The 60,948-nt window shown below is 44.3% G+C and overlaps 4 protein-coding genes and 1 long non-coding RNA gene across 6 annotated transcripts in view; 3 read left to right on the forward strand and 2 right to left on the reverse strand.

The window, feature by feature from the left end:
- Positions 1–3,363, forward strand: part of chic1 (cysteine-rich hydrophobic domain 1) — a 6,355-nt gene extending 2,992 nt beyond the window's left edge. The window contains exons 4-6 of the mRNA XM_042074968.1: positions 781–837; positions 1,411–1,470; positions 1,784–3,363. Coding sequence (XP_041930902.1) covers positions 781–837; positions 1,411–1,470; positions 1,784–1,834 — 168 coding nt within the window. The 3' untranslated portion in view covers positions 1,835–3,363. The remainder of the gene's footprint in view (positions 1–780; positions 838–1,410; positions 1,471–1,783) is intronic.
- A 1,696-nt stretch (positions 3,364–5,059) lies between these two features.
- Positions 5,060–22,050, reverse strand: lnx2b (ligand of numb-protein X 2b). 2 transcript variants are annotated; one of them, XM_042074899.1, is made up of 10 exons: positions 21,784–22,050; positions 17,062–17,714; positions 14,812–14,996; positions 13,280–13,476; positions 9,905–10,369; positions 9,377–9,508; positions 7,671–7,845; positions 7,234–7,477; positions 6,827–6,985; positions 5,060–6,570 (listed from the first exon to the last, which is right to left on the reverse strand). In XM_042074899.1, exons 2-10 carry the CDS (start codon positions 17,484–17,486, stop codon positions 6,435–6,437), a joined length of 2,118 nt encoding a protein of 705 aa, XP_041930833.1. In that variant the 5' UTR covers positions 17,487–17,714; positions 21,784–22,050; the 3' UTR covers positions 5,060–6,434. The 2 variants fall into 2 exon arrangements, with proteins under 2 accessions (XP_041930833.1, XP_041930834.1); XM_042074900.1 differs by lacking the exon at positions 21,784–22,050 and adding an exon at positions 18,802–18,995.
- A 22,818-nt stretch (positions 22,051–44,868) lies between these two features.
- Positions 44,869–46,043, reverse strand: LOC121694694. The gene is made up of 2 exons (XR_006025867.1): positions 45,789–46,043; positions 44,869–44,986 (listed from the first exon to the last, which is right to left on the reverse strand). It is a non-coding gene; the product is annotated as an uncharacterized LOC121694694 (long non-coding RNA).
- Positions 46,044–48,222: 2,179 nt separating this feature from the next.
- On the forward strand, positions 48,223–54,023 carry slc25a43 (solute carrier family 25 member 43). Its single transcript, XM_042074944.1, has 5 exons — positions 48,223–48,650; positions 49,982–50,223; positions 50,320–50,492; positions 51,954–52,088; positions 52,580–54,023. The coding sequence occupies exons 1-5, from the start codon at positions 48,331–48,333 to the stop codon at positions 52,790–52,792; spliced, it is 1,083 nt and encodes a 360-aa protein (XP_041930878.1). The 5' UTR covers positions 48,223–48,330; the 3' UTR covers positions 52,793–54,023.
- A 2,492-nt stretch (positions 54,024–56,515) lies between these two features.
- On the forward strand, positions 56,516–59,532 carry slc25a5 (solute carrier family 25 member 5). The gene is made up of 4 exons (XM_042074952.1): positions 56,516–56,730; positions 58,294–58,780; positions 58,863–59,003; positions 59,090–59,532. Exons 1-4 carry the CDS (start codon positions 56,614–56,616, stop codon positions 59,245–59,247), a joined length of 903 nt encoding a protein of 300 aa, XP_041930886.1. The 5' UTR covers positions 56,516–56,613; the 3' UTR covers positions 59,248–59,532.
- Positions 59,533–60,948: the final 1,416 nt, after the last annotated feature.

Consider the following 60,948-nt stretch of genomic DNA (forward strand, 5'->3'; position numbering starts at 1 on the left):
AAAAAATGACATGCAAAAGAATGTGTCAGTTTATACAGCAAAGGTATCATTGTTTCCTGACTGCTGATATGCTTCATTATCAGTTTGTAAAACAGTCAGGCAAAGTAGGAAGTAACGTTAGGAATCCCTGATCAATGTGATTGATAAGACTGGACTAATAATATCAAAGTTAAGTCTATTCCCATGCTAGTGTATATTTCCCAATTGTGAGTACCAAGACTCAAATCTGTCTTTTATCTTAAATATTCTATGCTGCTTATTTATTGTTTAGCCTGCACCAGAGTTTTTCCTTAATGTAATATTTAGAGCCAGGATTTACAATGACATTTTTTACTGTTTGTTTTGAACTCCCTTTTTTCACCGCCTGACAATCGGTCGGCCCAGGTTTGATTTTTGCTTGATTTGGGCCCAGTACAAACCTGAGTAGTGCTGTGAACAGTGTTAGTCATATGTTTATCTCTGAAAATAACATGTGAGCGTACAGAAAAGAAAACATTATTGTCGATCAAAGTGGTTTTGTTTCATAATCCATTATGATGTAAGATTGCCATATCCATCATTTACCTGTAGAGGAATAATCTTGGGTATTGATATAGGGTAGTGGTGTTGTTGTGGGCCATGGTGTAGAAATTATGAGCTGTTTAAAGATCTTTAGTCCATAAATTGCTCTTTCCAACTGGGGATTTTGTTGTCCTTTACTGACAAAGTGATTTACCTGTGCAGATTTTAACTGTATGTGTGTGTGTGTGTGTGTGTGTGTGTGTGTGTGTATTTCCGCAGACAAGAAGATCTATTCAGAAGTTGTTAGAATGGGAAAACAATCGATTGTATCACAAGGTAAGCAGAACACAGTCAGGCGATTGGCCACACATCAAACCCTAATGTTGGCAACATACAAAGTGTCAAATGCTGACCCCATAGGTTAAGTCTTCCTGGTGAAAGTTTTTAAGAGTGAATTTAAGAGTGTTGTGAACAGTGATTGTTAACACGGGTCAACTTTGACCCTTCCAAGCACTCATTTCCCTTGCAGACATTGCTGTCTGATCCATTGATAGAGGCCTGAGAGTGCCACCAGTGGTCTATAGAGGTCAACAGTTTAAAGAAGGGTAAAAAAGCCACGTTAATTGTGTTGTGTCTCGGTGGCTGTGATGGACAGCCAGTAGCCGCGCAGACACATTAACAAAACCACTTGGAGCACTGACCACTCGCTGACCTCTCCAGACAGTCCAGGTCTCAAGGCCCTGAAAGACTAGAAGAAAACATCCTTACAGACCTCAGGTGCTCAGTCAGATTTGGTGACTGATGTAGAGAGCAGGCTCTTCCTGTGGTGTGTGTGTGTCTGTGTGTGTGTGTGGCTGTAGTTGGCCTCTGGGTAGCTCTGTGTGACTATGTAACCCTGTTCCTCACCAGCTGGGACTGCACTGGAAACTCAGCAAGAGGAAATGTGAGAGCAGCAACATGATGGAATATGTGAGTGAGAACTTAGTTCTGCTGTCAGTATGATTATGCAGTGATATTTATAGACGTGTGTACTTCTAGAAGGCAATTGTAACTAGCCCTATTATCACAGAGGAATTGCACACCAGTTGTGCCATTTTGATTAGTACATTCATTCTAATGCTGGTTCAATGCTAGAGGAAAACACACCGTTGATATGATTTAAAAATCTGGTGGTTTTATTTTATTGATGTGCAGCAAAGTATATTTCTGTGATTTTGTGCACTGTTACATTTTTCCCCCTTATTTCTGTCTCATCTGCCTATATGCATCCTTGTTTCCACAGGTGATTCTTATAGAATTCTTACCCAAATATCCCATTTTTCGGCCAGACTGAGGAGCCGGCGGGCAGATCCTGGTGTTGTGTCCCTCTCTCCCATCCTTAGTGCCTTGTACATATGTTGGACTGAGGGTCATCACTGGCATCTGGACAGCTCCCCTCCACACCCTGACCCAACCTCTTGTCTCCCCTCCCCGTACCTTGTACAGTAGAAGTTGCAACACTGTCACTTTGTTTTAGAGCAGATTTTGCACATTTCCTGATGTAGTAGAAACGCTCCTTTTGTTGCACTGAAAAACATTTGGTTTTGTTACATACGATGACAATTGTATTCTCAAGACAAAAAGACAACAGAGAACTGAAACTGTTTAAAAGTGCATTTACCCCAAAGAGCCATCAGTCCTCTTCACATGTTGTATCAAGATATCTTTGTAAGAACAGGTCACCTTTTGGTGCGTATTTGCCTTATGTTCAATGACAACCTTTTTTTCTAATGAGATGAGTGGACGACAGGGAGGATTTGCTGTATAGAACTTGTTTTACCGTTTAACAGGTTCTGCTGTGAGGTTTTGGGCATTGCCTTCTGAAACCAGTTGTTCTTTCCCCACATCGGGGAAAAGGAGGTGTGGAATGGTCTGGATGCTTGGACTAGGACTTGTGACAGAAGTCAGCACCATGGTTTTCCTGCACTTTTGGAGATTCTCCTCGGGCTACGTGTAGGGGGGATGTCACATGACTGACTTGTAAATATATATTTGGATAAGCTGTACAGTGTGGTATGCCATGTTTACATAATGTTTAGCAGAGTTCATTTGTCTTTTTGTTTTGCCAATATATACCTGTACTATAGATTTGTTAATGAACAAGTGTCTCCATAATGTCTCCAAGTGATATTGACCCGTGTACCTTAGAAAGCCATAACCTTTGATGTACATATTGCCAGAGTTTAAGGCTGAACATTGCACTTGAGTGATGAAGGAGGTGAGGGTGCCTGTCCACTCTCTGGCTGACTCCCAGAGACTGGGCCTTTTACACTGATACCCACTGGCTGTGGAAGCATGGTCATGCCAACCAAGGAAGCCATTTCACAACAAGCAGAAGTGTCATCTATTTCAACTCAAGTGTCATCATGTGATGGTTTCCTTTTCCATTTAAAAAAAAACCCTGCACTTTGTTGTATCCTCTCTCTCCTGCCATTTTCAATGCGTCATAGTCTTGGGGTTAACCTTTCACATTTTACTTATGTTGTTGATGTGCTAACTGTGCCACATGTGGACACTGTCTAGCACTCGCTGAGGAAGTTTGCCCTCTGAAAAAATGTGTCACTCACCAGTTAATCTCCCTCCCTTTATATGTAGTCAGCCCGCTGCATTAGAGTGCCTCTCGGACTTGTAGATGAACCTTGGAGAAGAGCTGTGCTCAAGGACAATGGTTTAATTTGCCATTAATATATCGGTCTAACAGGGAGTCAGAAATCTCCTCTCAGTATTGGTCCTGTTACAGAGTTCTTGTAAATGTCTGTCATTACCCAATCCTACGGAAAAGGCTTAAATAAATGGTTGATTTTTACTTCTCTTTTCCCAAAACTGGCTTTTGTGTTTTATGTTTTACAAATTGATTCTGTCCTCTACAAACATTTAAAGATGGGTATTTAAAATGCATGGCTTATAATACATTCTCCCTTATTTACATAGCAATGACTGTAGCTGTTAGATTATTGTTAAAAAAAAACATACTGCTTGTAAAATTACAGGATTATAGCGCAGTTACACTTTAGGTGATCTAATTGGCTAACTATGGCCTCATGCTCTGACAATTTGTTTTGCTTAACAAGGTGTTGAATCGTTAACATCCAAGGCACTAATTGCTTACCACTTAAAAAAAATTAAGAGCAGGTTTGTAGCTACTTCTGACACCACCCAACCCCCCTCTGCAGTGCAGGCAGTGTTTGGCAGGCCCCCTGGCTCTGGTGTGGGACCGAGGCAAAGAATCCTCAAGGAATATTCCCCTTACTTACAGAAGTGTATAGTAATGTCCAGATATATGTTCTGGGATGAACAAAAAATATTGCATTCAGGCTCCATTATGTTAACATTGAAATTCTCTGAACAGTGATCTTAACATGCTGACATTGTTTGAATACACCAATGTTGACTATTAAAATCTAATATCTGAAATCTAAAATGTTAAAAACCAAGCTACTATCAGTTAGACAAACAAACATGAACATCAAACTTGAAATCCTCCCAAAAGACATCCTGGTACCCAACTTGCCCCCAGGGGGCAGTGTCTCATATGCTGAACTGAACTGACCATTGGGGGAGGAAGGGCAAAACCAGTATCTTGGCATTACAGTAGGTGGGAAACTTCAGACTATTGTCTGGAGTCCATGAGGGCACTAGAGTGTTGCTCAGAGTGTAGTGGTGGCATATCTGGAGTCCATGAGGGCACTGTAGAGTGTTGCTCAGAGTGTAGTGGTGGCATATCTGGAGTCCATGAGGGCACTAGAGTGCTGCTCAGAGTGTAGTGGTGGCATATCTGGAGTCCATGAGGGCACTAGAGTGCTGCTCAGAGTGTAGTGGTGGCATATCTGTAGAGTGCTGCTCAGAGTGTAGTGGTGGCATATCTGTAGAGTGCTGCTCAGAGTGTAGTGGTGGCATATCTGTTTGCACCTCCTGTTTTCTTTACGGCAGCTGCTGCCTCCACATCTGTAGCAGCAGGGAGGCGACAAACATCTGAGAGAATGTGCCAGAACAGAGGCCCTCCACGCCGCCAGAGGGGGTTTCACTGAGGCTTTTGTGCAGTGAAGTCCCCAACACTTGTAAATCCCAGCTGACATCTCTCCCTTGAAATATGATTTGTTTATGTGTTATATAGTTGAATTATTGTCTCTGTGCCCCTTGGTCTGGTGATGGCACAAATTGATCAGTGTACCGATTGTTCGATGTTATTCTACAAATATAAACATAAACAAACACATTCACTACAGCTAAACATCATTTGATGTTCTCCATTGCTAAGGCACCTTGTATTTTGACTCCTACATACATGTTCAAACATGTACATGAACCATTGGATGAGAAATCTAAAATACTTTTGTTGAATTGGTCATTTAGTTGTAAGAAAATTGCAAATCTGACCGATTAGTCAGTCGAAACACACACCAATGTTGAAATGTGCTTTATGTATCCAACTAAGCTCAATTAATTCATATAGTTGTATAATGGTTCTTCCAACTCAGTACATCTTATAGTCGAAAAAAGGGCCCGGCTGACCATGTGATGAAACCATATTGCTTTATTATATAACCACAGGGACCCAGGGGCTGGCCCCTCCATGTTTTTGCCATCCCTGGGGGGGAGGGCTGGGGTTGAAATGGAATGCATCCACTGTGTGTGTGTGTGTGTGTGTGTACACTACACATAAAGCACTCATCCACCCTAGTAATACAACAGAGAAGCAAAAAAAAAAAAGGAATCGTTGATTGCAAGTTTTTGGTCTATTGGCATTTAAGGCAGGTGTGCATAGATTCATCCTTCGTATACATATGCAAGGCACCCAAATAAATCAACATTCATCACAATGCATTCAACAAAACTTCAAATAGGTAGCCAATTATAGTATCAAACCCCAATTAATACTGCAAATCTAAAGTCATTATGATGTTCTAGCACAGTTTAATAGAGTATTTGGTAAAAAGTATGAGATTATCAGCATCATCAAATCATAATCCACTCAAATTTGGTCTGCTCTCAGAGGCATCTCCCCACACTCAATATACACGTAGGTCTGCCCTTATCACAGGGGGTATGGAAACTGAGAGCTATATGCAACAATTAGATTCACTTAAAATGAATGAGGGCATATTATACTGTATGTTCTCCCTTCTTGCCTTCATCACAAGAGGGCAATTCCACACAAAACGGTCACATCCATAACGCCAACACAATGCAATGGTATTTTAGTTAGCGTTATGGGATGTGACAGATTTGCGTGGAATTGCCCAAGAGTAACATTGCTTTACTGATTCAACACAAAACAGGCAACTCTGAACTTTATGTTTCATAAGTGTAACATTCAACCAACTCTCAACGTTCTCAACAGCACTCTAAAAACAGACATTTAAACATTGTCTTCTGTGATAAAACCTTAGGTACCGTCCTGCCCATTAACAGCTCACCACAATGACATTGCTGAATGGCTTTGTCTCATCAATCAAACATAAACAAGAAGATAAAACACCTTCAAGACTTTTGCCTAAATATAAATTGTGTATTCCTTACATAATCCTTCATATTGAATGAATTCCTGGTTCTTGATTGTCAGTTCTCTTCCCTGATTTGCTGTCATCTGTCTCCAGGGGCAGCCATTTGCAAGCCAGTAACAGCGGATGGCCTCGAGTAACTGCACACCGCAGAGCCAGTGATCAAACTCTACATAAAACATTGATAGCAATTAAAACACTTCCACGGGGAGCCCAACTCTCTCATGCTTCGTCCTGGACAACGGAGACTTGGAGATACAATGTGACTGAGACTAGTTTTTTTCTTTAGCCAACGGGCTTCCATTTTGCAATCAGTTCTCGATCGTGATGCACGAACCATAAAGAGAGCGGCGTCCAGAAGACAGGCTAGGGCAGACAGGACAGAGGCGTCGGCTAGACCAGACTGCCAGGCCAAGAGACTACAGTAAGAGTGACCTTGTTCTTCTGCAGCTTGAGCATGGGGATGAGAGATGAGTTGTTCATGCCCACGGTGGTGGCGCCATTAACGGCCACTATCTCATCCCCGCACCTGTGGGAGAGCAGGCAGACGGCAAACTCCATGAGCACAGCACTTCATTCAAACAGCCTGAACCCAACCCCCCAACCACACACGCACACCCATCAGTGGTGATGCTATTTATAACCCATCTCCAATAAATGGATATAACAAAAATAAACAAGCCTGGGCCTCGTATTCAGTCTTTCCAAATTTTTTGGAAAGTAAAACTAGAAACTCTTATCTTCTCTTATCTTAGTGGGTGCTTTGAGGAGGCAGGCTGACTCACTTGAGGCGCCCATCAAAGTGGGCCGGTGTTCCAGGCACTATGGTCTTGATGAAGAAGGGCTGCTGGCCGCGACACTCCTCATAGCCCCCGACGATGCTGAAGCCCCAGCTCTCACTGTTGGTCTTCATCAGGACAATGTCACGGCACCAGTGCATGTTGCTTGGGTTTAAAACATACAGTCAGTGTTGATAGGCAGGCAGCTCAACTGGAGTTATATGGCTTTGTGTGCACAATGTGTATGCAGTACACATGAAATGAACGTTTACATTTTCAGTTAGAAAAATGATCATTTCCTTCCGGTGAAGTGTACGCAACATTTAAAAACACGCATGTGACAAAAATGACAGCAGGGCAGAATGGGTGACGCCTGATCTAGCCTGCGTAATGCCGGACCTAGGCGGTCTCACCTGGGCAAGCCCAGCCAGCGGGTCCACAGCGGTGCCCAGTTGATGTCGTCCTCGCGGAGACTGTCCCCGGCCTCCTCCTCCTCCTTGGTGGCGGCGTCTGCCTCCTCCTCGTCCTCCTCGGTGACTGTGCGGATGACGCGCAGCGCCACCGATGGCTGGGCCGTCTGCGTCTTCAGCGCTGACACCGCCTCGTTGTACGTCAGCTGGGTCAGGTCCACGCCATTGATGCTCAACAGGATATCCCCTGCGCAACGGGAACCATAGCAACCATTAGCCCCAACTCAATAGGCTACATGCAAAACCAGATCAGACAGAGCATCTGGATTTGAATATGGCGTGGCTGGAATGTCTGCTCATTTGGACTATGACACGACACAGATCACCGTAGAGGACACACACACACACACACACACACACACACACACACACACACACACCTGTTTTGATGGTGCCATCGCGATGCAGGCAGCCAATGGGCTGCACACTGGTGATGTAGACGGGCAGGCGGCTGCGGCAGTCTCTCCCGCCGGCGATGGTGATGCCCAGGGAATGGCGCGGCTCTTTCTTCAGGCTCACAGTCTTCTCCTGGCATGAGAACCCGCTGGGCGGCTCCTACACCGCAACATTGGACATGGAGAATCAGTGTCCGTCTACGAGGGGCAAATGTCATGCTGTTGGGCTTTCCTTACCAGGAGAGTCACTAAGGACACAATGCACGTCATTGTATTGTTCTGGAAGTTTAAATACTATGCTGGATATTACTTTATTAAATAAAAGTCAAATCACTCAATCGTGCAGGGAGGGTAAGCCTGCCTACTCTGGAAATGAAGACGTTTGCCCGGGCACAGCAGTGTTTCCTCTGAGGCCGAAGGAGCCCAGATAAAAATATAATGGATGGAGTGACCTCCTGTGGGGATACAGCTTGTGCAAACAAACACGTCAACGTGACACATCCCTGAGCCAGCAGAACACAACACAGATCTCTGAGGGCATGTGCCAAAACTCTCAGCCACCATTACAGCGCCTCTCCCCGGCCGCACCCCACGCTGTGTGGAGGTGGGGGTGTGGAGGTAGGGATGTGGAGGTGGGGGTGTGGGCTGGATCACTCCTTCCTACCCAGCAGGAGAGCCCACCCCCCAGCAAGAGCAAAGGCTTGAGCCCAGCAGGCCAAAGCTAACTGTCACCAGCTTTGATCCTCTGCCACCTGAAACCCCCCCCCCCCCCCTTTCCCTCTTACAACCACCCAAACACACACACACACACACACACACACACACACACACACACACACACACACACACACACACACACACACACACACACACACACACACACACACACACACACACACACCAGAGGATCTTGGCCGGGGAGAGCGAGAGGGGAGAGAAAGGGAAAAGCACCCTGCATGTCCCAGCCACCTTTTGATCAGAGAGGAGAGGAGAGGAGAGGAGAGGAGAGGAGAGGAGAGGAGGAGAGGAGAGGAGGAGAGGAGGAGAGGAGAGGAGAGGAGGAGAGGCTGCCAGCGCTGCATCTGCTCCCTATGCCTTTCACCTCCACGCTCCGCAGAGGAAGTGACACGCTGCCGGGGTGTGACTCCAGCGCGGTGTGAAGAGAGCTGCTCTCACAGCAGCACCAGCAGGCTGCTCTACCCTCACTCTGGCCAACGCACGCTCACTCTTCAATCTCCCACTCTCTCTCCTGCTCTTATGCACTCATTCTCTATTTATATCACGCCACTTTCTAAACTATTCTGACTTTTTCAAGAGCTCATTTCTAGTGCATATTCTTCTATATTCTCTTTTATCACTCACTCACTCACACACTCACACAGTCAGTGTCAGTCACACATCCACTTCAAAAGTGCTGAGTAGCAGCAGAGCCTTTGCTGTGACAGGAGAGGGATTAAATAAAGATCTCAGTGTGGGAACCAGATCATGAGGTTGAGGAATCCAAACATGGGTGGGGGGGTCGAGTATGCCTGAGTACATTTGGTCTTGGGGAGGCTGAGCACTTATTACAAAAAGCCACACAGACAGGACCACACACACACACACACACACACCTCCAAGGGCAGAGCAGAGGGGGATGGTGGCCAGGGATAGGGACAGTCTCTCAGCCTGGAGAGGTCAGGTGGGCTTACCTTCACGTATGTGGAGCGGCGTCTGAAGAACTGCAGTTCAGGGGCCCGTCTGGCCCCCCGGAGCACCACCTCAGCTCCCTCCTCAGGCTCCGGGTGCCTCATCACCACAAAGTTCACTCGCACCTCACTAGCCTGACACACACACACACACACACACACACACACACACACACACAACACACCACGTAGGGTGGTCATTTTACACAGTCATATGCTCAGCTGGTCTTGTCAACATGGCATTTAGTTTTCTGTATCTGTCTATAATGTTGCACAAAACACTACAACTTATTAACTCTACTAGAGCAACACCAGCTTGACTTGATGCCATTTACTCTCCTTCATCACCTCCTTCAGCCTGGTCAGTAAGGGTGTGCGTACCTGTATGATCTGAGCAGCGGTCTCAGCATGGTCAGTAAGGGTGTGCGTACCTGTATGATCTGAGCAGCGGTGTCAGCGTGGTCAGTAAGGGTGTGCGTACCTGTATGATCTGAGCAGCGGTCTCAGCATGGTCAGTAAGGGTGTGCGTACCTGTATGATCTGAGCAGCGGTCTCGGGGGTCCCGTGCCGCAGGTCGTGCCCATTGATGGCCAGAACCTTGTCGTTGTTGCGCAGCTTGCCGTCCTTGGCCGCGAGTCCGCCCGCGAGCAGGTCCAGGATGAAGACGCCCGACTCGTCGGACTTGCGGATGAGCTTGATGCCCAGGGGCTCGGAGCGCTCGCGCTTCACCAGTGTCACCTGGGTGACCGTGCCCTGGCTGTGGTGTGGGTGGGTGGCGTTGGCGTGGTGGAGGTGGTGGTTGGAGGCCTGCGGTGATGTGTTGGTGGAGGAGGAGGAGGAGGGGTTGGCGGCGCTGGAGGAGGAGGAAGAGTGCTGCTCGGGCCGAGGCTTGAAGCCTTTCTCCTGCATGACGGTGATGCGCAGCAGAGCGCACGGACGCCGCAGCACACCGATGGCCCGGTTATGGCAGACGGACGCCAGGCTCACATCGTTCACCTGCGACACAGAGGCAGGGAGCAGGCAGGGTGATAAATACAGGGCCTGACCGTTACTTTGACAATTCATGGTGATATTCTCCAAGTTGTTAACTAAGGGAAATAGAGAGAAATATCCAGTCTTGGTGTCTGCCCAAGGCTGTAACAAGCATATAATGTGTATCTAACATTCAGTAAATTGAGCTATGGGAGTGTCTATAGCTGGCTGTTTACCTCATATCTTTACCTTGACAATCAGTGTATCTAGAAGATGGACTTTTAAAGCAACACCAAAGAGTTTCCTGTGCCTTAAAATAATGTTTCCAAAATAGTTTCAGTGATTCATCCACTTGTAACAGGGTGAACGACACTTCTGCACTCACTTCGCGACACTTATTGGCTATAACCACACTATGCATGTTTGCCAGATCAGGTAGGGGATCTGTAGTCCGATGGAATGAGACATACTCTACCTTGTCTGTAGACATCGTTATTTCCAAAGCCGGGGCTGGATAAACAGATAGCGTGCGTGCGACAGAGGAAAAGTGCTTTGGTGTTGCTTTAAGGAGATATGCAGAGGCTGTGCTTGTTGCAGTGATTATCTTAAAAAACAGCTAACATCCAGCAAGATCACTGACTATGGCTTTAACACCGAGACAGACATATGTCTCGAACATCATCATGCATTATGGGAAGGGGAGCAGCCACACCATCCATTAGACAACCATTTCCACTAAGCTCAGCTGCTGGCCATTCTTCACACGTGTAAATTGGTGCCGGTTCTGCATGCCTGAGGGGATTATTTATTCTGAGGTCGCCAACTTGAGCACAGTTCAGAAGGGCTGCGTTCAATGTGTGACTCCAGTGTAATCTCAGTCGGGGCATTTCAGTCTTGAAAAATGCCACGTCTCTCAAGAGCACAGTAAGTGTGACCTCGGCTCTCGCTGTGGTCAAGAGGATGTCGAAAGGAGGAGAGAACATTTGGGAGGTGAATGAGGGTAACCTCTATCTCTGGCTCTCGCGTCCTCTCCCTCCTTCTCCAAGGACTGGGTATTTAAAGAATGTCTCAGAATAATTTAGCTGGTGAGCCTACACCAGCAGCACAGTGTCGCTCTGACTCGGTGAAACAGCGCAGGCTCGAAAAAAAAAAAATCAATGGCATCGACCAGGACCGAGAGGGGAAAAGAGAGATACCGTTTCAAGGAATGAGAAATCAGATCTTCTCGCTACTTTGGCGATCTCTTTACGGACAAACTGGCCCCTCACAAAAGCCAAACGTTGTTCAGATAAAGCCGCCACAAAGCACCCCATTGGGCAAGACAGCCTCTCGTTGAGATTTCTGTGCGTTTGTGATTGGTCAGAAGAGGGACAGAGCTTAGAGGAATGATAGGCCTGGGATTTTTGAGATGAATGTTGAGGCCACTCTGTGGCTTGGGTTTAGTGTGGCAGTGCATTCCAGGACTGCTGGGGGGAGAAATCCTAGGAGAGCTCGGGACTGTGGGAAGACAAGAGGCAAGTGGAGAAAAGTGGGACAGCGTGTCATCAGAGGCGGAGGTTAACCCACTGTCCTCTATTCCGTGTGGGTTCAGGCATCACTTAGCTCAGCTTTCACGTAAACAACACACTCATTAATAAGGCCGCGCACTGAGAAACTACAATGACTAACTTGACAGACTCTTAAGGGTCATGGGTTTTTAAGAGCCTTCTGAAAAGCTGGAGCTGCCCGTGTGTCTCCAGCCTGGGAGAGAGAGAGAGAGAGAGGGCCAGGCAAGGCCGACATTGAAAATGAGATCCAGGAGATGATAAAACTCGATGAGAGAGCGCCCAGAATAAGGGCTCCATTGTGGAATTAATCCTGGAGAGAGACCAGCAGAGCTGACATTTTAACTCACTTCACCTGTTCATGAGAAACTCACTTCACTGCTCAGGAGACAGGATATTACAGGGCTAATGTTTCACGTACGGTTTCAACTCAGCTCGGAGAAAGGGTCTTTGAGTCAAAAGTAGGACATAGGGGTCAACATGCACAACACGCAGTCTGTGTCCTTTGACCAGGTGAGCCTTGCCAACGAAACGAACGACTCATCCCAAAACAACAGCGATGTAATGGCTGTCAGGGAGCCAGTGGAAAACATTTCTCAAGCTTCCCTTATCGTCGCCGTGAGACCCGTCCATCCTGTCTGTTGACACGACGCCCAGAGGACCAAGCTCACCGCTTTGTTATGTGACAACCGATCCTCTCCCAGCCTCACACTACACTCAGCAGGCTAGGAGAAACCATACACAACCTTTGGGCCGCTCCAGACGGAAGCTTTTTTTCCGCCCTAAGCATATCCATGTGGATGGAAACTAGTGAAAAGGGACGGAGCTCTTCGAGTGCTGAAAATGTGTCCAAACACTGGGGAGTTTTCACCACACAAACAAGCACACACATGCACACACACACACACACACACAAACACACATGCGCGCACACACACACACACACGCACTTCAAGAGAGAGTGGTCAGCATGGTTGGAATGCAAATGTAAACACCGCCCTGCTCAGGAGTATACACTCACAACACTGAGCAGAAACCAGGAGCAGGTCACATTCCGGATCACTCCAGTCACTCAGAGGGCGTAAGATAAACACAACACACTATAGCCTTGTACTTAGCACATCTAGATCAAATGTTTTTTTTAAGTTATGATTGGCAGTGAAACGTACTGTAACAATCTTCATAATAACTAGCATGAGATATTCTAGCGCAAACCCACTTGATTTACCAACTAGTTACAGTGAGCAAAAAAGCCAACCCAACTGATTGGCTTGATAAGAGGAAATGTTCTAGGTGGACTGGGCATGCACTTTTCCATGGGGAACGCACCCCGTTACCATGGTTTTGTTCTGTTTTCACCTCCACCTGTACCTCCTGAATGGATTCTCACCTCAAGAACGTGGTCTCCAGGAGACAGCTTGCCACTGCGTGCTGCAACAGAATCGCGCACAATCTCCTGGATGACAATGTTGCCCAGAGGGGTGTCCTTCCCGCCCACTATCCGCAAGCCCAACTCCTCCTCCGGGTCATCCCGGAACAGCTCCACCACGTTGGCCTCGGCCACCAGGCTTGACCTCAGGTGAGTTTCTACAAAAGAGTTGCACAGTGATTAGCCACTATTGAACAATCACTTTTCACAATGCCACTAAATCAACATGAATGGAGTCGGGGCACTGTGGGCACTGTGGGCAGTGTGGCACAATAGGCGAGTGCCCACGGGGACCCAGGTCCCAATCTGGCCTGCGGTCCTTTCCCCGATCCCACCCCATCTCTCTCTCTCCCACTCACTTAAGTCATTCTTCACTGTCCTATCCAAATAAAGGCAAAAAGCCCCCCCCCCCCCCGCAAAAATGCAAAAATCTCTACTACAGTTGACAAATTTAATTTTGAATCAGTCAGATAAAATCAGTAGCATAAATAAAGTGCTGTAGTCTCTAAACAGTCCTCACAGATTTGGACCATCCAGGTTCCCTTACCTCCTATGGTGAGTCATATCCGCCTTAAGTCTCATAATCCCCCTCAGAGGCTCATAAATGCTCAATGGCGTCATGCAGGTATTCTACTTGTTTCATCTTATTAAGCATCCATCTCTACATATAAATTAAAAGGGGTTGAACTTGTGTCTTGGAAATTACCACTACAAGCCCACACCTGATTTAATGTGAGCGCAGGCTATGATTCATCGTGCAACATTATCCTCTCCAGGTGCTCCTGACTTTCCTCTTAAGTTTATCTCTCATGCATGATGTCAAAGACAAAACCCCTTTGTTGCCAGGTTACAGCGTGTGATAAACACGCCTTGAGGCGTCACTGGGCCATGACAGGCACAGGCTACAGTAGGCGCTTTGCTTTTGGACACGCTCCCCGTGAGCCACTCAGACAGTGACTGGTTGATGAGTGCCACTTTCCATTCCTCAGTCTGACACGCAGTGGAGAGAAGGCAGGCGTCTGTACCAGCCCCCCCCCCCCCCCCCCCTCTCCTCCTCCTCCTCCTCCTCCTCCTCCCACTCCCACTCCCTGGCACAGACACATCAAAGGCCTCGGCTGTTTGGTTTCTGACAGTAGGTCAACACAGCTGGGTCTCCATTTCCTCCTCACTGCCTGCTTTTGTCGACTTTTCACGCGTCCACCGCCCCCCTTCCACCCCACCTCCCCTTCCTTCCAATATGGCGTTGTGTCTTTTCTTTCCTCACCGAGAGGTTATCTTTGACACCGCCCTTGTGTGTAATGATTTCAATCTATCTGATACTGTGGAGGCGACAAATAAAAGTCTTTCTGATCGTGCAGTAGGCGCCTTGCGGTGTGTTTATGTCTCACCCAAGCAAAACTGATTTAGCGATATGTTCGGTTCTGCCCAGGCTCATGAATTAGCCTGCCGGCTTTGACTGGCTGTTTTGAGAGGTGCAGGCAGAGAGCTCTTACCCTCCTCTCCCTCCTCGAAGGCAGGGTTGACCAGGCCGGGCTCTGCTGGGCCCCGGGGGGACGCACGGGAGAGGGTGGGGGTGGATTTACCGTCCTCCGCCTCTGCTTTGCTGGCCTTAATTTCATTCCAGGGAGGCCTCTTCCTCCTCTCTGCCTCCTCACGCAAGCGTCTGAAAGCAGGGCATCTGAAAGAGAGACCAAAAGAAAACAGAAATAGATTAGAGAATGAACATGAGAGAGAGAGAGAGAGAGAGAGAGAGAGAGAGAGAGAGAGAGAGAGACCCTCATTTATGGGTAGTCTGCCTATCCCAGTAATTAACCTCAGAAGACATCCTTCACAACATGGCAGCAACAGCAACTAAAAATATCTCCCACACACAACTGCTGACTAGCGCTTTGTTGTTCTAGGGAGGTGAACAGAGGAGATAGTGGGAGTTGTTGGTCCGATCCGTGTTCATTTATTTGTGTAATTAGAGTTAGTGGCGAGGAACATGCTTACACACAGTTGGGTTTGGACCCGTGCCAGGCAGCAGAATTGATGTGGACAGAAAGCCGAGAAAAAATGGCGAGAGACAGAGGGAGGGAAGGGAGGATAGAGAGAGGAGGCTAGGAAGAGATGTGTAGACACAAACAGAATGAGAGAGATAGACAGAGAGAGAGAGAGGGAAAGGGATGAGGCGAGGGAGGCTATGCAGATGTGCAGGCTCTTTTTACTGCATTGCAGGAAGAGGAAGAGGGGAACAGGTCAAGCTGGAGCCGAGCTCAGGTCAAAAATGAGGCACTAGCAGTGCTATTAGCACTAGCTCTCCCTCTCTGTCTCTGTTTCCCTCTCTGTCTCTGCCTCTCTGTTTCCCTCTCCGTTTCCCTCTCCGTCTCTCTCTCCCTCCCTCCCTCCCTCCCTCTCCTATCTCACTTTCGCTCCCCCTCCCTCTACCTCTCCACCTCTCGCCCCCTCTCTCTGCCTCTCGATCTTTCCACAGCCGGGCTCTGCGTCTGAACTTTGCCTCCTCTCTCTGTTTACACTGGTTCATGTGAAATGAGCACACCTCAACCTTTCGGCCCCAGAGCCCACGGCCGGCGCGCTGGAAGCGGAGAGAGTGGCGCAGATGTTGAAGCAGCAGAGGCAGATAGAAGGCAGCTCAGGCAGCGAGAGACTGCGCAGTGCTAGCCAAGCCTGCCCGCCCGTCCTGCCGTCCCGGGTGGGTTCAAGTACAGTGTGAAGTGATAGAGTGTGTGGGGGGGGGGACTCCAGGGGGAGCCATGTTGACGTTTTGGGTGTTCTCACTGGAATTTTGGCAGCGCCGTGGAGGGGTGTTGTCAACCCCCCGCCCCCAGAGTCACCCACCACACACACTCAATGTTACTAGAAGAGGAGACGGCAAGACTGGCCAAAACTCAAAAGGAGTCCATTCATCATTTCACGCTCACTGTTCTCTCTGGCAGGAAGGCAAAACATAGGCTGCACTATCGAACCCTTATTCCACCCCCATAAAGCTACGAGCCTCTGCAAAATGTGCTGCCGCGGCCCATCAGAATCACTCTGGAGCTTTCCCCTCAGATCTCTGCTCCTCTGCCCCAGCTCCCCCTCTCTCCCTGCCTATCTTCCTCCCAGTTTCCTGTGTCATGCAATTAAGCATTTCCCCCTCCGTCTGCACTCCACAGAGTGTTATCCCAACTGTCTGGGAGAGTGCTGCTGGGTGGCCAGCATGTGTCCTCGCCATGTTCTGAAGTGTCTAGGAATCCTTGGCTACATTTGCTTGTGCATTATTTCATGTATGGTGATTCAAGTGCTTTATATTCATATGTTTGACCCAGACCCTTATGCAGTCACCTTCTATGTCCCGGCGACCCCCGCTCTCCCTTCCTTGCACACGCTCACATGTCATCTCCCGACTCTCCTCCCATCTCCTCCCCTCCCCCTGCTCCCGCTCCAGTAACTGCTAGTGGGTGGCTTCCTACATACCATCCCATACTCTTAAGGTGTTGATACACCAGCTATGTTTTGAGCGATGTTGCTAGGCAGTGTTCCTGAGTATTGTTGTTCTGGCACACTGCCACTGATATTGGGAAACAATGTTTTTTAAATCAGTAGGCCCACTCTAGTCTCCATATAGTGTTATGGCAGCTGGACGCTGCTGACTGTAGGGAGGTACAGGGTGTCCTTCTAAAGAGTGGGTGGTAACATTCCGTCCCTTCCCCCCTGCCGCTACCCATTTCCCCGTGTGGTTGCAGGTGGTGGTGGGCACTGACCTGTGGTGCAGGTGAGGCTGGAGCTCGCAGCGTTGCATGCTGCCCTGGCACTCGGTGTTGAAGGGGCACAGCACGGTCAGCTTGTCCAGCAGGTTGCGCACCAGCAGGCTGGAGGGCCGGCATTGGGCAAGCTGCAGCCGCTGGCGGTCCACGGGGCAGAAGTCCTGCTCACGCAGGAAGCTGCTCAGGCACTGGTAGCAGTAGGTGTGCCCGCACGGCGTGTCCATGGGCCGCAGGAGCGGCTGCAGGCAAATGTGGCACACCAGCTCATCGTCCACGTCGTCCTGGTACTCGTACAGGTGGCCGTCGGGGCCCTCGTGTGCCTGCCCGCACTCCTTGCACACGCGTGCCCACGTCAGGGCCACAGCGCCCCCGGACGCCACCGCCACGGCGCTCGCTGCTGCTGGCACCCTGGCCTCCGTCATGGCTGAATCTCCAATCCCCACGACCTCCGCTTCCTCGTTTCAACCCCCCCAGGGAGCAGCCCTCAGCGCCAGGCCCTAATGCTTGCCTTCCTTAAAAACAGCCTGGCTCATCTACTTCCTCAGACACATGGCACAGAGAATAAAAAAGAAACCGGGAGAACTGCTTCAAGCAGACGCGTCTGTGCGGGAGCTCCACGGCCGTCCTCCTCTCCTCTCCATCCTGGGGTTCTGTGGTGGAAAGAGAAGGGGGGGGGGGGTGGAAAGTGAACAAAGAAATCTGAGGCAGGACGTAGACTTTTCTTTTTTGGCCCCCCTACCCCCTCCTCTCTTTTTGGCTCGACAGGAAATGACACAGTTCCATGAAAACGGCAACAATATGGAGCAGGCTGCAGCTGTATCCTTTCCCCTGAGCTCTGCTTTGCGCAGCCAGAGGAATCTGGAATGTCTGCGGCTGAAATGTCACCGCGGGCCGGCTTCATTAAAAAGGTTAAGCTCCATGAAATGATTGGAGAGCAACAAAGTCCAGCCTAGACTAATGGGCAAGAACAGAGACCTGGGACTGACAAAGTGAGAGGAAAAAAAGAAAGAAAAAACAGAACAAAAGACAGAAAGAACAAAAGAAAGTGAGAGAAAGAGAGAGAAGAGGGAAAGAAAAGCAAAAGTGAGAGAAAGAGAGCGCGAGAGAGAGAGAGAGAGAGAGAGAGAGAGAGAGAGAGAGAGAGAGAGAGAGAGAGTTGTGAGTGAATTAGGCAGAAATGAAAGCCTTCGTCACTAATGACCCCCTCGCGCCCCATCAGCAGTGGGGCTGCTTCCCCTGTGACATTCCTAATCTGCTCTAATTCCCTCCACTCTGGGAAAGCCTGGCTTTGGCCCAGCTCTGCCCTGTGCTCCACTGCCACATTCATATGGCCACCAGCATGCTAAAGAAGCCACCTAGTAACACCTCAACACACTACACTCGCATGGAGGTGAACTATGCACCTATACCAATTTCCATAAACCTAGCCATTTCCATCACCAAACAGCAGATATGAACAACACAGAGTTATTGTACGAGGCAGATGAGTGAAACACAGGAGGATCTGACTAAGCTCTACGTCAGCTTCAAGCACATTCCCGTATCACGCCGCCTCGACACAAGTCAGAATGCCAAACACCCGAGCCCTCGTAAATAAAAAGCAGCGGAGTAAACAAACAGGCAGCCAGCCCAGAGCCCAGCCCAGCCTGTCGATGTCTCGTCCAGCCCAGAGCCCAGCCCGTCCCTGTGTCGTCCAGCCCCAATCCCAGCTGTGTGCAGATCTCATTCAGAATGTACCTTCCTCTCGCCGCCAGCCCTGGATGCTGCTGCTCTCAGCGTTGTCCCTCTCCCACCGGCCACCACATCCAAACACGAAACTCAAACCCAGCGGCTGCGCTGGCTGCCTGCAGCCCCACTGAAACCGGACTCCTTCCTCATCTCTGCCACCGAGCGAGTGTGCAGGGGAGTATGAGACTGCTTGCGCGCGCGTGTGTGTGTATGTGTGTGTGTGTGGGGGGGGGGGGGGCTGTTGGTTTTGTGTGTGTGTGCGTGCGTGCGCAAATGGCCAGGCAGCCAGCAAGAGAGCCGTGTGACTGAGCAAAAAGCTTAGCCTGGAGTGAAGAGGCACTCCGTCTGCTCGAGCCGACTACAGCAGGAAAGGGAGGGTGAAGGAGCGAGAGCGAGTGTGTGTGTGCGTGTGGGACCTAGTATGTGCGTGCGTGTGTGTGTGTTTATGTGTATTCATGCATGTTGGGGGGTGGTGCAGACTGCTGATGCCGCACTAGCGTTGACAGAGCATTTTCTAAAGGCCAGCCCTAGCCACTGACCAATAACACTGCTCCAGCCTTGTAGATGCTTGCACAGTGTCTAAGGTCACACAGGACAGCAACTACCCCCCCCCCCCCCCACCCACAACCCCTCCACTCTAATTAAGGAAACAGATGAGAAATATCAGTGTTGGAGCAGGCACTGGCAATCCAAGACAATGAAAACAGATCCTAAGTCTCTCCTAAATAAAAGAATACCTCCCTGCAGACCTAGTCAGACCTCAACTCATATGGGGGGAAAAACTGACTCCAGCTGGAAATTAAATTGCAAATCATAAACAAACTACTTCAAAGTGCTCCACAAAGCAAGTTGAAACTCTCCTCGCTGTGCCAGAAATATTTCTTTATCTCAGATCTCGGCTTGAAAAACGACTGTTTTTTGTGTGTGTCGGCTTTAGCTATTCTTAGAGCACGGCTCACAAAGATGAAAAAGCACGAGAGAGAGGGGGGGGGGAGAGAAAGACACCTGAAACATAAGAAAAAGAAGGGGTGAGCGGAGGGAGAGGACAAGTGGTCCAGCAGAAGTCTCTGGCGTGCTGCTTCTGCGCTGCTCAGGAAGCAGTGGGACAGTGACCCTGGCCACGGGTGATGGATGGGGGGGGGGGTCGCTCTGGCAGCCTCTCGGTATGGGCGGAGAGTCGCTCCAGAGTCCAGGGCTGCTGGAAGCTATGTGTCAACGTCTGCTTCTCCCATACTAATGCTGTGCTTTACGACGGCGAAGCTGCCCCCCTCAAGGGTGCTGGGCCGGCGGGGGCTGACTGCTCAAGGCTACGTGTCTGTATTTTCAACCAACCCCACGGCCCCTCATCTGCTCCACTCATACTGTGCTGACTGCAACATGAACCAGTGTGTGTGTGTGTGCGTGTGCGTGTGCGCGTGCGCGCGTGTGTGTGTGTGTGTGTGTGTGTGTGTTTTGTGATGGGTCTCAATTGGAATATAAACATGATGCAGAACAATCAAATGTAAATATCTGATTTCAAGCCTGGCGCCACATGAATCAGTGAAATAATAAAAAAAAAAGTCACAGAAAAAGGCTTAAGAAATAAAAAAGTGCCAGTTAATACAAGTCTGTCCATGATCTATGGCAAAACACAGATGCCTAGATAATATGCGCTGTCTAGGCAGGCACAGTGTGAATCATTATTTTAGACACACCCAAACAGAACAACAGTGAGTAACATTAGACAGTGTGCTCCATATTAGAGGGCTAAACCAGGATTGATAATAGATTGCAAACAAGAGCCACCTCACTGCCCTTTACAACTGCCCAGAAGCGAAAAGAAGATCTGAGTAAACTCTCCCCGCACATCTTCCATTACCACACACATACTCACACATGTGTGTGGCACACACCCTCCCCTCAAGCTGCGAGGCTAGCACACATACTCTACCCTCGCTGGAGGCTCGCACGTGGCCCTTCGGGTATCCGTTGGAAAAGCATACCAGAAAGTCCCTAAGTCCCCCCCTTTCACCAGTGCATTTTGATCTACAGCAGCGATAGGACAGCCCATTCTGCCATATAGCATAATGTACCATTTCAACCATGAAGTTCCATCATGGAACAATGGCTTTGATGTTGACTTGGGGGACAAAAGAAAGCCAATGTAGGACTGCCCTAAAAACAAATAGAACATGGAGACAGTTAAAAATAGTCAGAGAATGTAAAAGTAAATCTGGCCCTTTGGCCTGTATCTTCTTTGCTTTTAAATAATTGTTTATATTTCAAATGTTCTTCTGTGACATTGGCCACAGTAACCAACATCAACCACACCACCATGGCAAAGACAGTCCAAATATGTGAGGTTAAATATTTACTAAAATCATTATGTAAGAACAGAAAGTCACCACCGCCCCAGGCTTAGGTCATATGGTAAGACAAAGATTCAACTGTAGCCTACCCACATGTAGCCTACTGAGAGTTGCTTATAAATAGAAACTAACACTCAATCATGCTGATTTGATTCAGAAAAACCTAACATTTCCAGTTATAGTGTATTCCTGACGACACCTCTTCTCAGGTGACGTCTTGGGTACTCGGATGAAGCGCCATAAATTATGAAAGTAGCCAGCCCAGCTGACAGTTTGTGACAAGGTTAACAACAGAGAAAATGTTAGCGTTGCTTCAACACCATTACAGCCCACCATAAAGAGAACAGTTGGATTTTCTATCTGATAAATGTGTTGACTATTTTCAGTTGTAGCTTCTGACTGTCGGCTAATAACCAGTAACGTTAAATTTACTCTAAAATTGCCGCCTCGGTCTGAAGAGGATATTGCCACAGGCAACGAAAGCGTAGAATGTAAAATATAGGATAGGCTATTATTCACTCGATGTATGAAAGGAACTAATATTCCTGTCTAGGTTATAGCGATTAATCCAATAGCCAATACATTTGAAAATACCATGGTGCGCTACGCGCTACACTGTGTAGCCTACCGAAACCCGTCTTACCTGTAAAGGATTTTTCCGGAAGTGGTCTAATAAAACAAAGAGCTATCGTCTCGCTGGTAAATGTTGATTCCAACAACTTTCTTCTAGCCTTAAACACGAATAAAAGAATTCGCATTAAACTCGACTTGTTAGATGTTGGAATGACCTCTTCTTACAACCCCAGGTGTTGTTGATGGGGGTTGACGTCGCAAATATTCCCAGTTTCGAACAACACATAAGTAGCTGGGATCTGGCGCTGTTTTTTCTTTTCTTTTACAGGAAGTCCAGGCAGGTAGGCTAGTATTTAAATTGGCAGGTCACCACTTCAGTCAACGTGAGTAGCTACCTATAATGTGATCATCATCATAACTAGCCTTTTTGACGCACTTGAAACTGTTGCAGTGGGCTTGTTAAGAAACTAAGAATTTAATTATAGATAGATAGATAGATAGATAAAATAACTTTATTGATCCCCAAAGGGGAAACTAGTTAGGCCAAGGGATACAAATTATTTTTAATTTTCCTTGAATTTGTGAGAAAAAAAAATGAACTGACAGCTGACAAAAGGACATTTGGTTTATCAAGTTCAAGTGTTTTTTGTTTTGGATTTATGCTTTAAATAGATTTATTATCCTAGTGATTGAATCCACATCAATCAACTAGCCTACACATTTCATGATACTTAACATTCTGTTAAGAGTTTTCATTGGACTGTATACAATTTAATAAAATAAACATTTCACACCTCACAAACATTTATTTCAGTTGAAATGAAACCTTTCCACTCTGTTCTTTGCTTTTTGTGTCTTGACTTGGCAGGGAGCGTAAAAGAGATCCCTGAATGATGCCCAATAAAGTAATAATTCTTTGTTTGGGTGACTGTGAGTTAAAAGGCCTTTGACACTTTGACTGTGTTGGTCTCCTACCCCCCGCAGGATGCAAAGGCAATTCTGTCCTGTAATAAAACTGCTCTTCCTAGGCTTGTTCCCACTGTGATTTACACGCCTCTGACTTCAGCAGAGACAGTGACATTAGCTGATCAGACATCAGAGCACAGTTCAATATATTGTAATCGGTTTTGCCATGTTTTGTTATTGGCATCATAAACTTAGCGTATTATGTCATGGCCTATCTCACAAGCATGTTGACATAATGAGATGTCTGTCTGTCATTATTTAGCATGCATTTGGAGTGATGACTTCAAGAGAATTAAGATTTGTAGTAAAAAATTAAAATGAGACTTTGTCATACATATGGTTATGACATCTACAAGATCACAAGCACAGTTCTCTGCTCATATGCCATGGTAAGCTAACAAGACTGATAACAAACAACACATTGACACAAAAACTTAGATGCCATAAATAGGCAGTGACAATTTGTTAGTTTTGTTAATCTTGTTAAGAAAATACTCCAATACTTCAGTACTCCACATATGCCCTTGCATTCAAATGAAGTGAAACATAATCGTGCACTTCTTCAGCCATTCACTGAACTGTTACACGTGAGTTAGAGTGACATCCTGTGGTCTGTTTGTGCATAGGTGGGGAGAATATGAAATCTTTAAAATGCATTATTGCTGATTGCCTACTAATCTCTATAATAATTATTGTGAGCTCAAAAGTATTATACACAGATAGAATCATTCCCATTTGTGAGTACATTCGAAATAAAGCCGTTGAGTGCTGAGTCTTTGAATCCGACATACTGTATTCACATTGAGGTATTTTGTGAACAGTTCTCCAAAGTGGACTCTGGTCATCCGATGGATGACGAGAACCACAGGTTATACACAGGTGCTAGCTGAATAAAGACTATATGACAGAGAGGCAAGACAAACACAGAGGCCTAACAATACAGCACATCCTGCCTCTCACCCGCAATGAAAGCGCAGGCCGCTCTGTTAGTGCTGGGTACCCAAGAGGAGGCTGTTTGTCTTTCCTGAGATTGGTAAACATCCTCAACACAAACAAATCTCCCCACGCTTCTAAGGAGAAGAGAGACTCACCCTAACAGGGCAGCTGCACTCTCACTCCACACACTCTTTGATGTCTGTAGGAGAGCACTGATAATGAAGCGCCTCAATGTCTTAATCCTTTTAATTGGCCCTTTGGAGAAATTCACTCTTATCTTGCTCACTAAATGGGGGTATTTAGGGACAAAAACTCTGAAGCCTCCCCCTCCCCTCAACAAAAGAGATTTTTCAGTATTTTTGAAAAGAATTGCTGCTTTTCTTTTTTATGTCTTGACTGAGACACTTAAATTGGTGTATGGTGCATACATTCATATACAAAACATGCTTGGATGCACAGACACTTACACACGCACACAAAAGTGAATGACCCATGTCAGCTTATGTCACTTCCAGGCAATAAGCTGTTGTCACTCTGTACACTCAAATTCACAAGCAGCATGCATGCATCCATGTATGTGTGGATGCACACACGCACGCACGCACGCACACACACACACACACACACACGCACACACAAACACAAACACACATGCACATACAAACATGGACACACACAAACATATTGACAGACCTGGATGCAGGTGCAGTGAATATGGCACTGATACTGCTGTGCTGTTGCCAGGAGGGCCAGAGAGCACATTAACTCCACAGGCAGCCCACCCCCACCACCACCACCAACACACACACACACACACTCACACACACACACACACACACACACAATTCAATCCAAGCAGACTTCCCTCCTCCTCCAGTCCTCTCCTCCTCCCTCCCCCAGGCCAGACAACTAGGCATCTGTTTCAGCCTGCACCCCCAACCCCTGGGTCTGTCTGGCCTCCACATGCAGCTCCTAAATCAGAGCCTGGGGAGAACACAGACAGACCTCCCCTTCTTACAGTCACACACACACACACACACACACACACACACACACAGCATCCTCCCCCCTGTCCTAAACACATACTATACACACTTTACACTCACATGCCACCCCCCTGAAGGCCACAGTGTGACATCTGAGTGTCGCTTTAACAGGGTTTCTGTATTGAGTCAACACCCTCTTTTAAAGTCAGCTAATACAAGGGTTTCATTACACAGTGTTAGTTCAGGGATGCTCAAAGCTTTATGTATTGCATTTTCAAATTGTGCAATTAGCTTCTGAAAGTCTATGTTGACCACAACGCCACTAAAAATGACCTGCCACTAAAAATGACCTGTTAAGTGGATTCCATCAGCTGGCTGCTTAGATGAGGTATTTCCTCTCGCCTAATCATGAAAATTGCAAACAAAAGAGTTGCTGTGCCTGCCAAAAGAATTCAGTTTGACTAATGCACTCCCTTTTTCCCTACTGTACCCCAAGAGCAGAGTGTGAGAGTGAGTGGCATCTCATATGTTGCGCCTCACTTAGAACAAATTGGCCAGTGGCCCACCATCTTATTCCTGCCTTGTGTCTAGTATTTGTTTGCCTTCCCTTTTAACCCCTAGCCCCACTCTAGGCAGCCTGGTGGGCTTGTTTGTACCTGTCATGTTGCTTTGCTCGTCCACCCAGCAGGTCACTCTGTAACCTCTTATCAGTCTCGCAAAGATCAAAGCCTCTCAGTGATCCCTATCAGGTAATATCCCTTCCCTCCCTCCCCCCCCCTCCCTTCCCTCCCACCACGGCCTCCCTTACAGTGCTGCACTGACCTGAGCAGCCTACACTCACGTGCCTGCTGGCACTTTGGGCTTTCCTCCTCTTATCAACTGAGAGATACAGAGAGAGAGATGGAGAGAGTTTTTTTTTTCTTCTTCTGAAAGCCTGGAGTGAAGTGGCTGCTAGTTGCAAGAAGAAATGGGCTCCTCTCTCTCTCTCTCTCTCTCTCTCTTTCTCTCTCTCTCTCTCTCTCTCTCTCTCTCTCTCACATACACACACACATACACACACCACCTGTTTTTTACACATGGCCACATAGCTCATCCCATTAAGGTTAACTGAGAGGTTAATTCAAGCCGGCATGCCTCTGAGTATGTAATTTGCTCTCAGTGTGTGGGCAGCAGCAACAGTGTCACATTTTATTGGGAAGCAGCTCACTTAAGTAATTAATAGCGAGTTAACTTGGGTCATCGGCTAGTCCTTGAAGTTTATGAGACCTGCCTCAAAGTTCATTAGCTAGAATGTTAGTTGACACATATCATTACTGCTCTTATTGCCATTACAATGGACTGATGGCTGTTAGATTATTCGTCCCTGCTTCCTTTGAGGTCTGTTGACAGGCATGAGCAGACGTCACAGGAAGCTCCAGAGAATCATTTGAAATGTCCCATTCTCCTCTCACAGCTGTGTAATGTACAGTGAACACATCTTGAGAAAGATACAGCACAGACATAGAAAATAGAGGGTGTCCAAAGTCACGACCTTGTCCTGACCTGGATGAAGGAAGTGGCCACGCACCTTAAGACAAAGCAGTGGAGGAGAGAGTCTGAGGGGGCGGTCAGCACAGAGCTCTAACAATAGAAGCTGCACATTCAGCCTGGGAACCACACAAAGGCCAGAGCTGCCCCCTTCTTCCCATCACACCTCGCAATAGAGCTGGTATTTCACACTGGTCTGTGAACAGCCATTCAATCAAACTACTGTTTAACCTGACCTCTGGTCCACAAAGAAATCAAGAGAGGTCTGGAGGGACGGCTTTAAGACGAGAAGTCACGTCATCTGCCACAGTCTCCCTGCCTTATCCCTCTGTGACTGCTGTTTCTGTGCCATATAGGGTGACTAAACACACTCCACCAACAACTCGCCATTTCAGCTATCACAACATATTTGAGCATTTCAAAATGGGAGGAATATTTTTGATCATTTATGGTATGATCAACTGTTTGATAAATAACATTTAGAACCTCTGAGTGCTGTAGCGTCTACCTCCCACACACTGTATATGACTTTACAAAGGTGTATTGGAAAGGCCAGAGGTTAGTTATTTCTCAGCAAATAGCTCCATTGGGAATGCAGGCACCTCTGAAAGCCATGTCTGGGTCAAGCGTCCTCTGGCCAGAGCTGGGGGCTGAGGATGATTAGCCACTCCTCCCCACTTCTCTCTCTCTCTCTCTTTCAATGGACCAACCTCTAGCCCTTTTACCTGTTCCTTGCCTGCATCAAGGTGTGGGGAGGGGGGTGAATATCAAACAAGCCCAAGCCTTTGATGTGCAGCCTAACACAAACACTACTTTGCCTTCAGTCGTAACAACTTATTTGTTCCCTTTAGTCATTCATGGGCTCCTTGTTGAATGTCTATGCCTTCAAAGGCTTGCCCTGGTGGGCCAGAGCTGCAGTAGCCACACTGGCTCTGAGAGGGTCCTGACCTGCACGGCCGACTGTCTGCAGGAAAAGGGGCCATCTGGCTTCCTGCTCTTTAGATTTGATATTGATTTATTGGCTGTACATGTGAAGATAGGAGGACCAGCTGCCAGCAGCCTCAGTGCCCCCCCCACACACCTCCCATCACCTCACAGACAATGGGCTCTGACGCTCATCAAAGCAGCCCAGCATTTGCCTTGATTAGTCTCCCTGAGGAAACACTAACAACCCCACTCACTCCACTCACACTGTGTTGCACAATCAATACAGAAATAGTTTAGTATTGTGCAGGATATGCATTCAGAATATACAGTAAATTCATTCATTTTTCTCCATAAATTACTACATAGTGTATGCAGTCATATTTGTATGTATGCAGAACTTGCCATTTTTGTAGTCTTGAATGTGCCAAAACTGTTGGCTTCAGCCATTTTTCTTAGTGTTTCTGAATATTTTTTCTTCACAAGAGCACAGCATTAATTCCGTATAACACATACTTTGTCAGAGCAGCTTAACACCGACACCGAGGCCTGTGTCTAAAGTCACACCGAGCCACAGGGCCTTGCTTGGTACTTTTATGAATTCAAAGTGCTCCTGTGTGCCACAAGTCTACCCCACCTGCAAAGTGAGCCAGTCTCACAGTGGAAAGGTGTCAGCATGGCACTTGAGCCATCTTTTGAATCTTTCTTTCTTTCTTCTTCTTCTTCAACCATTTCATGTCATCCCTTTCTTCTCCTCCTCCCCCATCTACTTTCATTCTCCCCTCCCTGCCCCTCCTCCTACAGCAGGGCTGTGATGTAGCTGGTTTTCTGATAATGAGGTGAGAACTTTATTGCTGCTGTCTTCTGGCCCGGCACCAGCACGTGAGGAGCAGGCTGACCGCCTGGCTTTGGCTCCAGCAACATCTGATAGGCAGCGCCCCCTGTTGTCTGCTGATGAGAGCTTTATATTCTGCGTTTGTGTATTCTGTGGCATTGAAGCCATGGATTGACTTTGAATTCATCTCAAAGGAACGAGTTATTTAAATCACTAATTAAAATGTTTGGCATTCCAAGATATTAGCTTGATTTATTCATATTGCTTCTAATAAAAATGTACATTGGTAACAAATGGCATCAGATATTGTAACAGTTTATGGAAATGTGATTGGTAGTGTTGAAAAACCACAGTACATCTTAAAATATACACTTTGATACTATAGTATGCAAGTGGTCAAGAAAAACATGTTAGTTAGGGATATTGTGTCACAGGTCATACTTAACTTTCAGTTCCTCTTGCAGCCTTTCACATCAAAGCAGGAGATCAAGGACAGGCTTGCGCATGTGTGTTTCATGACATGCAGTGCATGACAATGGCCTGAGCCTCCACCTGCAGCTACAGACCCAGGCCGCAGGACGCCGAGACCCCGGCAGACAAAGGCAGTCAGGAGGCCGGGAAGCTCCCGGCACAGGATACTCTCACAGTGAGAAGGGTCTGCCGAGAGGAGGGCACTATTTAATTCAAGAGGAAGACAGGGCCCTATCTAGTACAATGGGTGTCAGTGTGTGTGTGTGTGTGAGAGAGGAGGAGTGGGGATACATGATGGGCAGAGGTAGATAACACAGACATCACATACACATACAGTACCACGGGTGTCCTGTGAAACCACTCAGGTGCTGTGATAAGGGTATATAAAGCACATGCACAAGTCATGGCAAATTATCAGCAGCATCAGCCCATTATCTTGTATTGGGAACCCCATGTATATGACAGTGAGATCAAAGGGGCCTCTCCTCCTACTTTCAAAGGAGGCACTGGCTCTTTTATTGCTCTCACGTCTAGGGGAAGCTCCCATCCCCACACTGACATTCTTCAATCAGAGCTGTCAAGGAGGGCTGTCCGATTGAATCTACTCTTTTTTCAGGCTTTTCCTCTGGCCTGGACCCCTTCCACTGAATATCTAAAGCTTTAACAACAACTGTTCCACTTTTAAGCAGCCTTTCTATCTCCTTACATATACTGAGATGCAGCCCAAATGACATATTTGGGCACCCATAATGGTAATCTGGTAGTACTATGCAATATGGCTCTGATTCACTTCCTGTTCAAGACCAGTCTTTCAGTCCTGCCCTGTCACTCCGCGTCGGCACGCCCCACCCCCGGTGAGAAGCACTGGCCAGGCGGCTCTTTTGAACAGGCTGTCGTTTCCTCTCAGGGGCTCTGTTATTCCAGTAGCCTTTGTGGAGAAGCCAAGTGGCCAAGTCGCAGACAGGGGGTGGACTCTTCACAGGTAGCTGAGGTTGTCAGCTCCGCAGGGGAGGGAGAGTCGCCTAGTAGGCAGAAAACAAACACTGGCCTTAATAGGAAAGGAGCTACAAGACCCTGCTGGGCGATCAGGGTGCAGTCCTCTCCTATTTCTTGTGTCTGGCCACAATATAGCCAGCCAGAAGCACTTCTGAGAGGATATGCATAAAATACCACAAACATATTTAGAAGAATGTCTGCTGGGCATGTGAGAATCTTTCAAATATGTGGTATTACGTATGTACATCTACGAATAATCATACATGTGCAATTTAACATTTAAATTTTACAACCATGTATGTTGTAAAATACAGCCTTATACTGTTTGTATGTTTGCGTAACTTTACTGATACAAACATGCCACTTTGATTATGTAAGATCAGTATGGGGAACACTACAGCAGGTCTGTCCAGGGTTGACAGATGGCATGATCTAAGAGCACCCTCTACTGGAGATTCTGAGTGCTAGTGAGGGCACAGCCCCCTTTCAAGACATGAGTCCTTCAGTATTTCATGCAGCTACATATTTACATATTTACATGGAGTGTTGGGCTGAATGTGCAAAGACCAATTGAAAACATAAACATAAATGTACCCATGCAGCTAAAACACTATCATACAATAGAGGCTATGCCAATGGGAAACATTGACTTACTGAATACTGCACGATGAGTGTATCCAAATCCTACCAATAAATCTACAATCAGATCATTATAATACACAGAACAGCTAATATTCATTAATTTGACAAACAATTATCTGAATTGTAAAACTGAGGAAGATGCAATGATGGAGAAAATACTAATGTCTAATGGCTCCAATTCAAATGTCAAATGTCTAATGGCTCCAATTTCAGTTTTGACTGAGCAAGAAAGCTCTATTTTACATGCAATAAAGTGCAAAGGCTACAGCAATAGAAGGCTTGTCTTTGTTAAGTGGCCAAGTTCACCTGTGAGAGACATGCTGATCCTTTCATTTGCATTTGTTTGTAATGTTCACTTATAAATGTGACAAGCTTGATTAGCATTTCTGTTTGTATCACTACATGCATTATCAATTTTCAAGAGATCAGAAAACTGGAACATATCACTGTTTAGCTACAAATCTGAAAACCAGCAGTGTATAGTAGTTTCATAGGTATATTGAAATATTCAGCTTATACTACTTAATTAAAAACCATCTAAAACAATGAACTGAAAAGAATGAAATCATCAGTAGTATTTAGCAAGCAGCAGCAGTCTGCAACAGTGACCTGGGACAGACAAGAGGTTGTCACTTATAGAGCTATAGTGACCTCTAGTGCTGAGAGCAGACATGCATGGGGTGAAGTCATCAGAAATGAGTTAGGAGAGGGCCCATGAATGACAAAACTTGACCATTCAGTTTATTGTAGAGAAACAAATGGAAAGACTCACTTCATGATGAAGATATGTGTATTTTATTTACTCAACCTACACCTACATTAAAACTACCCCTAATTTACAAATCCAGCGTTGAGAGCATTTCTGTGAAGTGCTGACATGACTAACAGGTGCTATTGATGAAGCACAATTTATTACCTTTATTTTCTTCATTCCTGGAATACAGTCACACCAATTTCACACTGATCCCAATTTATCCTCTGTAGGGTACAGCTGACTGGACAAAATCTTTCTTAGATTACTGTTTGCTTCAGCAATAATTACAAAGCTAAGTCGGAAATACAGCTAACACATTTTTCTTGTCAATGAAAGCTCTTAATGCACTTGTTTGGTTGAACTGTTGTACTGACACGATCAGCAGCAGGTCACTGATTATTTACAAATATGCCTCAGTGGTGCTCCTCTGTCATTGGTATAAAGTTAAAGCATCGTAATCATAACATAATTGGGAGGCTATGCAGGCTAGGCCATTATCCTGTTGTATTTGAGGTACAATGACAAGATGTCTCTGAAGAGTACAGTGCCTATACAAATTATTCACCCCCCTTGGATGACCCCGAGTGACTGACCTAAATCAAGGTCCAGCCAATTTGTATTGGTCACAATTAGTAAAATGGAGATTGTCGGAGTGCAGTGAATGTGTATACTATAGTAATAAAGACACCTGGGGGGGGGGGGGGGGGGGGGGGTTGGTTGTCATCAGGATGCAGAGCTAGAGTTCAGTAGAGTGACATCTCTACGGCACTTCACTCTGCTGTTCAGTGACTTCTATTCAGCATTCAACACCATCATGCCCTTCAAACTGATCACCAAACTCAGTGAACTGGGCATCAATACCTCCCTCTGTAACTGGATCCTGGACTTCATCCTGTTCTGACGGTAGGCGAATTGGACTTGGGAGATGATTTACTTTCCAGCAAGACAATGACACAAAGCAGACAGTAAAAACTACACAGAAATCGTGAACAATGTGAATGTTCTTGTGTGTCCAAGACCTCAATCCAATAGAGAATTTGTGGCTGAACTTGAAAAGGGTTGTCTGCGCCCAATCCCTGTGCAACCTAACAAAACGAGCAGTTTTGCAAAGAAAATTAACGAAAATTGCAGTATCCAGATATGCAAGCCTAATTGAGACCTATCCACACAGACTACATGCTTTAATTGTGACTAAGGGTGCATCTACTAAATGCTGACTTGAAAAGGGTGAATAATTGCTTATTTTGCATTATATATTTTATATTAATTAAAGCTGCAGTTGGCAAGTCTGACAGATTGAGGGGACTTAGCCAAAATTTTGAATGTTTACAACTCTGATGCCCCTCCCCCACTACCACTGAGCACCCTCTCATCGAGTTTGTGCTCGTCAGTGTGCACCAGACTTCACCAGACTGAGTGTGATTGACAGTCAGATTTCACACAGCCCTGCTCTGATTGGACAGAATAACCGGGAGCTGTGGATTTTTGCAAAACGAATAACAGGCTGTAGGTGGAGAGCAGGGTTTTTTCTAAAATCAGCTGATTTATTTTGTTCGGTCGGAACATAGTGTTGGTTTCAGTGAATATTATCAAAAAAATCTTGGCAACAGGTTTAACATTACTTTGTAGAAATCCACTTTCACTTTGACATTAAAGATAAAAGCCATAAAATGGGCTTTAGGCTCTGAAGATCTGCAATTCTAGAGACAGCAAAGTACTCCCATGAATATTCCCTCCTCCATGTTTCACTGTTGAATATTCCGTAACATGCTGTTATGACCTAACACTTAAACTTGGAATCATCATTAAACAGATTTTTTTCCAGCAAAACAGTGTGTTGGACAATGTCTGGCTTTATTTCCCCTCCAGAGAAGTGGTTTAAATTTCAATTTCAATTATAGAGTGCTAAAACAATATACATGTCTCATGGTGCTTTACAGAATGTTAGACAATCAGAGAAAAGAAAAGAAGGCCCATGAGTAACAGGGACGAGGAAAAACTCCCTAGAATTGGAGATACATATAGGAAGAAATGCATAGAATAGAAAATGGTGTTTAAAGCCACCTGAGGTGTATGTTACAAGAGGTGGGATGGTTATATATCCAGTATGATAATGCATGAAGTTTAAAGACTGCTGCCTTGCTAGGCTCATTTAACAACTTCTGAATCTGTAATGACATCACTTCTTATATCAGTGAACAAAGATTTATATATTATTTTACTGATTGTGTGATGACATTCGGTTTGGTTGATCTTACTTGAAATACAGTGTTACAGAGTAACATGCACTACCCCTGATACACCTTCAGTGTACATAAGGTTTTTCAACCTTTTCCTCGACTGCACTGTAAGTGTGACCAAATATCTGCTGGTATTTGTGGGTGCCCGCATCAAGGGCTTGCGGTTTGTCTGGTCATGTTGCTGATCAGATCATAAACGGTCTCAGCAAAAAAGTGAGATGACCGAAGAATTTGTTGGTAATTGTTGGTAAAGAAGAGAACCCACCATGAGTGTGGAGGGGGATGGGTCTGGGACACCAGACACCACTGTTGGTTGGTAAAAATATATAATGCAAAATAAGCAATGCATAAATATTCACCCCCTTCAAGTCAGCATTTAGTAGATCCACCTTTGGTCATAAATGTGTGAATAGGTCTCAATAAAGCGCGCACATTTGGATAAACAGCCCTTTTCAAGTCAGCCACAGATTGGATTAGGATTGAGGTCTGGGCTTGGACTCGACCTCTCCAGAACATTCACCTTGTTGTCTTTAAACCATTTCTGTATAGTTTTTGCTGTAGGCTTCGGCTCATTGTCTTGGAAAGTAAATCTTCTCTCAAGTCGTAGCTCTCTTGCAGGCTGAATCAGATTGTTCTCCAGAACTTCCATATATTTTGCTGAATTAATTTTACTTTGACCTTTACAAGCCTTCCAGGCCCTGCTGTCGAGAAGTATCCCAATAGCATGATGCTACCTAGCCTAGGTGCCATTCCGAACTTAGTCCCGCCCACAACATTTGAGGTCGGGAAGTTCGGTCTGGCATTGCTCCATTGTGGAGCAAGTATGCTCGCCCTAGATCAAATCGGACAAATCAAATCGGGCTTTACGATGATGGACAGGTGAGCAACAGCGCCTGGGGCCTGTACTACGAACGACGCTTAACCTGCCCAGATGTAACCCAGGGTTACTTTGTTAAACCAGGATTGACAAAACCTGGTTATCTTAAGTGGTGTTAATCGGTACTACGACGCTGATTATGAAGTTGATTTGTTGAGCTGGGGTTAACCTCATTGGAGTGTGTGCGCGTTCACATAAAAGGGGCGGGTTGCAGCGCAAGTCACCACTTTCAATGATGACGCGATCATCTTATTTTACGGATGAATTATTATGACAAGTTATGAGGAATTAAAACCCACTCTACGACAAAAATCAAATACGTCGGCAGTGAACAAAGCAAGGCTGTTGGCAACGTATTGCAGATCGGGTAGCCTAAATGCCTAAAAGTAAAGTTTTAGATAGATAGATAGATAGATAGATAGATAGATACTTTATTGATCCCCAGGGGAAATTCAATTTATTCCCACATCCCTGCTGGCATTTCAACATGATTCAACGGTAAATAAACGTTATAAACGTTTAAAAAAAAACCTTATAACGGGTGAATCAACGTTGAATTATGTGTTGGATTTGCAAATTGAATCAACGTAGATATCGCAACATTATGGAATACATGAATGTCCACGTACGGGCATTGCTATGAGACGTCTTCCAGATCATCTGACAAAGATAATGAATTCCCTTGGCTGACAATATATATCTTCATAGAGAATATCGTCCGGGTAGCCTATATATATTTTCTGGCGGTCTCTAAACCCCCTCGCCCTGCGAAGAGAGTCCCTCACGATTTGCGCTCCAATGTCTAGATCATCCAGGTACGCCAACATGTCTCGGGAGAAATTGTTAGTGGGGGTGGTACTTAGGGTTAACCTGGCAATAGCCAGATGAATTTCGCTCCGCCTAGCTTCACTCATCCATCTGGAACCGATCCATTGAAGTCTTGCTTCAGAAGGCCTCGGGTTAACCAAGAACATAACCTGCTCGGAGCAGGTTTGAGATGCAGCGTAAATTGCCATGGCAGCATACCTCGGTTAAAACCTATCCACCTTCCGTAGTACGGGTTAATCGGGAAGTTACGCCACATGTGATCAAGTTACTCTCGAAGTTACCCAGATAAGCCAGTAACCCCGCTTCGTAGTACAGGCCCCTGGTCTATCACGTCATCTGAGCACACTTAGATTAGGCTTATGTTTGAAACAAAACGCTGTGGCTAGAAGGATACATGGCTTCTAAGACTTCTAATGCATATTATTTAATGAGGTTTTATCACTGAAAATGATTATTTCTGAAAACTTTGGCCAAAGTTGAAATGTGGGAAAACTTGTGGTTTCACTTTCATCAAGGGAAAACAGCGCTGATGCATTACGACATGTTCCCTTGTTCGTTTGAAATCTTTGATTGACCACCTGTTCGAGGGATTTGCGACAGCCTTTCCCAGCTGTTTAACATGTTTGTAGCATATCAGTGTTCAACAGAATTATTTTTAAAAACGGAGGGGATATAGGCTATCAGTTTTTTCCTTATAACCTACACTACTACGTATGCTTATCTCTTAGATTTCGCTAATGAGTGTTGTAGGCTAGGAGTTATTGACGGCACCAGTCGCGCCTGCAGGTGTACGTCCGTACGCACTGTGCGTACCATCAGGCTCAACAACGAGAGAAAATTTCCCTGTGTGTGTGTAATGTGTATTCACACCAAATTGGCCCACCATACCTTCCCAACTATGCACAGTATCCCATTAGCTGCCATCAGGCTATTTACAATTTTCTATTATGTAACTTAGTGAACCCTTATCAAAATTAACGCGCACACGTTTTGTTTGAGCAGGAGACACAATACGCATGCAGGCACGTAGGCTACTTGTTTTCTTTTACTCGGCTATCTATCTATATATGGTTATCAGCACACAATGTTGAGCTAATTCACTAATTCAATAGGCTACTCATGATGGATCACAAGTTTAAACAACAGAAAGTATGGAGGCAGCAAAGCTAGAGAATTTATTCCAGATGGGCAAGAACAAGGTCAGAACGTTAGACTGCATTACAGCTGTTTAAAGCCAGACGTCAAGAACAAAACAAGGTGACTTTAGCCTGTATAGGGCTGTAGCCTATCTATCTAGGGTCTAGGGCTGTCCAAATGAATAGGTCATAGTAGACGTTGTTGTTGTATTATTGCATGTGGATGTTGTTATGCTATGTAGGCTAATTTTTTGTTGACCAATGCACGGCTAAACCGGGAAACGGACGGGTATTTTTTTATTTTATTTTTTGCGGGGGGTGCGATGGGTCGGGTGTGCGTACCATAGCATTAATTCCTGCAGGCGCCCCTGGACGGCACTAACTTTTAAAAGACCAGAAAACAATGTTAAGGCATTTCTGGAGAAGAAGGATGGTTCGTGTGTTTATTTCCTACACCTCATGGTAAGCTATTTCGTTGCTCTGATTGGTTAGGTCTATCCAATTGAGTGCAGAGGCATTCCCCCCCTGCATTGGTTGAAACACGCCCCATAATTATGTCCCAATGGAGCAGTATCAGACTCATATTCTGAATAGAATTGAGTATGACTACGTCAGGTTAGATGCTACCACCACCATGCTTCAAATTAGGAATGATGCATTTTTGGTGATGTGCAGTGTTTGGTGTCCGCCAAACATAGCATTTAGTCTGCTGGCCAAAAAGCTCAATTGTAGTGTTATTACAAAGAACCTTCCATCTCACATTGGAGTCTCCCACATGTCTTTGGCGAATAGTCGAGATTTAATAAGAACTTTGCCAGTCATAGAGCTTGGACTGATGGTCACTCAGTTTGTGGTGACGGCCTGCTCTAGGCAAATTAGCACATTTGCCATATTCCTTACATTCCTTAATGATGGATGATGAACTACAGGAGAAGTTCAGTGGACTTGAACGTATTTTTGTACCCATCCCCTCACTTATGCATACATTCATAAACATTCACTGCACTCAGGCGATCTCCATTTCACTAAATGTGAGACTATTAGCACCAATTGGCTGGTCCGCTGTTGATTTAGTTCAGTCACTTTAAGGGGGGTGAATATTTATGCAATCACTTATTTTGCATTATATATTTATATATTTTTAATTAATTAATTAACATTACTTTGTAGAAATTTGGTTTCACTTTGACATTAGGGGAGGTTCACGCATGCACACACCCACACACCCACGGACACTCGCAAACACACACAAACACATCCAAAACTACTGTAGGCCTTCTATTAAAAGGACAATATATGTGATATATTTATGCAATCGCTTTGGCAATACAACTGTCTAACTATTTGTCATGCCAATAAAGCACATTTGGCATGACAAATAGTAGAAAACTATTTCTGAAAACTTTGTTCAATTCAACGACTTGAATTGAGATAGGAATCAAAGATGTTACTCACCTGCTCTTGGGCACTTCCAATGCTACAGAAATTTCCCTGTACCTTTCCCCAGATCTGTCTTCACAACCTTGTCTTGCAGGTCTACGGACAATTCTCTCAACCTCTTAGCTTGGTTTTCACTCTGACATACAGAGGCTACCCCATCAACTGTGAGACCTTATAAAAAGAGATAGAAGAAAAGAGACTCCTAATAATGTCCAGTGAATTCATTTAGGCACAGGTTGACTCCAATCAAGTTGTAGAAGCCTATGTGCCTCTCCTAATAATGTACAGTGAATTCATTTAGGCACAGGTGGACTCCAATCAAGTTGTAGAAGCATCTCAAGGACTAATGATAGAACTAGATGTACCGCAGAGCGGTACAAAATATGACCGCCGCCCAGTCCAGCACATTTTTTCCACAAAAATAAATGACGCTGAAAGACCTATATGATTCTAACTGTCTCACTAAATTGCATTATCCACACTCAATTCTCACTGGTATCTGCTAGACAACAAGTACCAAAACATGATTAGTTCATAGATTTCACATTCACATTCATTTTATACAACCCCACCCCCATCTTGCCTGTTCATAATTCTGAGAAATTCTTGAATTGTGTGCATGTGTGCGTGTACATGTTTATGTTTATGTGTGTGGGTGTGTGTGTGTGTGTGTGTGTGTGTGTGTGTGCGTGCTTGTGTGTTTGCCTGCGTATGTGTGTTTGTGCATGTGCATGCATGCGTACATATGTCTACTGTGTGAGTATGTGTCATACGTATGATTACTGTGAATGTATGTGTGTGCGTGTGTATCTGTTTATGGACATGTGTGCACATGGAATGGGTTAACATGACCCCTGGAGGCAAACATACGGAAAAAATTGGTCATCCTAGGCCCTACGGTTCTCAAGATATTCATAGAAAACTGTGTCTGCCCTACCCTCCTTTCAGGGGGTCCAGTACAGCGGGGGGGCTACAGATCAAAACGAAAAACGATGGTTCCATGCTATCCATGTGGGGTTACATGCCCACCAAGTTTCGTGTACCCCGGTCTTTCAGTGTCCCGGGAATCCTTGTTGGTGTACGGTCACTAAATGTACACATCAATTATTTTATTGTAAGGCCCCCCATGAATGAAAGTTCACAAAACTTGGCATGCATTCGGAGGGTGTCATAATGATCCTACACTTTCAATTTCATGCAGTTTTGACCATGTCAGCCAGAGATATTAATGCACTGGTGGTAATGCACTCCGTTTGCAAACTGCTAAAAAACAATTCACTGAAGAAGAACAGGCCAGTGAACCCTTCTTTAATCGGTGAGCTTTTTTTCGGCAGTTTGCAAACGGAGTGCATTACCACCATCTGCTGGACTGAGGTGTAATGGCAAGTGTACCCCTCAGCCTCGTTATTGCAGCCGGGTGAATAAGGCGAATAGACCTCCCTCGTTCACCTACAAAAAGGATCCAAAGCTGCCATCTTTGCCCATGTAAGGAGATCTGGGTGTTAATTGAAGCTAATGGCAAGTTGCATTGTTATGTGTCTTTCCATTTGTCTCGTAAGTCCTCCGCCCGAGTTGGAAAGTGTAAATTACCCAGCTTTCTTGCGGCATTTCATGGAGGCACGCCCCCTTTACCTCGGAGTTCTTGAGGGTACCCTGAGGCGGCCGTATGACCTTACGACAAACATGGCTGCGCCCATAGTTGAGATGAGATGACATGTATTTTCTTTGCATTTGTAGGCTACTGTGTTGGGTATTTTAATGTCGATGCAATGCTCTTACACACTAGATCACATTGCTGCTTCAATCCGGTCACCAATTCATGCATTGCGCGGTCTTGCTGTGCGTGCAATACAATGTAACAATTTGTTTTCCAGCCGGTTTGCTAAAAAGGCTACATGTAGCACAAAACAATAACAAAGACTAGTCTGCTAATGCCCCTTGAGACTCGAGAGAAACACGACAGCACTATTGTTGAAATTGAAATAGGCCAAATTGAGTTACTAAAAAAAGTTTTTATTATTAGTTCACATTGACCATACCCAACAAGGGCAAATGAGGGACGTGTTCTCGTGTTCTAGACCATGGTTTGAATTACGGGGGGTATTGAGGGGATCCGACCCCCCTAGATGAGACTTGGACCCTCCCAAAAGAGATGAAAATAATAGTTTGGGGGGTACTGAAAAAATGTAATAAACTTTAATGTTATCCAATATTGCATGTAATTAAATGCAGTATTACCATCACATACCAACAATGCAGGATATAATCTAATGAAATACGATTTTCAAACCCTCACCCCCATTGGGCTGTACCATTTCTCTGGTAAGTTCAGACTGTGTTCTTTGCTATGATATAATACTGACAAATTAAAACAAATGCACAGTGTAGGCTGCAAAAGCCTGATATACGAATGGGTTAACAAGCGGTGGCCAACTGGTCATTTGTCTAATATTTCACTGCCTTTGTAACATAGTGATAGCCAACCTTAGAAAAACATTGAGTAGCAAGATCACTATGGTTTAACCGGAGGTCTCCCTTCCACTCAGCGGCCACGACTGCTGCTGCTGCTTAGCTTAAAAATCAGGCCTACAATCACACGCCATAGGAGGAGTTCCATAGATATACTGACACGGGGAGAGGTTTAATGAGGCGATTTATCATTGTGCATTAATGTCTTAACAAGAGGGAATCTGCACTAATATTCAGGGAATTTCGCATGTAGATTAGTGGTTCTCAACCTTTTTTAAGCAAATGCCCATACAGCCATAATTGCAACGTTACCTGCAGTTAGTTTGAAACGCTACGTGAACATATATTAATCAATTGGACCTGAAATGTCTTTCCTCGTTGCCATTATTAGAAATCAGCCTTTCTTAAAAGCGTATTGCTGCACAAACATTTTGTGATATACCATGTGAACACCAGGCGCACTATGAATTGCCTAGGCTACATTATATGAATTACCTAGGCTAAACAACGTGAAGATATTTGTTTTCCAACTGTGAACAGGTAATTTTTTTATTTGCTTGATGTTTGGTAGGCTTAGGCTATCCAAGAAAAATGAATCAATGAACCAAAGGCAGGCCTTGTTTTAGGCTAGGTGAACTTGGCTATTAAACGGGAGACTTTCTGTGGCCCATCTGTAATCAATTCTGGGTCTTAAATGTAAGTAGTATGTTTGCCATTTCCGTGCTATTGGTCTGTATGCATTTCCATGTTTGCACTGTACTGATATACTAAAAAAAAATGTTTGGACTTTGGCGCGCAATTTTACGCACGGGGCGCACCTTGAAACAGTGTTAACTCAAATTCAACCCTTCCCATAACTTGTAAGATATATTGTGCTTGCTAGTATGACTAGTTTCTTTTAAACTAGTCAGCCAGCCACGGTCATATGACCTATAGTTTGAAGGAAAATTGACTGTGAACCACAAGTGTGAAAGCATGTGTGTAAGCCTATATAAAATGGAGAGTGACGTCACCAGTCAAAATAGCTGTAGCCTACCCCCCGAAGCTCACGGTATAATTCGAACACTGTTCTAGACCAATGTCCAGCACTAACGAGACAGCTGCCCTGGTGGCATCCATGTTCTTCCCAAAAAGACTACAAACCCCAGCGTTCGCGCTAGCAACTCATTCGTAGCCTACATGTCGTACGGGTGGGCGTACAAGACTAATGGAAAGACCCATTAGCTCTGGGGTAGCAAAGATCAAAGTGTGCCGTCTTCACTTAGGCCTACCGAAGATTACAGTATCCACTCGAAGGCAGAGGACAAAACTGTGTGGAGCCGATTTTTTCGTCCCTGCGAGAGTTTACCAGTTCCGATAATTCAATATCCCCAGAGCCCGTCTACGGAGAGCCTTGCCACTCTGAATTAAAGGAGAATTCCGGTGTGATATTGACCTAAAGTGTATTGAAACATGATACCGAGTGTGAACGTATGTCTCATAGCCCATCTCGGCTTGTCCCCTGCACTCCAAAACGATAAGTCGAGCAACGAGTAAGAATGAACAACCCCATTCAAAATAATTCAGTGGAAATGCATGGATTCCAGTTTCTTCCAGTAGCAGCAACTGGAATCCATGCATTTCCACTGAATTATTTTTGGAATCTGATCCCTTATCATACCTGTTCATTCTTACTCGTTGCTCGACTTATCATGACTAAATTCAAGATGGCTGCAAACGCTAAACTTCGTGAAGATACTGTCTGTATAAATCGTCTTGTAAGTAAACTACCAGTGCTTTTTCAAAGTTCTCAATGTCTCGTTTTAAATGTCAGGGCCCTCGGAAGTCTACCAATGAAGTGTGGAGATACATTGAGCCTCGTAAATGGGTGTAAAACAGTGATTTATTTGCATGGCTAGCCCGATGCCGAAGCACCACTATTGGAAAAAGCTGTTGGTAGCATCGGCTAACTAGCGCCAGATTTTGGAGTGCAGGGGACAAGCCGAGATGGGCTATGAGACATACGTTCACACTCGGTATCATGTTTCAATACACTTTAGGTCAATATCACACCGGAATTCTCCTTTAAGTCCCATTGTCCCGAATTTTGGATGCAGTTCCACCAGAGTTCCACTGGGGGCGATCGCCATGAGTGCAGAATGAATGGGAGTCAATGGAGCTAGACGGCTAAAATTGTCTCTTTCACCTGATTGTCGTTGACAAATCTCAGATTTGATTGTAGTTTCTATAACTTCAACATGGGTTATAGGTCAAAAGTTGAATGAACGAGTACTTTTTTTGATTTCTTACAGGTTGGGTCGTTGTTGCACATAACACGCTAACATTGTGCTAATGAATGACGTCATTGACACATTTGAAAGGCTTTTAAGAACAATTAAGTGACTTTAAAAAATATAATACTCAACCAAGTGTATTTTCTTTGGCTCCCCTTTCGAATACAATACTCAAATTACTTGAAAAAAAATTATATCCCGAGAAAAGTGGATGTTGAGGGGTACAGCTCCATAGACCTCCATGCATTCTGCACTCGTGGACGAGCGCCCTCATGTGGAACCACAGAAGGAACTGCAACCAGTTCAGAAACCGGAAGTTTTCCGAGAGTGGCAGTTCTCCCCTTATTAGACATTCTCTGATATCCCCATGTTATTTTCCCATAGAAAAAATCTCAAGATAGGCTTACCGGATCTCCTTATTTGGGCAAAGGTGGTAGCCTTTTTCAGAGCCCGTTTACGGAGAGCCGGTAGCCTAGAAATCTAGACGCGCCCCTAGCGGCCGCAAATTACATTTGCTGCCAGGGCTAGTCTAGCAACTCTCCGTTGGCTTGTGAGCTCCAGAAATCGAAACTTAATCAGGCCAATGAAATCGTGTATAGAGTCGTTAGGTGGGCTTGACATAATGATTGATGGCAGAGTTGCAATGGTTTGGCTTGAATTCCCTGCTACTTGAAAACAAATAAGATGGATGTTGCTGCTGGCGAACAGTGTGACACGAGTTAAGCTTTTATTAAGTAGGCAAACGTTTGAACTAGCCAACTAGCTCCGCTGGTGGGAAACGCATGGGACTCATAGCGCTGCCGCTGTCCTTATTGCGTGCAGAGGGAATTTGAAAGACAACTGATTATCCCGCCCCTCGGACTGAGCACTGCGAACGGTGAGTGCCCAGACCCTACATTTTAATGTGGGTCTGGCTCGTCAGGCTAGAGAGCCGGATCACTCCCTATTAACTCCATTGTACCTACAATATGTTGCAGTTCCGCTAGGGGCGATCACGAATAAGTGCAAAAACAATGGGGATCTATGGAGCTAGACAGCTAAATTTGTCTCTTTCACCTGGTTGTCGTTGAGAAATTGAAGATTTGATTGTGGTTTCTGCAAGCTCAATAGGTCAAAAGTTGAATAAACGAGTAGTCACGTCCTTTCGATTTCTTACAGGTTGGGTCGTTGTTGCCCACAACACACAGCTTTCTGCTAATGAATGACGTCATTGACACATTTGAAAGGCTTTTTAGAACAAATAAGTGACTCAAAAAATATAATACTCAGCGGTTTGTATTTTCTCTGCCCCCTCTTTTGACTGCAACATTCGAATTTCTGGGCAAAAAATTATATCCTGAGAAAAGTGGATTTGAGGGGTACAGCCAAACCAAAGTCCTTTTAGGCAAGTCCCTCCACTCGGCGGCCATTTGACAACGCTTTTTGGGCACTCGTCGGGCATCCATTTCGGCAGAAATGCGCGTGCGCAAGGCTTCACGACACCAATCTTGCTCCAGCGGCGAGATCACAACACATGATTGGCACGATGTCTTCACAACACACCATATGATTGGCTCAATGTATTCACATGTCGACGTTTTGCCGAGGAAGGGGTGGGATATGTGTAGACAACGGCCATATTGGCGTGACAAACTAGCCCCATGCATTTCTATGGAGTATTTTTTGAGTGCTGTGTCTCCACATTAGAAAGTCTCTGGTACAGCTCCATAGGCCTCCATTAATTCTGCACTTATTCGTGAGCGCCCTCATGTGGAACCAGAAAAGGAACTGCAACCAGTTCAGAAACCGGAAGTTTCCCGAGAGTGGCGGTTCTCCCCATAGACATAATATACATAGACGCCGCATCGACCGCTGCTCCCTACTAGCGCTGACGAGATTTGGAGCCGCCATCTTGGACCGGTCATCCACTCCACTCAGTGTAATCTGTTTGGCCGGTGCAATGAGCTGTCAGCACACTTAATTAATCATATCTCACTGAATACCGAACAGATTTTCACGCGGTTTTTTTTGCTGCAAAGGTCATACATGTAGCTATGATACAGGCCACATTGTTCGAAAATACAAAATACAACCAATAGTACGGTAATGTTAAATCTTACTTGTGAAAAGTAAATCCCCCCGAGTATGGTCCGCCGATTTGAGCAGGAACATGCTGCACAGTGCTGTCATCTTGTGTTTTCTGCTGCAACGCAATGAGGAGTATGACAGGTCCAAGATGGCGGCCGCATTTCTTGTTTCCAGCAGCCAATGCGGCGTCTATGTATATTATGTCTATGGTTCTCCCCTTATTAGACATTCTCTGCCTTTTTGTAGGCGAACTTCAGAGGCAGCGGCGCCGGAACGAGTTTGAAAGTGGGGGTGCAAAAAAACAAAACAAAAAAAAGCTGGTTTCGGGCTGGGTTCCCCGAGACAATTTTGAAAATTCCAGAGGCCAACTACACTCTAAAAAATGTTGGGTTAAAAATAACCCAAATATAACCCAGCCGCTGGTTAACTATTGGACCAACACCACATTGAGTTATCCTAACACAATGGTCTGGGTACATTATTAAACCCAGCAGATTGGGTATGATTCTAACCCAAAACACTGGGTTATATCAACACAACGTTAGTTAAATTGGCACAATAGACTGGGTAAAGGTAACCAATGTGCTGGGTTATAACTATATAAATGTTGAGTAAAATTCACACAGTATATTGGGTATAGATTCAACCCAAACCACTGGGTTATATCAACAGAACTGCTAGTTAAAATAACCAGTTGTCGGGTTTTCTAAACCAAGTATTTGGGTTGCATTGAGAGAAAATGGGCAACAAATAGCCATGCAATGAAATAAAACAGTTCGACATAATTATTTATTTGACAGTTTACTTTATTTTTGAATGGATAGCCTACTCTAAAAGCAGCATCAGCATGTGATAAGTTACTTCCATGAAGACAGCTAGATTCCACGGTCCATTTGGGGGTCAGCCCTGTCAATCAAAGAAAGAAAAAGAGTAAATTAATCACTGCAGAACTTTAGATCAAGACTTTCACGAACCATGATCAGTGAATGATGTTGACAAACATTAAACATTCGGAGACAAAATATTAGCGCAACACACTCGGAAACCATGACCACCTCATGGAATTGTTTAACAGCAGACTGACAAACATACGTTCAGTAATATTAACGTTAGTGCCAGTGATAGTTCTCATGTTAACACATTCAGTTAGTTAAATTCAAGTTGTCTGTAACGTTAATGTTACCACCAAAAACCACCCAGTAAGTTACATGGCTATAATATGAAGCTACCCTGAATGAATTAATATGTTGTTTGGCATGATGATTACCGTACGTAGAGAGACTACTTCGACTGTATACATTAGCTGACACACATGCTGCACTAACACGAAGCATTTGTTAGAGCTAGAAGCTAGCATACCAACCGTCTGCTAACGTTAACCTAGCCAGCTGTTGGTATGCTAATTTTAGTTCTTTGTAAAAGTTTGTTTTGTTTCTGTTCAGCAGTTCATACCCAGTCAACACAGAACTATGTTTTTAAGAGTCTGTCTTTGTGTAGATTTAACATTAACATGAGCAGTAATTGTAAGACTGTAAATTAATGTTAGTTAACGTTAGCTGGCTTGAATGTCACAATTCTTAACCTGCTTAGGCTGAACGAAATTGGCAGGCAGAATATCCATTCATATCACGAAGGTATCTCTGGGTGTAGGCTACTTTTAAAATCCGTCTGAATAATAATAATAAAAAAGTTAAAAGCAGATACATACCTTCCAAAATCGCCTGATTTCCACTGCATGTTGAAAGCTGCTGGACTGCATGGACGGTTGAAAGAATAACGATTTCCCCCGAACTCTCAAATAACTATGCAGCTGTGTTAAAGTTACCCTGGTGCTGAGTAGTGTGCTCACGTCAGGTGGGGGAGAGGAGGGGCGCTGTCCTAAACTATCAACCCAACAAGCTGGGTTACAGAAAATAACCCAACATGAGTAAAAACAACCCCACACAATGACCCAACAGTTTCAACTCAGCGTTTGGGTTGAGAAAATAACCCAGCATTTTTTAGAGTGTATTAACGCACGTTTTCACGTGGGATATTACGATATAAGATAGTCTAATAATAATTAAAAAAAAAAGTCTAACAAAAAATGTCATTATGTTAGGTGCTTGGTTAGGTGCTGTGTAGTGATTTCGGGTGGTTTCATTCAAGCTGATTGGACTGCAAGTAGCGTCTTTTTACGCACAAAGTGATTTAGTCTAGGCTACAAGTTCTAAATGGATAATCAGCTAAAATAAACTGCGCCTGATATTGACAGACACAGACACACCAGCATAACCTGAATGTCCATTCAATGAATAAAGGAGGTAGTCTGTAGCCTACAATAATAATGATCACAATCTCCATTTTCTGTCCTGTGCACGCAGCCAAGCCTTGTCAATGACTGTGATGAAAAGATCTGCACATAACCTGTCACTGTTTATCCCCGTAAGAAAACGACACTAGAATTAGTTACCCAACTGTACCTGTTCCCTTTGTGTTTGACTGTAATCATGTTATACATTAATTAGTGATTAAAAATGACCTTTCTGCGCTCCATATCTGTAACACGAACTGATCTGACTTGACCCGAGTTTACGTGTAAGCCTGTGTTTGCATGATTCTCTACAACGTTTTACTGCATTGCCATGAACAAAGTAAAGGCAAAAAAGGTGTTTCTTTGTCGAACAAAATGGGATGCAATGTGAGCCTTAATTGAATTGAATGCCATGCAGGAATTTGCTAGGATCTCAAAACCGGATTATGAACATTCTTTGCCATAGAGAAACACACGATAGCGTTGGATTATAAACATGCTTTGCCACAAAAACAGAGAAAAAGGTGAGGTAAGTCGAGCTATATGAAGTTATTATTTTGCTGTCACTTCGTCTGTTTTATAACCCAGAAGGATGTACTTGGTATCAAATGATAGCTCTGTGTCTCCTCTTTCATCCGACATGCGTGGCATGACAGGTCCGCGATTCAAACGAGAGTAATGGGTGTGCAGTTGGTTTTTGTACATTTTGTACATTTTTTGTACATTTTGTACATTTTATTTTGCAGTCAGTTCGTCTGTTTTCATAAGCCAGAAGGATCGACATACTTGGTACCAATGGGTAGCCCTGTGTCTCCTCTTTCATCTGATATGCTTGCCATATCTATGCGTTCACGGGTTTGCAAGTAATTCAAACGAGAGTAATGGGTGCGCAGGTGAACGCAGAGACTGTAAATATGATGCAATTTGATTTAATTTCATGATTTTTTTTAATCTTCATACTTTAACGTACAGACAAGTGCGTGATCTCGTTGGAAAGCCCCACTTCTGCTCTGTCACGCAATTAAGGCTTCTCGCTGCTAGGAACAGTTGCGGAGCAATGTAACAGAGAAGAAAGGGTGTGTTTTTTGACGCACTTTGCATCAATAGGCTTCGAAATGGTTAAAATCTCACGTATCCCCTGAAGTGCCTTCACGTACCCCCATTTGGGAACCACTGAGCGATGCCGTGTCGGTGTTGTGGTCAACAACTGCCTTTTTTTTTTTTACCCCCGAAAAGTGGGGGTGCGTTCGCAGCCCCTGCACCGGTGCTTCCGGCGCGCTTGTTCAGAGGTCTATGGCAAGTGTCATAACAAAAGGTGTGAATTATTATGTAAATAGAATATTTCAGTCTTTTAATTTTTTATACATTTACAAAACACTCCAAACACTTGCTTTCTTGTGGGGTGTTGGAGTATTGTGTGTAGATTGATGAGAAAAACTACATAACTGAATCCATTTCAAGATGAGTCTGAAACATAACAAAATGTGGAAAAAGTGAAGCGCTATGTCTATGCTCATATTTCTTTGGAATTGAGTAAACAACTGCATTTACCTTTACAATATTGTTACACTTCTGAAACTATTTGGTAACTATTTGGTAAGAGTTTTATGCACCACTTTAAGTTTAATTTCGCTGTTAGTTATGCCCCCGCTAAAAGTCGTAAGTCAATTAACCTTTCCCAGAACAACTCTCAATCAGATCTGCGTGCTAACCATAGGCTGTAAAACAATACATGCTGCTAACTGATGTTAAGTTACAGTTACAGTGGAGCACCATACAATCTTTGCTCCACCCTCCGGAAAGCCAACGTGACCGTGATTGGTCATCGGCTGACACAGTTTAAAATACAGTTCTGCCAGTGGTGGTCAGCCAAACAAGGGTCTCGATTTCAGTGAAGTAGCTTGTCCGACAGTGTAGTGGTTGGGAATAAGCGGTTTAAAGAATTGTAGGTTAGTTTATGTGGGTTATCTTATGTATTCGCGATCACATAAAGGCTGCTAGAATAATGGCAACAGTTAAAAAAGATGATAGATTGACAAACTCGCAGGGGTTTCTCTGTGTTGGTTTTGCTGGGATTTTCAGCAAAACTGTTACTTCCCCTTTGGAGGTGGTAAAAATTGTAAGCCAAGTAGGTACATTTCATAGCAAAAGAGGCTTTATTCACAGCTTTTTGCTAATCTACCAGAATGAAGGTCTACGTGCGTTTTGGAAGGGTAATGTGGTTTCCTGTCTTCGACTGTTTCCTTACAGTGCAATTCATCTGGCAACTTACAAAAAGTAAGTATCATAACGCTACATTAGAAGAACATCCAAATGGTTTAACACAGATTGACAGTTAGTCAATGTGTGTGGTCATATACCTCCAAGATTAAATGTATGCCGTATTCACTTATGCTAACAAAACTAGCGATAGCTTGCGATAATTATAGACTGTTTGTCAACATTAGAACAATGTCCAACGTGTTGTTTTGCTAACTTAGATAGCTATGGCTAGTTAGCTCGCTATTGTCTAGGCTATTGCTCCTGTAGCGAGTTGTATTCGTTCTTAGTTACACAGCGGGACATGTCACGGTAAATTCGGCTTCTATTATTATGTGCATGTATGTTATTTGGACGCGACATGGATAATCGCGTAACATTACCGTTAGCAGCTACCTTTAACGTTACCGTTGTTGGGTGAGTAGCTGCTAGCATTACGATGACGTTATCGTTACTAAAAAGGTAGCTTGTCGTCTGTTTTACAGTTTTTTTTAATCCTTTGGAACATCATGTATCAGAACTCGTTTATTGCGAAACAGCTTTACATTTGTTTAAAACTTTATACTGCCCCTCAACTTCCTGGCAGGTTAGGAATTTATTTATTTATTATAGTTCGTCGGCAAGCTAGCGTTTACTTCCGTGCTCAAGTTTACCATCGTTCATGTGATGACGGAGTCACGCTTTACATTTCGCCCAATCAGAATCCTCAGAGTGTCACCACATAATCTGGTGAGGCGAGCCTCCAAGATTTTTTGTAGGTCTAATACATATTAACATTACAACCTGAGAATGTGTCGCATAGATATATATCTACGACGTGGCATGTCAGCTTCCCACTTGCACACTTACTGGCTTCTGGAAATGAACTCTCCTCCCATGTGTGTAAACTAAAAAGGACCGAGGAGTGTTCCGAAACCTTTGAAATGTCACGTGGCTTGGCACATGTGTTTACAAATTAGCCCCCTGCCTCGTGAATGTTCTGTACAGTATGTACCCGGAGTCTTGGAGTGTGCCCTTTGCCTGTCGCTACATAAACAAATGTGTAAAATATCAAAACATATCAACAACTTGTAACATTGGTTAACATATTGATAGTTGGCCTAAAACTATTAGACTGACTGGATACATTTTTCCCAGTGTTCTTGTACATTACCTGTTTCAAGGCTTTAATTGCAGTATTTGTCCATTAAGCCTACATTATTTTTTTTCCTGTGTGATGCATAGAATGTACAGAAATGTCGTAAAACATTTTCTCTTGATCTATGATGATACACAATGGTATGGAATGTATATATGTAGTATGAATTGTAAGAATTACATTTTGTTTTAACCATTTCATATGTTTGCAGGATTGTCCACCAGCATATGGATGGTTTGGGCCATATATCACAGTGGCAAGCCATAGTGGCTGGAGGCCTAGCAGGAATAACTGCTGCACTCACCACATACCCACTGGAAGTGGTAGAAACACGCCTCATTGCCCAGAACTGCAGGCAGTCTACCTACAGGGGTGTGCTGCACACCATGTCCAACATCTACCACAAAGAGGGGCTCCTGGCTCTCTACAGGGGATTCTCTCTCACTGTGATTGGTATGTTCCCATTCGTCTAATGAGAAAATGTATAAGATGTGTAAGATTGTCCACACAATATGAACAACTGATTACATTTGGTTTCTGTTGTGACAGGTGCCGTTCCATTCTCTATTGGCTGCTATGCAGTCTACATGAACCTGGATAAGTTGTGGCAGGAACCACACTTTCGCTTCTCTTCTCTGCAGAACTTCATTAATGGTTGCCTAGCAGCAGGAGTAGCCCAGACTCTGTCGTTCCCCTTTGAGACGGTGAAACGAAAAATGCAGGTGTGGGAACATTTTTGTCACTCTTGATTACATTTATTTAAATTGTTAATGCTAAAATAAATCGTGAGGTTTTTTAAATAATTTTATTTATTTTGACAGTTTTTATGAAGTACTATGACTGTAGATAAACTTGACATTGTACAGTGTTTTCACTGTAATTCAAGTGAGTAGAAACAACAGTGATATAATAAAGATATCGCTATGTAATGATTATAACATCTCACTGCATGGTTCTCCTTGCTCCTGTGGTTTTACCAATGGTGCAGTAAATATTTTGTCCATGAGGTGGCACAAGTTATTAACAACTGAACAACAATAACTCAAGTATGCAACAGGTAGTTGTGGAGTTACTGAAAGGCTATGCAAGAATAAGAACTATTCGTTTGTTTATCATTTTTATGAGGGAAAAGGTGATCACATAAGACACAGCAGACTAATTAACTTCATGGCTTTAGTAGAAGACGGGTTTATTCTTTGAGTACATTAACTGTGGACAAAGAACTAGAGGACATGTTCTATTATTAGGGACCACAAGGTGTTGTGGCAGCTGAGAATGTAGACACTGTTCAGGGTCTGCCTGGCCATAGATAAGGTCTCCAAAGATAGGCTGGTGAATATCACACAACAAATTGAAAATGCCCCACGGTTTTCGGGGATACTCTGATTGTATGGGCAAAGGTTCTGACTGCCTTTGTTCACCAAGCTTTATCAAAACAGTCTTTCAGTATACAGCATGACTTTGAATTGAGATGCAGAGGTGTGTAATCATTTGTGCAGTTAGGCCCAAAAGATCAAATCATGCAAATCATGCAGCCATTATGGGGCAAACATGACTGTAGAAACTGGCCCCACCCTGCAGGCACCACAGAGGGATTTTAAAGAAGCCTAAAGCAAGGGAGCAGCTCTTGTCTGTCCTTAAACAAAAGCTGTGAGGAGACTGTCCATGGTTTTCGACAGTCCTTCCCTTTAAGAGCCGGGAGGGCCTCGTGACTTGTTGTGTGTTGGGGTGGGGGATGGTCAGAAGCAAAGTTTCCTGTCACGCTTGTGAATGCATTGACTGCATTGACATTGCAGAGGGTACAAAGTGGAGGGTAAACTCTAACACTGGTAGACTTCTTCCATGCCTTCGCTAAAAAGCACTTATGGCAAAGAGAAGTAAATAGGAGCAAGGGAGCCACACTGCTCTACACATGACTCATGTGATAATACTTGTCTGTAATTGGTTAAGTATGAGTCCGTACACTGCATTCAATTCAATTTGTGCCACTGCCGACTTGCTACTTCCCACAACAGAATCAAGACCATGTTTATTTTCTGAATCATGACAATCTCCCAGCACAATTACTCCAAAGCAATGGGACAATATACCAAGGGAGAATGTGAATATGATTTTGAATCTGAATTGAATTTTGACTGATGAATCACATTAAAAAAAGATTTACAGTAACTGATGTCTTTCAGGCTCAGAGTTCTCACCTGCCGCATTATGGTGGGGTTGATGTCCACTTCAATGGGATGTTGGATTGTTTCCGACAGGTCATCAAAACCAAGGGCATTCTAACCTTGTGGAGTGGTCTTACAGCCAACATGGTGAAGGTAGGATGTGTCTTATATTATGTTTGTGTCATTGTTTTTGTGTGTGTTTGGACTAATGTGTTTTGTGAATTGATTTGAATCACATTGGAACATCTAAGGACGAGTACACATTTCTTATTAAATCATTAAATAAGCTTATATCATTTGGATGTGTTTGTGTTGACAACAAAATTAAGGTCTGGCTGTGAGTAAAGTAAAGTAAAGTAATGTTCCATGAGCTAAAACTGGCATGATTTTATCTATTTAGACTGGATTGAATTGATGGGGCTTAATCTGTGTTATGAAAGAATAAAAGTGTTAATTAGGATTGTAATCAAAATAATAGCATGTTATCAATAGCTTGCTCAGTTTTTCAGTGGATTTGCTTCACAACTGGCAGCACATTTGTAGTTGCAACTAGATGCAACCTGCATGTCCCTAAATGTTGTATTTGGTTTTGTATGTGAAGTATGTCTAGTAGATCATAACATGTTTTTGTGTTTCCTTCACAGATTGTTCCCTATTTTGGCCTACTCTTTACCTGCTTTGAGATGTGCAAACAGGTTTGCCTATACCGCAATGGTTACATTGTGTCCCCCCTGAGTTACAAGCTGAAACCAGGTGTGGATCAGAGTTTGGGCCCTTATGAATTGCAGGAGGTCAAACGCTACCTCAGAAACAGGAAGTTTCAGCCACAGAACTCTTCCATGGGAAACCGTTGGTGAGGTGAAGCCTCAAACTTTAAGGATAAGTTTGCTGCTCAGTCATCATCCATAGACTGTCCTGATTTTTAAAATGCAGAAGTCTTCTTGAATTCTGATGTTTTGAATGACATTGTTGTTTCTAGGTTGGTTTTACTGCCTAGCACTGCGGATGTTTTTGGTGTATCACCAGCAATATGTCTGGATACAACAGATCTTGTAATTTCTATGTTGTATGTACTATTGTCAATATGAAATGCTGGCAGTCAAATATTTGCACAGGCAGAAATAATGTATTAATACCTCAAAATGTGTTTAATGTGATTGCACATGAAAATGTTATCAGAATAGTCCGGCTACAACAGTGGCCATATGGCTGGAGTAAAGACAGTAAAGGACATTTTAGTGGACAACATGCAGGAAATGTGAATGACTATTTTTGATTGATCCATGGGGTTGGGTCAATGCTTCTCTTTTAAATATCCTTAATGTGTTTGTCCTCCATTACTGAAGGTGCCTTGCCACTTACGTATTACTTTTTTTTCTTTTCACATCATGGTATTGTATGGTACCAATGTATTATAGATGCATCTGAGGACACACTACCCAGATAGCAAATGTTGTTATCACAGTGTGTTGGATCTAGCTGTGTTCTGATGTAAATCTTTGCGTATCCACACCAGATCAATGTAGATCCATAACAGACAATGCTGTTAGCTGTTAGTTAGATCCTACCACAAAAACAAACCTATATACAGTAATGACACTGTGCCCTCATGTTGCACTCCATTACCGCATGGTATTTATGTGGATATTTAATAATTTAAAATGAATGCAATGCAAGACCATTTTAAAGGTCCCCTGTGTAACGGTTTCAATTGTTAACAAAATCAACATTTCCCATTCATAAATGTGGCCCCATTCATGTTTAATTACCACCACCACCAATTCGAAGCATACCTATTGGCTTAGAAATCCTCATTTTACATCAACATAGTGTAGGGGCTACTCTCCATGTACGTGTGCCATTTGAAAATAATGGTGGCCAGCAAGGGACATGTGCGAAATACAGCCGCATACAGTTCAGTCTTTGGCGTCTGCATAGAAAAAACATTAGCTTGGATTCATCTGCAGAATTTCCCTACATTCAACAATGTAAGTTACGAACCCATCTTCTACAAGCCACATGTCTTCCTAAAATTCTGACATTGAAATTGTATTTTCCAACTAAATGAATAAAGAGAAAAATAACTTTGTTTATGATCTGTCACTGTATCACTTGATCTCTAGACCCAGAGACAGTTGATAAACTAACCTAACGTAGTTTTGCAAGAACTAGTAGACTACCACAAAATTGCTGAATTTGTGTTATTTTCAGGTTAGTTTGCAACAATATACGTTTAACTTAAGTTTAACCAAAGTCCTTGGCTGCTACTTAGCTAGCGAAGATCACTAGTTGCTCTCCATTCACTTTCCATTTACTGTGCTAACGTTTGCTGGCTAGCTCGGTTAACAGGCAAAATTAAACTATTTATTATACTATCCGAAAGAGTGTTTCATTGGCATCACACACAAGCAATGGCAATAAAATAGTATACTGAAAGTTGTTTGTTGGTGCGCACATCCAAGGCAGGTGCTGGACAAAAAGTGCTAGGCTATAAAATAGAAAAAGGGTGGAATGTCTGCACACTTGCTCCCATCAGGATTTTTTTAATGACTATTCACCAGTGTAACATTAAAAAACTCCTGATGGGAGCAAGTGTGCGGACATTCCACCCTTTTTCCAATAAAATAGTATACACAATTATATTACTGTTTTGTTATTGCTTATTCAGAGAAAAGTTTATGTTTTGATGCGCCTAGGAGTCCAGAACTAGTGCCAGTTTTTGATGTGCGACGGCTACCGTAGTTCTAAACGAGGCAGCGCTTGAGAGATTGGTTGCAATATAGTACCTAACTAGCCTGGCGGGCCATCCTATATCATTGAAATGTATAGTCTGGAATCGAACCATTGACCTCGCTTAATCCAAGGGGTGGGCAGAGAATTGTCTTTCAAACTGCCTAGGCATGCAATAGGCCAGCGCTACGACCATATCCGTATCCGGTTGGCAAAACGGCAAATACATCCTTCTTCGAAAGGAATGACTTAAGTGCATTGTGTTGCTCAACTTTCAAAGAAAAGCACAAGTCCAACTCCTCCAAAGTTGACCCCAACGCTGATTCAAACAACCGCTCTTCGTTCACCATAGCCACCTTCCTTGTTGTTCACCGTCGCAGGACTGTCGTTATCCTGTTATGCCCGCCTTAAGACTCTCTAACAAAATAGAGCGCTGTGATTGGATGACGTCCACGGCGTCAGCCAATAGAAATCCCTATGGTTTGATACTAGACGTACAGGCTGAGCAAATTAATTTGCCGCCGCTAGGGTGCGTCTAGATTTCTAGGCTAGTACCTAACCTCTAGATTGGAGAAATTCTTACACAGGGGGGCTTTAAGTAGGCCTAATCATTGATTATAATGGTAATCACCCACTCTAACCAGAGACTTTCTAATGTGGAGACACAGCACTCAAAAAATACTCCATAGAAATGCATGGGGCTAGTTTGTCACGCCAATATGGCCGTTGTCTACACATATCCCACCCCTTCCTCGGCAAAACGTTGACATGTGAATACATTGAGCCAATCATATGGTGTGTTGTGAAGACATCGTGCCAATCATGTGTTGTGATCTCGCCGCTGGAGCAAGATTGGTGTCGTGAAGCCTTGCGCACTCGCATTTCTGCCGAAATGGATGCCCGACGAGTGCCCAAAAAGCGTTGTCAAATGGCCGCTGAGTGGAGGGACTTGCCTAAAAGGACTTTGCTCTAACTTATTTGTAAAAATGTGTCTATAAAATGTCATATGCATTCAATCAGAGCAGTATTGCTGATGGTAAATATATAATGGGGAGATTAAAATGGGTTTTAAAGTTATTTGTCTTTGTCCTCTGCATTTTGTTGGTTTCATCCCGATGAATATACACCCTTCTCACACAAACGTTGCCACACTAAAGACATGCCAGTCACAGACCATTTCTTTTCCACTTGTCTGTATACCTTGCATAGTTTGTATGGGTTAAATGTTACATTGCAATATTTACTATAGACTGGATATCTTTGATTTTTAGTTGCAATTACCTGTTTCTGTTGATACAAGCCTTTTGTCACAGATCTTTGACACAACCATAATGCAGTGACAAGTCAAGGACACTCTTGCTATGACCTTCCAGGTCATCTATGGCCGCTGCCTTGCTCTCGTGAAGCCTCTGATACTATACTTCCTTTTGATTTAAGGCGGACTGAGCCTTATCTCTCTAGGGCTCTGGGACTGTCATTCACTAACATTATGACATTAGTTCTATTTGTTTTAATAGAACTTCATAGGAACCACATAAACAATTTGTTTTTAAAACAAAGCGCATTATTCGTGTCTTGTGATGGAAAACATTGTAGTCCAACAGTAAATCTCTATCAGTAATGTGTTTTATACGATTGAGTGGTTACTGAGTTGAACTAAAAACATTTGACGATCAAGTTGTGATAAATTCGTAGGCTTCCCCCATAGACTGTAAAAAATAGGCTTCCCCCCTCCTTTTCCCTCTTTTAGCCCCCACCCATATCAGAGAAACAACCAATAGAAGCCCGAGCTTGAGATCGCGTTTTGTCTCGCGAACTCAGCACTTTTTAAATCAGTACAGAAACTTGTTCATCGGCCATTTCGACTGAGCCGGCAGACCAGCCCAGAGTCGAGGCGGAGGATCATTGCCCTGTTCCGAGTCCGACCTTAATCCGAAATCGCCCGAAAATGAGTACCGACACCATGGTCATGTCCTTCGCCAAGGACTTCTTGGCTGGAGGTATTGCTGCTGCTATCTCCAAAACAGCTGTTGCTCCCATTGAGAGAGTGAAGCTGCTTCTTCAGGTAAGCCGGTAACTTGAGAATCGTGAGTTTGTTAACGTGAGCTAACTAACGTTAGCCAACGTGAAGTTGTGCTAATGGATGGTTTGATTGAAAGGGGAATCTATTGTTTCCCTGTTCTAATCTGTTGACAAATGTATGGTCATACAGTTAGCTATTTGGGTGGTTGAACTATATTGTGGCATTCAGATGATTGTTGCTTGTCTCTGTTTGTCATTCAAGTGGGTAGAGGTGATGACTTTGAGGCATGTCGTTTACGGTCGTCTCCGCGTTAGCTATCATAGCTAACGCTAGCGGTCTAGCTAACAAAGTCCACCATTACGTAACGGGCGGTTGATGGCTAATGAATGACGAACTTAGGAATGCTAGTTGGTGACAAACGTCAAAGGAACTGTTAATTCACGATTTGATCCTTTCAATTTCGCATTTTCAGAAACCTTTAAGTGCACTACTTTACCGTGGCCGTTAATATTAAATCATGTTAATAATGCTAAATTAACGTTAGCTTGCAGTTAAGTGGGAGTGGTTGGTTTGCCAGCAGGTTCAATTTAAATCCCACTTTCAGCCCAATAATCTTATGTAACTGTTATGACTTCAGTTAACAACGGGCAGACATTTACACTAACCTTAGTTTATTTTGGATTCATTAATGTTTTTATGTTAGGAGTGTGAAAGGCAACCAAGTTCAATTAATCTTAAAACCAAGTTGGGAAAGTTGGCAAACGTCATGTTTCGTGTTTGATCCAAGAAACCAGACGTGCATACAATATAACGTTAGTAACGTAGTCTGTTGTGAAATGATTGCGTGTGTCTACTGTAAACCACTTTTATCTTTTAATTTCCTAGTAGCTCTTTGCGTAATGTTCACTATCGGAAGTCAAGCGAACTAGCACAAATGGCCAAGGTCGTGGGAAGGGGGAGGCCTCGGCCTAGCAAGCTAACACTAGCTGGTTAGCCAACGCGGATGTGGAACTAATTGTTCTTGACGAAAAGAATGTGTGACGTTAATAGTAATATTTGGTCATCTAAAGTCTGGGTATGAGGTTGAACATTTGACGCGTTTTAAGCATGCCCTGTCGCCTAAGGTTTCCACCTTTATCATTTAACTTTGACGATGTAATCTAATCTCATTGTCTGGGTAGAAGGATGCTGCTAATGCTAGCTTGCATTTGGCTAATGGTAATGATTATCGTTAGCCAGATATGTTTGCTGTCCTCTAAGCACTGGCTTACTTTGCAGTACAGCGTGTTAAAATTTGATTCAGTCGAGGATGTCCCCTTGTTTCTCGCCGTTTTAGTTCAAATAGCTTATTGACCCGGTTGGATTGCGACGCCCTTGTGTGCGGATGGAGGGTTGACCTCCATCTTGAGATTGCAGGTGAAGTTGTGGGACTTCAGATAGCTTGGCTAGCTACCGGTTAGTTAGCCAACTAATAGTGTGCCTAAATTGTTTGACAGTAAAAGATGAGAAACTGCTATGGCTGCATTGGTCAACATGCGTCTTTACGTTGCTCCTTGTCTTGTATATGTTTGTCTATGCCTTCTCTGACTTACTGTTGGTTTACAGGTGCAACATGCAAGCAAACAGATCACCGCTGACATGCAGTACAAGGGCATCATGGACTGTGTGACCCGTATCCCCAAGGAACAGGGCTTCTTGTCCTTCTGGAGAGGTAACCTTGCCAACGTCATCAGATACTTCCCCACTCAGGCCCTCAACTTTGCCTTCAAGGACAAGTACAAGAAGATCTTCCTTGATGGTGTTGACAAGCGCACCCAGTTCTGGAGATACTTTGCTGGTAACCTGGCATCTGGTGGTGCTGCTGGAGCCACCTCCCTGTGCTTCGTCTACCCCCTCGACTTTGCCAGAACCCGTCTTGCCGCTGATGTTGGTAAGGCCGGAGCTGAGAGAGAGTTCTCTGGCTTGGGCAACTGCCTGGCGAAGATCTTCAAATCAGATGGCCTGAAGGGTCTGTACCAGGGCTTCAATGTCTCTGTTCAGGGCATTATCATCTACAGAGCAGCCTACTTTGGCATTTATGACACCGCTAAGGGTAAGTTTTCCTTTATTCTTTTTATCACAATTTACATTTTTAATTTATTATTTTCTTTAATGTTCTATTCCTCTCCTTGCAGGTATGCTGCCCGATCCCAAGAACACTCACATTGTGGTCAGTTGGGCAATTGCTCAGACTGTAACTGCTGTTGCGGGTCTTACATCCTATCCCTTCGACACCGTTCGTCGTCGTATGATGATGCAGTCCGGACGCAAAGGAGGTACTTGACTTAAATTCTCTTGGCATTGGCATAATTTGTGCTGTTGGGGGACACGTGAACTCAATCATGCTTTTTTTGCATTGCAGCTGATATCATGTACACTGGCACAATCGACTGCTGGAAGAAGATTTCACGTGATGAGGGTGGCAAGGCCTTCTTCAAGGGAGCTTGGTCCAATGTTCTGCGAGGCATGGGCGGTGCCTTCGTACTGGTCTTGTATGATGAGTTGAAGAAAGTCCTCTAAACCTTTTCTATGTCCACCATAAATGTTGTGAGGTGTCTGTAACATATCTTGTACATTTGGAAGGACTGTCAAATTCCGCCTTATTTATAGGGACCAACTAGTATGTTTACTAGTTGTACTGGGGGAATTGGTTTTTCTGTCATTCTGGCCCCTTTTTCTTTTCCGTTTGGTTCCCCATTCACATTGTCATTCCCAGGATTAAGCAACCATACCGGGTATTGAAATCCGTCATCCAGCCGGTCTGTTTTTAGTCATCACTTTAATAAAGACAACCTACTGAACCTACTTAAGTCTTGCCCTTGATTTGTGTTTTGGCTAGACTTTAATGTGGTTTGTGGCACAACTGATCTTTAAAAGGAGTAGTCTAGTGCTTGACCATTGACATTACTGCACAAGCCAGTGTCACTTCCTAAGGTGAAACTCCAAACCTTGGTTGCCCTCCAAATTGTAGTTGGTATTCAGCCAAAGACGGCTGTGAAATCTTCACCCAGGCAGGGTGTAATCCATCCAGGTCTGTGGACATTGAATGTCATCTAAATTAATTGATACAGTAGTTGATTTAAATTTACTTTCCTTTTGCAATTGTCTAGCCAGGTGGTACAGATGGTTTTTTCCATCAGGTAGTAGTAGTAACGTCATGTGATGAGACTGGGATTAGCTATGGCGTGAAGTGGATTAACGCCATCGTCTAAATATACATCTTATCTCCTATCAAGCCTCTTTCTGCCTTCAGCTTTGCTGTAGTTTAACCTTTGTGTTAGGTGAATGAACTAGATGGGGTCTACTGTTTGTCTAGACTAAAATGTCATTCTATTCTTCTAAAAATGCCACATGAAGCCTTCAATTTAGTTGAGGGGGGTAATATTAATAATTGGGTGTTGACATGTTTGTCCATGTGTCTGTACTGGGTTGCTGGTGAGGAATGAATGAAATGCCAGTTTGGACACATGATCCTGACAGCTGCAATTGGCTGAAACTATTTCCTGTCAGCACGATGGGGGTGCAACTACATGTAATGGTACCTGCTTGCTAGATGTAGCCTAGCCATAAACTTACACTGAAATTTGAGCTCTTGTGTCACCTTGTCAACTAACACCAATACGACCAAAGGTCTAGTTCAGTCATGGTTGTGCATGGTCTCATGCACACACACTATAGGGACACTTGGCATTGCCTATCTGCTATGCAGCTTATGAGTAAGGGCAAATTCATTAAATTAAAATGAGTGAGATTTATGTATTCAGTGAGACCGGGTGGTTAGAGCTGGCAGAACACTTCACATTTGGATTAGTGACACAATTGGGATCACTGTTCACTTTTATCTGTATTGGGAAGTGCATTGTCTGTGCTTGGTAGGCCTAGTCTCTAAATGAATTGAGGTCACCAGCTGATATTTTGATGAATCATGAATGCCCAAGGATTCGTCAGCTGTTACAAGAAATTAGTCGGTGAGGGTGCAGAATTGGGTAGATTTTGTATCTTTTTTTTTTTTTTTTGCCTGAAGGTAATAGTATACCTTTAGCCTATTTAGTTTCTGGGAAAGTTCATTGAGGGAATCCCTCATTTACAATGAAGCTGAGATTACATGGTCACAATACAAATTAATATACAAATAGAGGAAGAGTAATGCACGCTAAAATACATTAATATAACTCAAGAAAAATATATTAAAATAATAAATTTAATAAGATAAGTAAGAAA

Source organism: Alosa sapidissima, chromosome 20 (genome assembly GCF_018492685.1).
Source record: "Alosa sapidissima isolate fAloSap1 chromosome 20, fAloSap1.pri, whole genome shotgun sequence".
In the NCBI taxonomy this organism is placed as follows: domain Eukaryota; kingdom Metazoa; phylum Chordata; class Actinopteri; order Clupeiformes; family Clupeidae; genus Alosa; species Alosa sapidissima.

What these genes read in the sequence shown, in the direction of transcription:
- lnx2b (XM_042074899.1), bottom strand. Translation starts at nt 17,486, where the DNA reads ATGACGGAGGCCAGGGTGCCAGCAGCAGCGAGCGCCGTGGCGGTGGCG. An exon ending in CAGCCTCACCTGCACCACAG is followed by an intron (nt 14,997 to 17,061) that starts GTCAGTGCCCAC and finishes TCTCTCTTTCAG; the next exon opens with ATGCCCTGCTTTCAGACGCT. An exon ending in CGCTGGCTGGGCTTGCCCAG is followed by an intron (nt 6,986 to 7,233) that starts GTGAGACCGCCT and finishes TTTAAACCCAAG; the next exon opens with CAACATGCACTGGTGCCGTG.
- slc25a43 (XM_042074944.1), top strand. Translation starts at nt 48,331, where the DNA reads ATGTGGGTTATCTTATGTATTCGCGATCACATAAAGGCTGCTAGAATA. An exon ending in CATCTGGCAACTTACAAAAA is followed by an intron (nt 48,651 to 49,981) that starts GTAAGTATCATA and finishes ATATGTTTGCAG; the next exon opens with GATTGTCCACCAGCATATGG. An exon ending in TTACAGCCAACATGGTGAAG is followed by an intron (nt 52,089 to 52,579) that starts GTAGGATGTGTC and finishes TTTCCTTCACAG; the next exon opens with ATTGTTCCCTATTTTGGCCT.
- slc25a5 (XM_042074952.1), top strand. Translation starts at nt 56,614, where the DNA reads ATGAGTACCGACACCATGGTCATGTCCTTCGCCAAGGACTTCTTGGCT. An exon ending in CATTTATGACACCGCTAAGG is followed by an intron (nt 58,781 to 58,862) that starts GTAAGTTTTCCT and finishes CTCTCCTTGCAG; the next exon opens with GTATGCTGCCCGATCCCAAG. An exon ending in GCAGTCCGGACGCAAAGGAG is followed by an intron (nt 59,004 to 59,089) that starts GTACTTGACTTA and finishes TTTGCATTGCAG; the next exon opens with CTGATATCATGTACACTGGC.